The 71,172-nt window shown below is 47.4% G+C and overlaps 1 protein-coding gene and 1 pseudogene across 1 annotated transcript; both read left to right on the top strand.

Annotated features, from left to right (window-relative positions):
* The first annotated feature begins 12,402 nt into the window (after positions 1-12,402).
* On the top strand, positions 12,403-25,211 carry Efnb1 (ephrin B1). Its single transcript, XM_055605103.1, has 5 exons — positions 12,403-13,314; positions 21,587-21,864; positions 22,672-22,764; positions 22,961-23,086; positions 23,326-25,211. The coding sequence occupies exons 1-5, from the start codon at positions 13,187-13,189 to the stop codon at positions 23,736-23,738; spliced, it is 1,038 nt and encodes a 345-aa protein (XP_055461078.1). The 5' UTR covers positions 12,403-13,186; the 3' UTR covers positions 23,739-25,211.
* Positions 25,212-44,328: 19,117 nt separating this feature from the next.
* Positions 44,329-44,625, top strand: LOC129675012 (cyclin-dependent kinases regulatory subunit 2-like; annotated as a pseudogene).
* The last annotated feature ends 26,547 nt before the right edge of the window (positions 44,626-71,172 follow it).

Here is a 71,172-nt window from a genome sequence, read left to right as displayed (position 1 = left end):
GAGGCAAGCACATCGTGACAGTCGTACCTTTGTCCCTGATCTTCATTATCTACTGCAGAGAGTGAATGATGTATACCAAAAGACATGCCCATGTCCTAAATCCTGGATCTGTAGCATTATCTTATTTGAAAAAGCAATTTTGGTGGACATGATTAAATTAAAGATCTTGAGATGAAGAGATCTTTCTGGGTTATCTTAGTAAATAATTCAGTGAAGAGTGTCCTCATGAGAGAGAGGCAAAGAGCCATTTGATTTTATCATCCCAGTATCTGAGTATTGTTACCTTTGTAATATATTTAAGTTACAAGATGTCTGGAGAAGATAGCATCATTCAAAGGCCTTACCTTCTTTTCTGAAGAAAGGGTTAGTGCATTTTTGGCTGTACAAAGGATCTTTGTATCGTGCTGGGTGGCATTATGACTTTTTAAGTTGTCTTTGAAGGTTAAACTTGGCTTAAGGAGATGAGTATTGGTGACAAGATAACAAGAGCTGGACTTTTAATGATTAAGTTTACACTTTAACTTGACTGGGCCATGTAGTGTACAGCTGCTTAATCCAACATTATTCTGGGAGGTGGGTATGGTGCCTATAATCCATCCAACTCAAGAGACTGAACTGGAGGATCAAGAGTTCAAAGGCCAACCTGGCTACATAAAAATACCTTGTTTTAAACAAACAAACAAACAAACAAACAAACAACCCACTTCATTTCCTCTAAGCTGTGCTCCAGTATCTCTATATCTCACTCACCTAATGTTTGAGTTCCCAGGGACACGTTCTTTTCCCAACCCTTTATTGGAATCTTCATATCTTTCTCACTTGTTTTCTTTTCTGCTACATGAGATGGGAGATCCCACTTGGTTCTATAGACTTCAAGCATGTTCTTTCCCCACTGGCTTTAGTCCCTAGATGTAGACTCCTTGGCTCTGTCATCTGAATTCTAAAGCTATATCCCCTGAAAAGTCTTCATTGACAAGAAAGGTACAGAAAAATCTAAAGAAAGGCACAGATATTATATTCACCAGGAAATGAAGAGTCAGAATTCAGGAGGACAAAGAAGATATTTAGTAAAGAAATTTAGAAGAAAATAAAAATAGTAAGTGATGAAGTATTAGTATAATTTTCAATATCTATGTAAAATTAAATTCTGTTACTAATGGTATCTGTGTATAAGGAAAGAAAACCTTAAGAGTTTTCCTGATTATATTATCTTCAAAAGCCCACATGAAAATCATGAAGAGTTGCTAAGGAATCTCAGAGTAGTAACTACTTAAATCTTTGGGAATAGGTTGGTGAAGGCATAGGACCCTCCCTTGGTGTACAATAAAACCTTGAAGCTTGCTGCCAAAAGGAAAAAAAAAAACATAACAATAACAATACCACCAAACCCAAATGATTATTCTTGATATTTCTATGTGAGGGATTTTGGATGATGTTAGCATTAAGATTTTTTTATATGTATGAGTGTTTGCATGTGCATCTGAGTACCATGTGCATGCCATTTACTGGAGGATACCAGAAGAGGGTACTGGATGCTCTGGATCTGAAGTTACATACAGATGACCATGAGCCAACATGTTGGTCTCGTGGCCCAACCCAGGTCCTTTGTAACAGCAGCAAGAACTCTTCACCACTAAGCCCCAATATTAACATATAAGTGGGTAGAATGAGTAAAGCATGTTGCTGGTCCTAAGGTGGATGAGATTTAGCCAATCACTTGAATGTCTTCTGAGGAGAACAAAGGACTGCCTGGTCCTTGCCTAAGTAACAGCATTTATCTTCCTGGAGGCGCTTCTGTGGGAACATTTACTCTTTCTGGTTCAGGACTCAAACTGAGATTTTAGCTTTATAGATCTTGATGGGTTCTTTTTTCGTGCTTTCTGATGGTTTTATTTGGAAGATAAAATAATTCACCAATCCCCACAATCCACTGGCCACTCCATGAACCCTTGTCCTTGAATGTTCATTCTTGGTGGAGCTCTTCAATCTCATCAGGGTTTGTGTGTGTGTGTGTGTGCGTGTGTGCGTGTGTGTGTGTGTGTGTGTGTGTGTGTGTGTGTTTGTCCAGAAGAGAGTATCGTTTTCTCTGGGGCTGGAGTTACAGATGGCTGTGAGGCAGCATGTGGATGCTGGAGTAGATCACATGTTTTGTGCAAGAGCAGCCAGTGTTTCTGCCACTGAAGAATCTCTGCAGCCTCACAATGTGATTCTTTTTTTATTTTTTATATTAATTACAGTATTTACTTTGTATCCCAGCTCTAACCCCTTCCCTCATTCTCTCCCTCCCTCATCTCCTTCCAGCCCCTCTCTAAGGCCAATTATAGGGGAGGTCCTCCTCCCCTTCCATCTAACCCTACTTTATTAGGTCTCATCAGGGCTGGCCGCATTGTTCTTCTCTGTGGTCTGGCAAGGCTGTTCCTCCCTCGGGAAGGAGGGAGGTCAAAGAGCCTGCCACTGAGTTCATGTCAGAGACAGTCCCTGTTCCCCTTACTAGGGAAACCCCCTTGGATGCTAAGCTGCCATGGGCTACATCTGAGCAAGGGTTCTAGGTTATCTCCATGCATGGTCCTTGGTTGGAGAATCAGTCTCAGAAAAGACCCCTGTGCCCAGATATACTTGGTCCTTGTGGTACTCCTGTTCTTTCTATGTCTTACTAACTCCCCTTCTTTCATATGATTCCCTGCACTCTGTCCAAGGTTTGGTTATGAGTCTCAGCATCTGCTTTGATATACTCCTGGGTAGAGTCTTTCAGAGGCCCTCTATGGTAGGCTCCTGTCCTGTTTTTTGTTTTCCTTTACTTCTAATGTCCATCCCATTTGTCTTTCTAAGTGAGGGTTGATCATATTACCCCGGGACCTCCTTCTTGTTCAGCTTCTTTAGGTGTACAGATTTTAGTATGTTTATCCTATCTTATAGGCCTAGTATCCACTTATAAGTGAGTATATACCATGTGTGTCTTTCTCCTTCTGGGATACCTCACTCAGGATGATCTTTTCTAAATCCCACCATTTCCCTGCAAATTTCATGATTTCCTTGTTTTTAATTACTGAGTAGTATTCCATTGTGTAAAAATACCACAATTTCTGTATCCATTCCTCCACTGAGAGACATCTGGGTTATTTCCAGGTTCTGGCTATTATGAATAAAGCTGCTACAAACATAGCCAGGAGTAGAAACAATCCAAATGTTCATTAAGTGACGAACGGATAAAGTCGTATCATCCATCCATGTAGCAGAATATCATGTAGTAATGTCATCCAATATGGACGAATCTCTAAAATAAGTCCTGCATAAAAAGCCAGTCACAAAAGAGCACCTGGTGTATGCATTTATATGATGTATTCAGGATAGGCTAATCTACTGAGAAAAAAAAATAGCCTTACCAGGAGGTAGAAAGGGGAAGGAAGAATGAGATGGTTCGGCCCTGATAATGGACATAGGTTTATCAAGGTGGTAGTGAAATCTTTTGAAATTACTCTACAATGGTGTTTACACCAGCAATCCAAGTGCATTCAAACGTACTGACCTAAGCACTACTGATTGGTGCTTAGTTGATTGTTAAGTGACTGTTGATTTTTGTGGTGCTGAGAGTGGAACCCAGGGCCTTTCACAAGATAGCCAAACACTCTGTTCATGAGATGCACCCTCGCCCTTGGATTTGCACACTTTAAAGGAGTAGATTTCATGGCATGCAGATTCTATCTCTGTGAAGTTGTCAAAAAATAAGAAATAGCCTTAAAAACCATAACACAGTGAAGGTAATGTAGACTCTAAACCCCTGTTTCAATAAAAAAAAATGAAAAGCAGGAATGTGATGTAAATGTTGAACAAATATTCGAAGAGGTCAAAGACAGCCAAGAAGGTCTAATCCTTCTATGGCATTTGTCACATAAATGCTTCTCACCGGTTATTCAACCTTTGCCATGATTGTGAACAAGGCTCCTAGCTCCTCACAGTGAATCCTTGGTGACAACCCTGCCTTGTTCAGGACCCTTGATGAACTGTATGGGATGGCATATGCTCCCACAATACCCATCCGGGCACCACTGACTCCAGCAAACTGATTTATTTCATCAGGGGAATGGGTAAGAGTGTCAGGGAGGCTTGCTGACCTTTTGGGACAGGCTGCTGGCTCTACTTCATCTGTACAGGGCAGCAGCATGGAAGCCCATCTCCTCTAATGAGTACCTGCAGTGCCAGTTTTCTGAGTGGCGGGCAAGTGCCATCAGGTTTAGCAATCAGCTAGGCTGGAAGAGAGCCTGTCAATCACTGGAGGATGTTGAGTTGCCAGTGATGGCTGGTCCTTTCTGAGAGTGTCACCAACTGTGTTCTTGTTCAGCAGTGGGTCCTGGGAGGCCCTAGGGGCAGAGTTAAGGTTCTCTGCAGTAATCAGCGTGTTCCTCACCAAATAAAGAAAAAAAAAAAAAAGGAGGGAACCATAGTTACCAAGCTCTGGGCCTTAATGCCTGACTGTGGCCAAATCAGTGGGGAGATGGGGAAAAAGGGGGGCAGGGGAGGAGTTACTGAGCTCCGGAAAAGACCCTCCTGGAGGGGCTTCTTGGGCAGGAGTAACTTATCTCTGCTTCCTCCAGGGTTATCCGGCTGCACCTAGATAAGATTTCTCAAGTAAGGCTAGAAAAGAGTAAAGTCCAGAGGCCTAGAGAGATGGCTCAACAGTTAAGAACGTGTATTTGCTGCTTTTGCAGATGCTGGGGCTTTGGTTCCTAGCACCCACATGGTGGCTTGCAGCCAGCCATCCCTAGTTCCAGTTCCAGGAAACCTAGTGTCCTCCTCTGACTTCAGTGGGCACCAGGCACACACGTGTCAAACAGAAGTATTTATAGTCAAATACATACACCTAAGATAAACCCATACACTTAAAGCTTTAAAAAAGAGTGAAGGTTGGGTTGTTGGGGTGGGGGGAAGGGTTCTTTTGTAAGGCACTTGCTGGCTTAAGAGCTAGCCAACAGCATAACATCAAGGACAGGGGACACACAACTCTTTGTCTGTCTGTCTGTCTCTGTCTCTGTGCACTCCCTATCCCCAACCCCCTCTCTCTGTATCTCACTTAGACTAGCCTCAAAGTCACTACATAGCCGGGGCTCACCTTGAAGCTCTGTCTCTCCTGTTTTCATATCGAAACTGCTGTAATTACCAATGTGTAATTACCAAATCTGGTTCTCTTCTGTTTCGTTAGGTCTCAGACCTCTGAACATGGCAGACTCCCGGGGAAGGCCAGCGGTGTTTGTGAACTGGACTGACCCATGTTGATCCCCAGGAGTTTTGCTGTTGTTGTTTAAGACTTATTTATTATGTATACAGTGTTCTGCTTGCACACCAGAAGAGGACACCAGATCTCACTATAGATGGTTATGAGCCACCATGTGTTTGCTGGCCATTGAACTCAGAACCTTTGGAAGAACAGCCAGTGTTAACCTCTGAGCCATCTCTCCAGCCCAATCACTAGGAGTTTTGAATGAACTTTTGAGAGAATCCCTCTCCTTGGCTCTGGAGTTATGATATTTTCCTGGGTCACTGACTATGGGAATCTTTTTCTTGACCAAAGCTTCCTTGTTTGGCATCATCTGGGAGACTGAGCATCTAATCTGAGATTTGTCTCTCTGCCAATGACAAAGTAGAGCAGAATGGCCCTGGGGTGGAAGACAGAGGAAATTATGTACACCAGGCCCCTCTATGTGCTGGTACTACACAAGCCTCATTGGGTATCACATCAGCTACATTGTTAGGAACCGTCATCCTTGCATTTCTTTCAAGGATAAGGGGTAGCTCTGTCATGTAGAAGGTGGAGATGCCTTTAGCTAAGGGCCAGACAGACCTGTGTCAAACCTCAGGTTTTGCTTCTCCTTGGGCAGAAGGTGCTGTTTAAGTTGCTAACCTTCTGAGAACCCTGACTTCTTTGTCTGTCTAGAAACTAAATTTTGTGTGAGAGAATGTATACAAAGCACCTGGAGCAATAATAGGCGCTCAGTAGATTGATTGTAGCTTTCACTGTCAGCACTACCATCACCACTATTAGCAATCAGTGAGTGCCACCTGTATGTCAGTCCTTTTCCTTGGCCTTGCCACAACAGATAAAGGAGAAACAGTCAGAGGGTCCTGTTTTAGGTTGGTATTTAATGGGCTAGCTAAGATGCACATGAATAATCTGACTCCAAATGGCAGTTTCAGGCAGTGTTTTGAGGCAGGACAAGCACGTCTTCCAAGAAGGCCACCCAGAAGTAAATGCTTAAAGATAGACTTGATACTTTGATTTTTTTTTATCTTGGAACAAAGGGTATGAAGAAAGGGGGGTGCATTCCTAGTTTCTTTCAGACCCAGCCAGCCGGCACTGCAAATTGGCAGATTCCTGAACTCCTGTTGTTGGATTGTTGGACACGAGGCTCCCGGCTGGGTCAGCTTTGAGAATGCAATTCCCAAAGTGACCACTGGAGGGAGACAGAGTTTGAAGAATAGGGACGCTTCTAGGGAACGGGAACTATTATTTCTTCAATGACTCCATTGCTTTGATTTCCCACCTGCCCAAAAACTCCTTTTCCAACCTTTGAGACCCACCTCTTCCTTCTCTTCTCTTTGGAACCCTGATCCCCTCAGGGACTCTCCTTTCAGGGGTTCCTAATCTTCCTACCTTCACATCTCTGCCCAGGACAAATACTAAAAGAAAGTTCACATGCCCTTGTCAAAAGGCAGGGGCTGTTACATGCTTTGCATTCTGAAGAAGGGCTGTGAAAGACCAGCCAGGCCTGGGAAATGTGAGTGAAAACTTTCTGTAGGGGATGATCCTGGGTGACTTGTTAATCGACATCAGTCAGCATTTTAGCTTGGTGTCCTTAGGCAGTTTGGGGGAGATAGAGGCCTGGCTGTCAGGGCTTAGTGGGGGGAACTAAAGGTCTAGGAAGAAACTGGGATCTTGTGGGAAGTAGGTAGAGTTAGGAATGGGGTATAAAGCCCACCTGGGCTAAATTGTGAGCAGGGAGGGGAGGTTTTAGTGTCAGCCATGTGACTCAAGGACAGTGGGGTGGGGGTAGTGGGCCCAAATACTATATATCTGCAGGTAGTTATCTGGCAAGGTGGGTTCAGAGCTCTTATCTGTCCAAGCATGTCCCCTGCAACTTGTGACCTGTCTCCCACAGATCGGTGGTTATCAGTGAAGAAAACATAGAATCTGACCCTTTAGCCTGTTTGCTGGGGTGTGAGGCAAGAAGTTAGGTTTACCTGGGATTAGATTTTCCTGACAGCTGCCTCTCTCAGAATGCTTTGTTGCTTGCTCAACCTGGGTTGTCTCTCCACAGCAACTTTACTCTGTAAACACAGAGGCGGGGGGGGGGGGTGGTCAGGTGTTTTCTCCGGTCTGGGCAAAGGTACTGTTTCTCCAGGCAGCATTGCCCTACCCCCTCTAAGATAGGGGACTAGGCTGGGGTTGGTGACAAGGGGGGACAGCTACTATTCCTTGCCCCTGAATTCCTAAGCCCCAGACAGTGATGAATGGCCTCTCCCCTCCTTATACCTTCTCCAGGTAACCAGGGTGAGGGAGCACCAGGTGACCTGGGGCACTGTGCTATGCCACAGGCTTCCCCCCACCTGGACTACTTCTTGCTGCACCAGAGAGAAGACAGGACAGAGGATATCATTAGAGGAAGCTGACATCAGTTCAGTGCAACACAAGAGGGCTGGGTTGCTAGGGATGGTGCCTTGGAAAAGCCCAGGCCTCCAGTTGTAGGGCAGAGCCTCATCCACCTGCTAGGCAAGGCTCTCCTAGGCCCTTTGTTTGCCCTATCCAAGCTCTTTTGCATGCAAGATCAGGCCATTTGCCTGAATGGGGCCTAAAGACTTGGGACAAGTGTCTAGGAATCCAGAATGGGATCAAAAAGGTATGAGGATACACAGACACAGGTAGGGAGAGGGCCTGGACTTGATGGGGGTTCTTCTCATTTCTAGTGTCATCCTATCAGCCTGACTAGAGCTAGGCTGTCACCTGACAGATCAAGGTGATCTCAGGGAAGACAACTATAAACCAGGCATGAAGCTGGAACAGGGACAGGGAGGGGGTAAAGGAAAAGAGTGGTTGAACCTTTGGCCTTTGGAATCACTTCCCACATTCCCTGGCCGCTGCTGTGAAACATAATTCCTGAGGCTCTATGTAGCCAGCCCTAGGGTCCTAGAACAGATGGGGAGGGGGAGATTGGGTGTGGCTCTCTCCATCCTGTGCTCCCTGGAGACAGATCTAGAGATAGTCACTTGGGGAAAGCCAAGAAATTCACTGGAGGAAGGAAGTTAGCTTGGGCCCAACATGGAGAACAGCTGCTTTCAGCTAGGAGGCCCATGGAAGCAGCTGTAGGTAGAAGGACTGGGGACTAAGCTGGTGAACAAGAGAGACAGAGGCCCTTGCAAACTAAAGATGGCTGAGCAGAGGCTAGGCTGCAATCACACTGAACTCAAGGCTTACAGCTTTTTTATGTTTCAAGCAGGGCGATACATAATGTGAGTGATATCGCAAGGACTAAACAAAGGTGTTTCAGTACCACATGAAAGTGCTCCCCTGCTGTTTTCTGGCTTAGAGGTATCTAACGAAGGTGGCTCTTCTTTGTCTGGAGGGAGTGGGTATATACAACTGTAGGAGGGTACGGGCAGAAGCAGGAAATTTTCAGGGGACAGACAAGGGGCATGGGGTTGCCAGAGATTACTGTTGAGAGGAGGGTGGCCAGACTTGTTGGGTTCACCAGTTGGCATGGCATCTACGGTCAGGATGCTTGCTCCTTGACCTTTCAATTATTTTTCTGGGTGTTGCCTCTGGCTGGTCCTGATGGCTCAGCAAAACACCACTCTTAGCTCAGAGCCCTAGGATAGTAACTGAGACTTGTGATAGGAAAGTCAAGTTGTTTGTCCAGATGGCCTGACTTTTCTCCTTTCTGGTGGTGTGGTCTTGGGTGACTAACTTCACTGCTCTGTGTCTTGAGTATAAGGCAGGCATAGAGAGGTCAAGGGCACAATCCAGATCCACAGGAATGGAAAGGGTTTTGCATCATAGGTACATTGACTATGAGAAACTAACGATGGACTCTAGGTTCCGTAAGGCCAGAAGCTCGCCTTGCCAGTTGCTGCTCAGCAAAGAGGGGGCGCTTGCATGCGAATGCGCACACGTATGTGAGACTAGAGAGTCTTGGAAAATATGTGTGTGGCACACAAAGCCTGTGTGAACTGGTATAAATGTGTGTCATTAGGGATAAAAGTGTCTCCATGGGAGGCTTGGTGGAAGAATGAGAGTTTCCATTTAGTAAGCCCATCGTAGGCCAGGTATGATGCTAACCCTTGTATGACCTCCAGGCCAGTTACAGTCCTGCAGAGGTGAGGCGAATTGCCCAAGGGGATAGAGCTAAAAGTTAGCTGCCCCTCCATCCTATGGGTGTGGGCAGCTGGGCCCAGAAGGCATATCTTAATGGTGTGTGTGTGTGTGTGTGTGTGTGTGTGTGTGTGTGTGTGTGTGCACTTGAGATCTCCTGTAGCTACCATATGTATTTTACACACTTAGGCCTGAAGCCCCACAATGCTTGACACTCCTGTGACAAAAATTGCTTACATCACCAGCCCTAGCCAGTGCTTAAGAAACACAGAATGTCTTGAATCCTGATATGTGTGTGTGTGTCTGTCTGTCTGTCTGTCTGTCTATCTGTCTGTTTGTGTTGACACAGTGACCCAGGAGTCTTGGACTGTGGCAGTCTGTGGGCTTGGATAAAACAATAGCATTCCCCACAGATTCTGCTTTCTTTTCAGGCTCTCCTAGGGAATTATTTTTTTTTTCCCCTTAGATGGGGACCTGGATCACTACAATTGAGAACCTGCTAAGGTCAGGCAAGGGTGGGAACTTTCAGCTGCTGGCTCTGACTGAAGCAGAAAGTGGATCCAGCCGTGCTCCTCAGGTCTCTGTAGCTAGTCTAGGTAGGCTTAGGCAGAAGCGCAGTGGAATGAGCAGAGGTGAGCTGTGCGTGGGGCAGCACTGAACAGAAGAGTCCTGTCCTCATTTCTTCCACTGTCACCTCTGCCCAGAATGAGATGTTGTCACACTCAGAAATCACTCTGTCTTTCTAGGTTTCCCAAGTTGGGGAGCACAGCCACATTCCCACATCTCCCACTCAGTTTGAGACTGTCCTCTGGAGGACCTCAGGACATGTTGGCCTTGGAAAGGAAAAATCTGGGGCCGATCTGGGCTTAGCACTAGTGATCCTGTCTGAGAAGAACTTTGGCCTTGGGCCAAAATAAATGACCCTTCCCAGGACTCATGAGTGAAGTGAGACTTGTGAGTGAAGTGCAGCGATCTGGCCAGCCTGAAGGCAGCTGTTTTCCCAGCACCATGCAGCCTGTACCCCACCATGGGCCAAGAGAGCAAGTTCTCTCGGAGAGGCTGCCAGTGGGTTCACCTGGATTGTTCAAGACAATGGCCGTAGGACAGGGGACAGAGACACCAGGAACTGAGACCCATTCCCCCAGGGATAGGTCGCTTCTTCAACCTTGAGCCTTAATTTCCTTCTTAAGTGAAAACGGGGATAGCAAAATTGATTTCAAAGTGTGGTGGAAGAAAATCATCTGATGTGGTTCTTGATGCCTAGTAGACACTTTGTAAACATCTGGCTGCTTTCTAGATGCATGTCTTGATGTCTCTTAATGGCATGGGTCTCAGATGGACTGTTGATATATCTTTCTACCTTTTTCATATCTCTCCTTGCTCTACTTAACTCCAGTGCTGAGTCCAGATGGGAACACAGAGACCTTAAACTGTGTACCCGGAGCCATCTATTGTTACAAGGTCTCCGGCTCCAAAGGTAGGAGGAGCTCAGCTTCTTCCTCCCCAATCTTCCCCACGTAGATGTCCCCACTACAACTACAGAGATCATTAGATGATGCAGTGAAAGACCCAGTAGCTCAATCTCCCATCGAGTGAGATGATAGGCATGGAACTCATATAAACGGCAAAGCATGTAAAGAATGGTGCTCGGCCAATCATCTCCATGGAGAAGCAACAAGAAGAAACGGAAATTTAATTCCTGATAGAGCCCTTGCCTAGTAGGTCTGAGATCCCGTTAGAACCCCGATTCGTTAAAAAGGGAAAGAGGAGAGGAAGAAGAGGAGACAGCCAAGGGGGAGAAAGAAGAGGTGCATAAATAGGAAGCCTTTCTATCCTTTGCAGTACCCAAACCCAGATCTTTCCACTAGCTCTTTCCTACCTTTCTCACACCAAGTGGCGGCTCTTGCTAGTACCATACCTGTCCTTGTTTGTGTGCTCACATTCGAGTGCCAGGCTTGCACTTCAGGCTCCGAAACGGAGGCCTCCGCTTGTTACAGGAATCTGCAAGTCTATAGAAGGCCAGCAGGGGGAGACATTAGCACGTGGGTACGTCCGCAGGGACCTGAGCAAGGCGAGTAGGTCAGACCGGGAGGGTCTGAGCTATGGGATTGAGCCAAATTATAAGCAAAGAGACAAGGAGGGGCGGAGAAAATGGGCCAGGGCTGGGAGACAAAGACGCAGATGGTGAGGCCGAGGCCAGGAAAAGCTACAGTCCAGATTCTCAGGCCCCAGATGCCTGCTTTTGCTCTTTTAAAAGGCTTCTGCTCTGCTCCTTTTCCTCTCTGCCCTGGAGCTCTCTGTGACCTCTTGTGACTGGCCTACCCCAGGCCCTTTAGTGGGCCTTCAGACAGGACTGACTAAATCTCTGTTGCCCGAGTTGAGGGTGGAGGCTCCTAAAAGGGTTCACTCTCAAAGATGAGATTCTTAGTGGCTTGGTCCCTAGATGCAAATAAATTCCTCCTCCCCTTTGGACACAGTACTTTTTCTGAGTCTCCACCACGCATAGCTACCACTTTTGTTGTGGTCAGTGCAAGGAAGGGGTGCATTTCAAGGACAGAAAGAGGGTCCAACAGAGTGTGCATACTGGACTGGGAGCAGGCAGGCTGACTTGACCATAGAAGTGGGCACAGAGTGGGACTCTGGGGCTAGTACGAGTGTGCACGTGCATGCGCGCATGTGTGTCCCTGTGTGTGTGTCCCTGTACACTGCTTTCTGGAGGCACTTGGGACAGGGCTTGTCTGGTCTAGGTCAGTGGGGCAATGTATTGACCAGGTGTGTGAGGAAAGCAGGCCAGCAGCTTTTGAGAAGCGCCAACTTCCCAAGAACACCCTGGGAACTAGACTAAGCGGGACACAACCACAACCGCAAGAGATCGGTGCCACATTCAGATCAGTGCCATCGAGAGCTCAGCGTCCTTAAGAGCTCCCCGAAGCCCCACCTCTTCCTGCTCTGTGGGCGTGGTATGGGGCAAGGACCCCGCCATAGAGCTTTCTATTGGTTCAAAGAAGCAGGGTTGGCTTTGCGCTCGCCTGAGCAGGAGAGTAGAAAGCTCGGCGGCTGCGGAGGGAGTCTCTGCGCGCTGGACAGCAATGTGGGGGGTGTGAGATTCGCACTGGCTGCAGACACTCTGGCTCAATCGCCATGGATTAAGGACTTGGCGACGGGGCTGCCGGGCTGCCCGGTGGAGGCTTCAGAGGCGCAAACTGATGGGACTGGCTTGCTCGGCAGGGCCGTACTAGTCTTTTAAGTACACTGAGAGGAGCCGGTGCTAAAGTAGAAGCTGTCGTGGGACGCGCGGCGCGGAGTCCTGCTGTGCTCCGGAGGAACGGAGTCCGTGCTAGAGGAACCCAGTAGGAAGCCTGGAGACCGAGCTCCTGTTGTTGGGAGAAACCTCCCTCTTCTTCCCGGAGGCATCAATCCCAGGACGGTCGAGGCGTCGGGGCAACCACTGAGCGCTCTGTGGGGAGACCCCGTCGGGGAGAGGATTCGCAGTCTCAAAACAGTCTGGGAGAGCCGTTCGGAATCCGGCGGGATCACTCGGGGGGCGGCGAGCCCCCGTTGCGCCTGGTGCGGCGGAGAGGCCAGGGGACAGAGTCCTCGGAGGCCGCAGCCTATGCGCGGGCTGGGGACGTCTGCCCAGTGAGTCCTCCTGGCCAGCCGGGCGCAGGAAAGCGACCCCGAGGCCGGCGGGAGGGGAGTGCTTCAAGGCCGGCGGCTGCGGAGGATGGGCGCCTGAGTGGCTCTGAGCGCTGCGCGGCACGGGCAGGCGAGGCGAGCTTTGCTGAGGAGGCGCCCGGGGATCCTGAAGTGCATCCTGCTCCCGGGAAAATGGCCCGGCCTGGGCAGCGTTGGCTCAGCAAGTGGCTTGTGGCGATGGTCGTGCTGACGCTGTGCCGGCTTGCCACGCCGTTGGCTAAGATTCTGGAGCCCGTGTCCTGGACCTCTCTTAACCCTAAGTGAGTAACTTATCTGTCCTGGTCCCTGGGGGTGGGAAGCACTTTTTCGGTGAGGTTGTGCACCCCAAGTGCGTGAGGGGGGGGAGTGTCCGTATGAGGTGCGGCGCCTTATTTTATATCTGGCCTTTTCTAATGTTTTCTTCTTGAGGGCAGTCGGGGCAGGGTGCAGAAGGGTGGGGTGGGGGCACTTAGCTGGGTTGTGACCCTTCGGTTAGGCCCTAGCCTCCCCAAGTCCCAGATCCAGTCGCGATGGTCACACCAGGCAGATAAGATGTCTAGGCGCTCGAGAGCGCACCCGAGAGCTGGGTGGGGGCGAGTAAGTAGCCCACCCCGGGGCCCCGGGAACGTGGAGGTTTTTGCTCCCAGCCACTCCAGGGGTGAGATCCAGGCCAGAACACGGGTTCCTCTTTTGCTTAGGTGTCAGGGCGGCTCGGGACCTAATGCTGGGGCTGAGTGGCAGCATCTGTATCCTTTCTCCAGCTCCCATTTTCATTTGTCTTTCTTCCCTGTCTGTTTGCCTCCCTGTCTTTCTCTTTGCCGTCTCTTCTTGCACTCCCCCCCACCCCCCGTTTCTCCCTGCTGGGGAGGTAGAAAGGCGGGCGCTGCTTCCAGGCTCACAAAGGCGGCGGGTGGAGAAGGGCGGAGTGGAAGAGGGTTTGTTTGAGGAGGGGGTTCGATCCAGCGCTCATCGGGGGTCCAATTGAGCCAGACAGCAGAGCTTCTTCTAGAGCCAGCCAGGGCTGAGAATGGTAGCGGAGCCAGCGAGGGAGGTGGGTGTGGAACGTGTGATTCCTGTCCAGGCAGGTCCTCGCCCCCCCCCCCCCAAGTCTGGAGAACCGTGCTTATATTTCTCCAATGGTTTGGGGGTGGGGTAGTGATATAAAGGAGGTCCTTTTCTTTCTTCTTCTCCTTCCCAACTCTGCCCCCTCCCATCTCTAAACAACACACACCTTTCAGGGCGGTGGCTCAGTGGTTTCTGGGCTGTTAGTGGGGAGTAGCCTAGGCTGTTGCGACCTCTGGACCTTTTTTCTCTTTTGGAGTCTAGGACTCAGAACTCAGGGTCATAATCGCTCTTCCCTTTTTCTGACAGTCTGGGCAGTGTATGCACAACAGAGTTAGTGGAAAACCAGTGTGTGTGTGTATGTGGGGGGGGGGGTGTCGCACTGGCTTGACCTGTCCCTTCTATGTATCCAGATTCCTGTTTCTAGAATTTTCGCCTGTCCACTCTTGTGGGTTCCCTGCTAACTTCCTAGGTTCTTGACTGCGTTAGCCCCTTTAGTCTTGGAGATGGTGTATCTCTCACCCCTAAAGTGAGAGAAGAGGGCTTCTTGTTTTCTCCTTGGGTTTAGGTAGGGTCCTGTTACCTTTGGTGGCTAAAGGGGGGTCAGGGTAGAGAATTCTCCCGCCATACAAGGAAAGGGACTGGCAGGGATTTCTACTTACTGAGAAGCCTGTTTGGTCACTTTGCCTTAACTGCTGGGGCTCAAGTTTTTCTGGGGACCCTCTAGGCTGTTAAGCCCATGGGGGAAATCTTGTGAAGTGCCCAGTTTTTAGCTGTAAGGGTGGAAGCTGGAAATGCTTCTTAGCTAGGAGAATTACAATCCTTCCTAGGGTAGCCCATCCTAAGGGCTCATGGGAGTGACCTAATTGCTCTCTTGGGGCAAGATACTGTGCAACACCACAGCTGGACAAGAGTTGAGGTTGCTGGGAGAAACAAGATCTATGAGAGCGTCCCTCTTTATGTGTTCTCTGCCTTTAGAGCTCTAGAGCAGTTTGCACGCTTGAGAAAGCTGTGTCCCCTCTGGTCTCATCCTGTCCACCTCAAGCTGAGGCATCCTGGGGGTTGAGACTGACTTTGGACTCAGTAGAACCTCCTAGATTCTACCCTATAATTGAGCAGATCCTGGAAACAGTTTGGACTGATCCTGGTGGTCCCCACCCCCATTTCATCTATGCCCAGGGGTCTGTAATGCAGTCAGTCTATGTCTGCATTTGTTGGTACGGGGTGCAGGACTGGAGGACAGGACCCAGGGACTGCCCTCAGCTGTGGGGGGCTGCCAGTGGTCACCAGACCCAACCCTCAGGCTGCCCCCCACAGCTTTTCTAATGAACACTGTAACTCCACTTCTGTATGTCCTGCCTGAGTTCTTTCTCTCAGGCCGGCATTGTTGCCCTCTCACACCCTGGGAGAGTGGAGCTCACCTCCCTCTCCAGCTAGGCTCGCCTGCTCTCCCTTTCTCACACTCCCTCTCACTCTTAGTCACTCTCTGCCTCTTTTCCCTCAAGTCCTTTTGTTTCTCGCACATGCCCGTGCTCTCCCTCGCAGGCTCATTTTCTCTTATCCCTCCCCTCTTCCACTCCTGGCTTTTGGTCCCCTCTCCTCAGCCCTGTCAGGAGCTGGTACCCCTCCCTCTAAAAATCTCCCAGTGCCCGTAAACCCTGCTTAATTGCTTCCTCCTTGGGAAAAAATCAAAATAAAGAAGTGATAGGGTCTGTTTCTAGGTTCCAGGGCACACGCAGCCTCAGCCCAGGAGAGCTGGAAGGGCTGGCTTAAGTCTGCCAGTCTATCTATCTCCTCAGCTGCTCCTGGGGGCTGTCCAGGTGGCACTCCCTGCGTGATAGGAGTTCCTGCTTCCTGGGCCCCTCCTCTCAGATTTGCCCCAAGAGTATAGGGTGGGAAGATGGCTTTGGTCCCACTGAAGGTTGGTGGAAATCAGAGCAAGCGTGTTGGGGGCCAGGCAGGGAGGAGCATGTCCTAAATGGTCTCAGGGCAGCCACCTTCCCCAGTTGCTTCCCCTCAGGAACTTGGGGAAGCTGCTAAGCCTCACACTTGAGTCTTCAAGCAAGTCCAGCTGCTGCAGTTCAGTTTCTCAGTCCCTTTCTGACCCTATACTGGCCCCCACTCAGGTTCCCCCACCTCCAAGGAGTGGGAATGTGTTTGAGATCACATTACAAACCTTCCCAACCATGGGGGTGGGAGGCCTCAGTTTGGCATCCAAGACCCTTGACTCCATCCAGCATGGGTGGGGCAGCTGCAGACCCCAACCCATACTTGCCTGTTACAAGCTAAAGTGTTGGTCCCAGCCCCCTCACAGCTGTTCTAGCTCACAGTCTTGGGGAGGCCAGGCCAAGGGACTTCTTTCCAGAGTGGCTAGGGACCTGACTATTCTGTTTTATGTTTGATTAGCCACAGGTGAGAGCCAGAGAGGCCTGGGAACCCAGAAGTTCCTAAAGGTTCCTGTTCCATGACCCCACCCAGGGAAGCTAGGCAAGGGCTGGAAGGGCCTGTGAGGAAGCTAACGTGGGGACTAAGTTGTGGGTTTTCTTTCTTCTCCTTGGGCTCTTGGGGCCCTCTGTTACCTTACCAGCTTAGATGCATGGGGATGGCTGGACCTTGGATACTGTTTGCTGTGCAGCACTGTTTTCTGGGGTTGGGGCTATGTATGGATTTGGTAGGCCAACCCGGAGGCTAATGATTGCCATGGGAATACCAGGTTTGGGGGACAGTTCACTCTGGGATTGTAAGGGGCCTTCTCACCAACAGCATTCTTAGACTGTTAAAGTCCCTCCCCCTGCCCCCCACCCCGCCGTATGATTTGATGGTGGTGGTTTGGGGTCAGGGTGCCAGCAAGCCAGAAGTATAAGCATTTTCAGTTTGCTACTTCTAAATGATACTGTGGTTGGCATGCTAAGTAATAGGCAGGTAGTACCTTGCTACTTACAATGCATTCTCATATATGATCTCATCGGGTACTCCCAACAGCCCTGGGAAGTAGGCATAGGCCCCATTTTCCAGAGAAGGAGGCATATGCCCAGAAAGGGGAATTGACTTGTCTGAAGTCAGCCAGTGACTTGTTGAATCGGGCAGAACTGTGTGGTGTGCCATTCTTTCCATACCATCCTGCTGTGAGGAACAGGAATTCAAAGTGGGGTTTGAACCAGACCTCTCTGCCCCTGGATTCTCCCTTCTCACCTCCCAGGCTGGCCTGCATCTGCTTTATGACTCAGGCTCTGCCTGTGTGGTATAGTCGTGGTCCAGCTTCTTCTTCATTTGACTTTCCTAGGCTTAGATCTTAGGGCACCCTGCACAGGTGACCTAGCCCAATTTGCTGACTGGCACTCTGCCCCTCCCAGCTCCGAGTAGCTCCTTTAGTTCCTCTCTGAGCCAGGAATCTCTCTTAGGAACTCCAGTAAAAACATGGCAGGGTGGGGGTTGTGGTTTAAACCCCAGTAGACTAGCTTTGGTCAGGTGGGACAAAGAGGCGGGCATAGTTCATGTAGGTGGGGAGGGTGACTTCCTCTAGGACTCTTCTGGCTTGCCTGCCTCCAACAGAGTTGTGTGTGTGCCAGGGCCCAGCTGCTGTTCCTGCCCACCCACGCCTGGGCCGGCACTGCTGGGACACGCCAGGCCTGCTCCTGCTGCCTCTGGGGCTGGGTGGATCTGGGTGAGTGAAAGAGGAGCCTTTAATTTGGGGGCTCCCTACCCTAGCTGGGATGAGAGCAGACTTGAGTTCTGGCTTGGGGTCTGTCCCTCAAAAGTATTGCCATCCTGGGGTGAGACTAGGCCTGGTAGTGGTAGGGTCACCAAACTGAAATTGTGGCTAGAGTCCTCTACCACATTTAGACTTTTATGGCTGGGAATCGGACTCTCCCATAAACCACTCTGGTAGAGCCTGAGGAAAAGGTTGGAGGGGGAAAGTCTAGGCCTTGTGGGACAAGAAGAGCTTTCTAGGCAGAAGTATCCCAGCTGCAAGTTCTTACCCTGTAGGTGGCTTACAGAAAGGGAGAAAGAAGCTTATGGACTAAAGGTGCATCTGGGAGGACCATTCCTTTCTCATCATTTCAGGGACTTGGAGCCCAGACCCTATGGGCTTTTCATAGCTCAGTATCCTTTTGAGTAGTTTACAGTGGCACTTCTAATGAGAAAGGCTGAGGGAGAGACTTCGGCTAGGAAAGGAGAGGGCCGGCCACAAGAGTGGAACTGAAATAGTTCCAGCTGCCTTCCTAAAGTCCTTTTACTCCCTTGGGTGGCTCCCTGGGGTCCCAGGGCTATCAGAGGCTAGGGAGGGAAGGCCTCGGGTTGCTATGGCGACCTGCTTTAGGCTTCCTGCAGGGCCATGTCAATCCCCTTATTTTCTAGAAAAGGGCTTTGTCTGGGGGTGGCCCCAGGCAGGAAAGCTTGGCTTGATGATGGGGAGGGGTGGATAGTCCTTTCTGAAAGGTGGTGCCTAAAGTGTTTAAGTTAGCGACCTTTTCCTCCTCATCTCCTCCCACTCATAAGTTGGTAAGAAAGGGGGGAGATAGGTAGGTTGCCCCTATTAAAGTATCAGTAACATTGTGTTTGGCTTTGGGCTTCACTTTCACTGGCTATACACCCAACCCTGTGATCCCATGTACTTTGGGACTTCTCATGGGCCTGCGCCTGCGTGGAATTTGTCCAGTTAGGGGAAGATGCTAAGAAAGCGTGGGATTGGGGTCAGCAATGCAGGCCTCATTAGACTCCTTTCCTTTCCACACTTTAGGAGAAGGTGAGTTTTCTTCAGCCGGCTGCTATGCAAATAAGCTGATGCATATTTATGAAGTCTGTTCACTGAGGTTGGAGACACTCTGAGGGGTGCTGGGGGCAATAGTCCTTTCTTCTTCCCCTCCCCCTACCATACAGACATCTGTTTCCTCAATGTGTCTGGGTTCAAAGTAGAACTCCAAGTAGCTAAAAGCTCTGTTCAGTCCTGGGGCTCTGGAGTCTGAGTGGATGGCAATGGAAGACTGTACCAGAGCAGACACATTTCTCTAGCAAGAAAGCTGAGGCCAAGTGGTTAAGAAAGTGAACTGTTTGTCTCCCATGTTCATGTCATCTGTGTAGCTGCACTTATATGTTGTGCTGGGGTGCAATGATATAAGTATCAGACACTGTTGAGGTCCTGCTAAAGCTTGAGGAATTTGGGCTTTCCTCAATAGAAATGTTTCTCTGATCATCCATTTCTTCATATTAAGGGCCTGGGCTTGGTCTCTAGGGTTCTTTTGAGCTCTGAAGTGTTAGAAATGGTCTATTCTTGACACCTGGGGAGGACCAGACAAAAGTAAAAAAAAAAAATAATGCCTTGAGGATTACAGAATCTTTGGTGAAACTTGTGGGCTTTGTATGGCAAAAAAGGATGAGGGCATTCCATCTCAAATGTTTACTTGGGCTTCTATGCCCTGTTTGCTTACATTCTGTCTGCTGCAGAGCTGTAGAGTTAGAGACCAAAGAACAAAGCACCTCATTCTGGCTTTGACCCTCCTGTACATCAAGATGGTACCTCTTGGCTTGGTGGAACATCACATGACTCAGAAGGAGGGCTGGTTTTATTGTTTTGTTTTGTTTTGTTTCCCCATCTGCTTTAGCTACTTAGTCAAAACCCCTCCTTGCCTAGTAAGATGTAAGGGCATGTTTGACAATGTGAAGGCTTCTTCCCAGAGCTTTCAATATACCTTCATTGCTTGTTCCTACTGTGCTGTGGCCCTCAGGAGATGGAACATTATTGGAGTAGTCTGTGAGCTGGGGTTCTGTACCAACACACCAAATGACACCCTTTAGTTTATTCTTTGTATGTGTTACCTTTAGGCCTCCATTGTTCTTTCTGCTAGAAGATCTATCACCAAGGGCACGAGACTCACACTGCTTGTTACGGCATTTGAGGAATTTTCATGAAGCCCTGGATATCTTTTCTACCTTTTTGATACTTTCTTCTCTTTCCCATGCAGTCTGTAGGAGTCATCAGCAAGCCTGGATTTTTGTCTCTCCCATTACTGTCCACTGTTACTATGTACCAACTTTTTAATCATTCACCTAGTACCTACCTTCATTCTGATCTTTGTATGAACCGGTTCAGAGCATCACAGTATTATGGTCAGATAAGCTGTCTTTTCCTCCATCGATGCCTCCCACCCTGGCTACGTGAAGCAGCATCTTCACATGTAACCTACAGATAGCCTGGAGCTGTCTATGGCTGGACTGTGGGCTATTTACTCTTTTGGTCCAAACCAGACAATCAAGTCCATGACAATCAAGTTGTATCTTCTCTTTCTAGATCTTACCTAAGAAACCACAGAACTTAATGTTGATATCTGATTCCCTAGATGGATTCAATCCATCTAGGGGATCAGAGTACCTACTGTATTCTAGGTGTTCATCTACCCCCAATTCTAGGAGTTATGAGCGCTAGTTTATAAGTGAAGAAACTGAAGTTCAAAGAGCTTATCCTAGGCTATGGAGCTAGCAAAGGGCCTTGCTTTGGAATTTGATTCCAACATATGCTCTTTCTGCCTGCACAAGCTGAGAAATGGCTAACAGAGCTTCACTTTTTTACTGTGATTTCCAGATTAGATAGTGAAGCCCGGCTCAAGGCATTTAGTCATCTCCTCTCGGAATCTGAATCTGTAGTAGCTGCAGTGTAGAAGTAAGAGGTTAGATTACAGATATGTGGGATTCCTGTGGTCCTGTCTTACATTAATATCTGCTATCCTTGCTAGAAGTACCCTTTCCTTACTTCCTTTAGTCATCTTAGGAGTGAGAGACTAGTTAAGTTTGGGGATTTAGGCTCTTGCACTGGGGGTCATGTAGAGCTGCCCCTAACCAGAGATGGGGCCATCAGATCCTGGCTCCATTGCTTTTTTCTGTCTCTCCCCATCATGCCCAAGATTAGCAAGATGGGGGCCAGATTCTAGGCAGGTTGGGCTCTCCTAGCCTTTGGCTGGGAGCTGTGGGGGTTGTGGCTAAGACTTGTGTGGGCTCGCTCTCTCTCTCTCTCTCTCTCTCTCTCTCTATCCCACTCTCTCACTCTCTTTCTTCCTTTCTCTCTGTGTCTGTCTGTGTGTGTGTTTAGCAGCAAGTAGCCTTTGAAGGAATGTGAATGTGCTGGGAAGTATGGGGAATAGGGCACCACCTCCAGGCAGTCTGGGCCTGACACACAGGTACCTGGCCCATTTGGCCACGTCAGCCCCCCTGCGGAAATGCCCCATTAACACAAAAGGGCTCCCCTAGCAAGCCATTGCCCCACCCTGCAAAGCACTGAAAGCCTGGCAGCCTTGCCTGTGGGCCACCCCTTCCACACCCTGCTGGCAGTATGCTTCTGTCTCCCCACCCCCAGCCCAAGGATAAAGGAAGGGCAGAAGGTAGAGATTTGCTATCTCCACCCAGAAGGACTGGTATGTCCTTCATTGTCATATGCCTGGTTCTGGGATAGCCAGAGCTCCCAACCTTGAGGTTGACCATTTTCTTTCTTCTGGGCAGGTTCCTAAGTGGGAAGGGCTTGGTGATCTACCCGAAGATTGGAGACAAGCTGGACATCATCTGCCCCCGAGCAGAAGCAGGGCGGCCCTACGAGTACTACAAGCTGTACCTGGTGCGGCCAGAGCAGGCAGCTGCTTGCAGCACTGTGCTTGATCCCAATATATTGGTCACTTGCAACAAGCCGCAGCAGGAAATCCGCTTTACCATCAAGTTCCAGGAGTTCAGCCCCAACTACATGGGCCTGGAATTCAAAAAGTACCATGATTACTACATTACATGTGAGTCTGCACCCACCCATTGTTGGCCCTTTCACTAGGCTTTCTCTCTGCCTTTCTGCAGCCTCCTTGACTTTGGATAGGCAACTTCCGAGCCGTGCAGTGATACTACCTGCACACACCCGATCTGATCCCCTTTGAAGACTAGCATGCTGTGCCTGGCCTTGGAATTCTGTTCCCAACAGGAAGCACACTACGGCTTGTCTTGGTTGCAGGGCATGGATGGGAAAGGCATTCTTGCCATGTTGCTCTTTCTGCCTTTCTTGAATGGCAGCGTTGCCAGAATCCTTTGGGATTAGCCAGCTTTTCTGCCTTTTACAAGGAGTGGGGTGAGTGGGTCTAGGGCCCCAAGAGGTGAATAGGGTTAGGGATATAGCTCAGTGATAATGTGTGAGTAGCATGTGTGAGGGAGGCCCTGGTTCAATCTTTAGCCACTGTCCTCCTCCTCTGCGCTACCTCCACAAAGCGGTACATGGGGACCTTCCCTCAGATCACACAAGGAATTAATGGGATAAGTTGACAGAGACTTTAGCCTGGCTTGGCTCACACTTTTGTAGGATTCCTTCCAGTCTAGGACAAAGCCTTTCTAGTGGTTCTTTTCATCTGGGCAGCATCTCCCAAAAAGAAGGTGCAAGTTAGTGTTGCCCCAGGACCAAGGCCTAACCACAAGGAGTGTCCTTAGCAGAGGAGGACTCTTTATGGGCATGGCAAGCTGAGTTACTTCCTATTGGGTGGGAGGTAGAAGGGTGTGCCTTGCTCCACTCCTGATCATTGTTCTTCCGGTTCTGATTTCTCTGCCTTTTCCTGCAGCAACATCCAATGGGAGCCTGGAAGGGCTGGAGAACCGGGAGGGAGGCGTATGCCGTACACGTACTATGAAGATTGTTATGAAGGTTGGGCAAGGTGAGTGCCCAGTTAGGCCTTTGGGACACCCATGTTGGCAGCTGTTTGGGGTGTGTTGCTAGTGGGGAAATGCTCAGAGGGTTAGAGGGACAGAGTTCTAATAGTCAGGCCCTTCTTAGCCCACCCAATGTAATTGAGGGTAACTATACTGGCAGAGTCCTCCATCTCATCTCATCAGTCTTCCCTCTCCCCTCAGATCCAAATGCTGTGATGCCTGAACAGTTGACTACCAGCCGGCCAAGCAAAGAGTCAGACAACACTGTCAAGACAGCCACACAGGCTCCTGGTCGGGGACCCCAGGGTGACTCTGATGGCAAGCATGGTAAGTATGTATAGATATTCTGCAGAGGGCATTGCTCATGTACCCACTCAGCCCTGGATCTAAAGAAGGGCCTACAGCCTCCCCTCCTCGGGGAGGTATACATGCTGTATACCTCTGGTGCATGTGCTTGGCAGCAGGGACCCAGATAGTTTCTTCAGCTCCGAGGTGGTATTGTGTGCTGCCATCATCAAGTGCATCATTTTCTCCTGCCTAACACTGATTCCCTTCCCTTTCCTCAGAGACTGTGAATCAGGAAGAGAAGAGTGGCCCAGGTGCAAGTGGCGGTGGCAGCGGGGACTCTGACAGCTTCTTTAACTCCAAGGTAGCATTGTTCGCAGCTGTGGGTGCTGGCTGTGTCATCTTCCTGCTCATCATCATCTTTCTGACAGTCCTACTACTCAAGCTCCGCAAGCGACATCGCAAGCATACACAGCAGCGGGCGGCTGCCCTCTCCCTCAGTACCCTAGCCAGTCCCAAAGGGGTTAGTGGTACAGCAGGCACTGAGCCCAGCGACATCATCATCCCCTTACGGACTACAGAGAACAACTACTGCCCCCACTATGAGAAAGTGAGTGGGGACTACGGGCATCCTGTCTACATCGTCCAGGAGATGCCACCTCAGAGCCCGGCAAACATCTACTACAAGGTCTAAAGATCCAGCATGGTCTCAGGCTCTACGGGACACATGGCCTGGACTGGCCTCTCTCTTTTCCCCCACACCCCTCCCCTTGCCAGCTGTGCCCACCTTTATATTTAGTTTTGTAGTTTCTTGGCTTTTATAATCCCCCATTTTTCCTGCCCCCTGGGCTTCGGAGTGGGGTGCTTGTGCCCCCAATCCACATGCTCTTGTGCCTTCCCCCTCTGGCCAGGCCTCTGGGCTCTGTGGGGGTGCCCTTTCTTGGAGGGCAGGGTTGGACACTGATGGACTAAAGGCAAGGAGATAGCCCCCTGGCCCTGCCCCCTCCTCATCCCCTTTACCCATTCGATCCAGGACTGCTTGTCCACTATCATCACTGTTTTTAATGTTTTTGTGTTCACTTTTTTTTAAATTGTCAACTCATTTTCATCTGTTTTTTGAAAAAAAAAAAAAAAAAAAGGAAAAAATGTACAAGGCAGCCCCTCCCCAGGCTTTCTGAGTCTGGCCTGACGGAGTATAAGTGGGCCTGGGGCAGGATGTGGCCAGCCAGGAAGCATAGGATGGCATTTCTTTTATAGACTTCTCAGTATTTCAGGAGAGTGGGGGAGGGTAAGCCAGGGCTATTTCTGCCTATGAGGGAAGAGGAGACTGCCACTGGGCAAGGTGTCCCACCCTCTTCTTCTGACCCTCATAATACAATGCTGTTCCTAGCAGTAGGATAGTGACTACCACCCTTTTACAAAAAAAAAAAAAAAAAAAAAAAAAAATCCCTTCCTTGTGGGATTCTTGGGCATCTCCTGCCTCCTTCACTCTCACGGTAATTAATGTCTTAATTGGCTGTTGCCTGGGGAACAAGAGAGCTGCTGCAGGCAGATGACCTCATGGGGGGTGGAGGGAGGTGAGGTGCCCAGGTGGCTATTTGCCCTGCAGAGCTGAGAGTTTCCCCACCACCACTACCACCCTGTTCTCTCCTCACCTTTGGCATCTTTGGTTTGGTGGGGAAACAGAGGTTCAAGATGGAGATCTAAGCGGGTGTAAGGCCAGGTGGCCTGCTCCTTCTCTGGGTTCTAGTTCCAGTAAGCACACAAACCCTCACTCACTCAATATGGTTCCCACTGCCCCCCACTACTTTTTGAGCTGGGGCCTCGAAAGAGGAAGAGGCTTGCTTGGGGCTGGGCCAGCCTGCAGTGCACTTTGACCCCAGCTCCTTGCCAGCACGGCTGCTAACAGGCTGCCTTACTCAAGTGCGCCTTGCAGGCACTCCCAGGGCTGCTATGCAAGGAGCTGGGCTTTCCACCACCCACCTCCACACTGCCTCCTGGCCAGCTGCCCACCCCAGTGCCAGGTGGGAGAGGTAGCAAAACAGCCAGCCCCTTCCAGGTGGCAGTCGGGAGGGATTTTTGTTTTTGTTTCTGTTGCCATTTGTGTAAATACTAGTCTTTTTGGAAGAAATAATGTAAAGATGTTTTGTATAAACTCTGAATTATTTTCTTGTTGCTTTTTTCTTAGAAAAAAAAAAACTGAGAACTAAAAAAAAAAAAAAAATTAACCACATGGAGAAATGAGTGTAAACTAGTGTCATGATGTCGAGGAATGAAGTGTTACAGTGTGTATGTGTGTGCCTGCGCTTGTATGTGAGAGAATTTCTTTGCTGAACCAGAGATGATCACGGCAGGTGGCTGTCCTGTGAAGTAAGAGGTTTAAAGTGCCCATGCCCTCCCTGCTGCTTGCCACCAACTAAGTGTCTCTGCCTCTTTGATCTGCTGTCATGGAGCCTGAGTCTATCCCTCCACCCTGTCTGTCCTGTCACCTCTGTGGCACAGACCATAGGCATCTGCCCAAGCTGGCAACAAGGCTCAGGCAGAAAGGGTTTGATGGGGAGGGGTATTCCCACGGGTAACCTGGGTGTGTCAGCAGGTACTGCCACCACCTGGCTGGGGCTAAATGTGGAACCTGCTGGCAGGCCAAGCCCTGTCCTGCCCCAAGAATACCAGGAGCTGGAGAGAAACAAAGTCCAAAGATGGCCCACTGGGCACTCGGGGCACTTCAGACTGCCCATTTCGCCTCTCAGCCAAAACAATCTTCCTTTTCCTGTCTTCACAATGGAGCCACACCAGGGGTGCCACCGTGGCTGTCAGTGGAAGCCCCAAAGCTAGAGCAGCTCTGAGTGTCCAGGCTCCCTTCCACAGGCAGATGAGCAACTAACTTGTTCAGGTTAGAGAGTGTGGTGAGGGTCCTAAACAGGGTTTGGTTTCCATCCTTTGACAAGAGGTACAGGCTTACAGAGCCCAGAGCAGCCTTTGAGCCTTGTCAAGGGACTGCCTCTGGCAATGGCTAAGACAGATATCAGGGGAGGAGGACAAGTGAGATCCCACCAGCTAAAAATGGGTAAGAAGGTGATAGAGGAAAGAAGGAGGAGGTGATAGAGGAAAGAAGGTGAGGAAGGGATCCAGCCCCGGAAGCCCAATGGAACAGGCAAAGAGCTGGCCTAGCTCCCTGGTAAGTGAGGAGCACATAGAGAAAGAAGGGGGAGGAGAGCCTGAAGACTGTGGGGGTGGGGAGGGGAAAGAGACTGGGCTAAAATAGGGATGGGCCAGTCTGGGGTGCTGCTGGAGCCAGCTGGGGCAGAGTCTGATGACTTGGTTTGTCATTAACCAAAGGAAGTGCTTGGATCAGATCAGGCCTCTGCTATTTGACTGCTTGCCCAGAGTGGGGCCCAACCTGGGCCAGGGGTCTCTCACCTCTGGACAGGTTATTGTCTCTGACTGACCTCGGATGAGTCTTAACCTGTACTTTCCAATAGAGTGTCCTTTTGCAGTCCCCAAACCTGGCCTAGGGTGTCAATTGCCTTTGCCCCAGTAGTGAAGGGGTGGGGTTGGGGAATGGAGGCTAGGATCCCAGAAGTAAGATGTGGGAATATACAGAAAAATTAGAAGACCAAGGAAAGTCTGGGCAGTCTACCCAAGCCCAGAAAAGCTGCTGGCAAGCTTTTTCCTGGCATGAATGCAGTGGCTAGTACTGCTTACTATGCTGTGTGGTATATAGACAGGGACCATCCCCAGGAACCTACCTGCACTTTTTTCTAAATTGGTAACATAGTCTGTCTCCCTGAGCTGCAGAAGATGCCCTGTGAAGGTGACAGGTAGGGAAATTTCTTACCTCATATTTGACTGAGAGAACTGAAACCCTATGAGGTGTAACTTACCCCAAATATACACCAGTTGAAGAGGGTCATAAGGACCGTGAGAATGAAGCATGTGACTGTACTACTCCCCACTCCCCCCATTTGCCTCTTGTCTTCCTGGGGAGGGGTCCAGTGCTTGACAAACAGGAGTTCTCACCCAATTCCCTTACCCTTCTGTCTGAGTCAGGGAAAGGCCAGGCTTAGCTACCTGGAGGCAGGAAGGGTAGAGCTCCAAAGCAGCCCCTCCCTCTGCTCTCCTTCCTGTCCCAGCTGGGCCCAAGCTCCTGGTGAGTAAGAGATAGAGGATGCTTTCCTGGTGAGTGTGGGGCTGCTCGGCTTCCCCTGCAAGCAGAACCCAATTGACCTATGAAATCAAATAGAGCAGGTGCTACCCCTAGGCCTTTGTTTACCTGACAAGGGATAGACAAGCTTTGAGAATTTGAAGGCCAAAACTCCTTTGAGCTTCTTGACACCCAGTCAATTTTAAGACCCTAGGATGCATTTCCAAAGTTTTTGGGATGTGGCTGGCCTGAGACCCTCTAAGCAGGGCCATTAAAATGGGTCCAGAAATCAAAGGAAGGTTGTGATCCACCTAGGGATGTCCTAGGGTGGACCCTGCTAAGCAAGTGGCCCTCTGGCCAGGTGGCATCAATCACTCTTGGAAATCTAGCTCACCCACCTGTTTGCCTGACCTCTTGTCCTACCTGGACATGTAACAATCCTAGTGACACCCAGGCTCAGTCAGCCTGGGGACTGTCTTGTCCATCTGCTGCTCATGGTACAGCTGGCCATCAGATCTGGAGGACCGGGGACCCAGCTGGTCCTTGTGTTGGCTTCCCCTTTGGGAAGCAGCTGAGGGGGGAAATCAGCACCTGCCCAAGATAGAGGTCACAGAGCCCCAAATGAAAGTAATCAAAGGGCATGGAGAAAATAATTGTGGGTTCTGATTCCAATGGTTTATTATTTATCTGGCAAAGAGAGAAGGAAGTGGAAATACTGGAGATTGTGCAGAATAAGAAATGATTGAAGGTCTATGGGAAGGTGAGAGGACTTTGCATTGGGGCCATTTGATTCAGAGATAGAACCCCAGGCTTGTGAGCCACTGAACACCCGAGGGCCTGTCCCTGCTCTGCCATTACTCCTCTTTTGACCAGGCCTCTGCATTTTTTTTGTGATCATTTACCTCTCTGATAATGCGGAGATTTGTTCATCTTCTTTAAAACAATTACAATGATAATAGGTGAGATTACTGATTCTAGGCTCCACATGTTCTAGAAAAGTCTTTTAGTAATTAGCTAAATTATTTCAGCTTATGTTGTGACTGGGTGGTAGGAATGTGAGAGGCAGATTAAACATATGCAGATTCAAAACTGGGCTTCTAAAATCAGTCATTCATCCATGCATTTTTTTTTTTGCCAAAAAAATGTTGAATACATGGCACACTTCAGATATTTCAGTGAGCAGTGTAGTGGATAGTTGGGCATACCTTGGGGCCCTGTGTGCTGTTTTCATTATAATTGGACAAAGCTGGCTGCTTGCAAGGTTCCTAAGAGGTTATTCTGCTGCCCTTATGCTAGTCTGCTTCTTCCACTGTGCCTCCTCTCATGACAGCCTCAAACACTTTCCGTAGGCTATAGGAAGGAGCTGCCCAGCAGCTGCCAGTCCCAGCAGCCACATGGCTGTAGGTGATGAATAGAAGCTGGTTTCTGAAGAATTTCCCATTCTGTTCAAAGCCAGGGGGAAAGAGCCCATGGGACAGTTCCAGGTTCCAGAAGAAACAAGGGGATTACCATGGTGGCTGAATTTTACAACTCTTCCTCTTAGGGAGAAATCAGGAGACAGAAATGGTAGAGCTAGCATTTTGCTCTTATCTACTTGCCACCTTTCCAGATCTAACCTCTCATGAAGGAACTGAGGCCCAGAGACTAGAAGACTCTTCCCCCATTGGCACACAGGAGCTCACTTCTTCTGAACTTCAGAAGGTGGGTGGGAGGGGGAGGAGGAGGAGAGGAAACTAGAGAGTCCGGTCAGGTGCACACAAAAAAGGGCTGCAGGGGCCTGAGCCAATGACATCTACATATATGTAGAGGAAAATGTGGATCTGGGAGAGTTGAGCCTGGTTCAAAGCTTAGAAAACGCACTAACTGCGCATTTCTCCCTAGACACCACTCTTGCCGGGCAACTCACACAGCTCTGAAGCCACTCACCAGCTTGACAACATCTGTAAGGGCCTTTGACCCACTGGTTTGTGGCATAGACTCTGAATTGGGCAATCCAAGGCTAAGCAGAAGCTTAAGAAACCAATGCTCCCCCCCCCCCGATGGTGAGGGCTACTGTCCAGCATTCCTGGGCACACTTCAGGGCAGGCTCCTCCATCCCCTACTAGGTTGCTTGGGACCCTTCTGGCCAGCCTGACAGTTAGCTGTCCCTGCCCTGTCTTCAGTCCCCCTGCACACACTAATAGCCATGGCAGTAACATGCTTTCACATGCAAATTGCTATGGAATTCTCAGCCCCTGCCAGTGCCCCAGCCCCCAAGGCCTCCCCCTGGGCAGATTCAGAGAAGAGAATGGAATCTTTCAAGCTGTTAGGGCATTTTGAGACCTTGGAGTCCAGCCCCCTTGTTAGATGGATGGGAAAACTGAGGCCCAGAGAGGGGAGACAGTAACTGCCCAAGTCACGCAGAGAGTTCACCGGACTGGCCCACACACAGGTCTCCTGACTTCCAGTCCATTGCCTCTTCAACACCCACCAGGCCCCCTCCCATCTTGCTTGCTTACTATGGGCTCAGGGATCCCCCTCTCTCTCTGGCGGTGCTATAGTTTTTCCTAGGCACCCCTCTGTGGGGCCTGGGAGTGTGAAATCTGGAAAGAAAAGGCCAGAGGTGTCTGTGACTTAGCGCATTGCTCGGGGAAGGGAGCCATTCTCCTTTGAAACAGGCAGCCGGAGGGTTTACTGGCTGTTCTCTGCCTCTCATCCTCGGATTCAGACCAAACTACTCCCCTAGCCCAGCAGACTTACTGAGCCCCAACAAGCCTGCTCCAGTCCAAAACCTCGAAGGCCTCCCCAGGTGTGTGCATTCTACTCCCTGCTCCAGGGAGCTCCTACCAGCAATGCCTGGGCCCTGGGAGGTCCTGAGAACTCTGGTCCCAACTGGGGTATGGAAAAACAAAACAAAACAAAACAAAAAACCTCTCCCTTTTCTCCAGTTTCCTTCAGCTGAACAAAGTGGAGGAATTTTCTGAAATGAGCTTTACAAGGGAACAAAAATAAACATCAAAAGAGGAAAAGAAAGGAAGGTCCTTGTCCATCTCTGCTTACCTTTCAAATTATCATTCATGACCCCACTCCTCAGCATGGTTTAGAGGGTCCTGGGTGATCTAGACCTTTTCATGTCTTTAGCATCTCACCTTCACACTTCCCTACCACACACAGCTGCTTTAGCTATGTACCCACCAACCGACTCATGACACCCAACCACCAAAGACAACCTTAAGGTTTTCCACACCCACATCTAGCAGCCAGCAGTCCTTGGCTGGTGGCCTGGCAGGCTCTTACTGATCTTTCCCACACATGTCTGACCCTCATGGAAGCCAGGCTGGCACTCTTCTTAGCATTCAGAGATCTTCAGCTTATACCATCTGCACCTGTCTACTTAGACTAGATGGTGAGCTTCTAGAGGGCAGGAACCTGTGTCCAATTGCTTCTCACCTTAAGGGATACTTAGCATACAGCTTAGCACAAAGGCAATGTCAATAAACCTTTGAAATATTGATTCAATTGAAAGGGCTTGGCTGGGCTGGGACAGTGATCCTGGAGCTCTGTTCTTGCCCTCCACTGCTCACATGATTGTCTAGCCAATCCAGGGACACAATGTCTCATTATATTAGCCTGCAATAAACACTAACATTTATTGAATACTTATTATGGGCCAGGCACCTTGCTCAACATGTGAATTCCTTCATTGACACCTCCTGTTGCACTGATGTCTCATTGAGGTCCCTATCTGAGACAGGACTGTGATTAGCTTATTTTATGGTTGAGGAAATAGAGAATCAGAGAGGGAAAGTACCTTGCTCTTACGAACATCACTAGTAAGTTATAGAGCATGGGTTTGAACCCAAAAGACCTGAATCCAGAGTTCAGATTTTAGACTAATGAAGAAAATGTTGTTCTTAGCCTGATGGGGTCTAGGCTCTCTAGGACCTGTACCTTTGACTGCGGCCATATTTCCAGAAGCAGCGTAGTGCGGTAGTTAAGAGCCCAGTGTCTGGATTAGGCTACCATGGTTCACACATCAGCTTTGCCATGTTCTAGTGAGGAACTGTAAATCAAGTCATTTAAAGTCTGCTGCACTTTTGTTTTACATCCAGCAGATAAGACTGAGAGAAGTTGCCATCTCACAGGCCCCAGTGAGGATTAAGGAAGCCAGAAGTGATAGGCTGCAAGCCCTTCCGGGCTTAGCAAGATTGGATGTGATTCCCAGGTTGCTGTGCCCCTTGCAAGAACTTGGAGTCAGGATCTAGAGACTTGCTTCTAGATGGGACTCTGCCATACACACCCAAATGTCATCTCTTCTCTTCAGGCCTGCATTCTAACATCTGCTGAATATGAATAGGATGATGTTTGCAGAACTCCTTTGTAACAAGCAGCAACCATGCTTCAATGCAAGGAGCCACCATTTCCTACTAGAATATGCACAGCTCTGGAGCAAGGGGCATGGGCCTCAGCAAAAGCTGGTCAATAGTGAATAAGCGAATATGTTTTCCACCTGCAATCTGCTCCCTGCCCAGCCAGCCTTTTACAGCCAGAGCACCAGTTCTGAAGCAGGTCCATTCACTCCCAGGGTGGCCTAGAATCCTTCTGGGAAGGTAGAAAGGATGCAGGAGTCAGACTTTTCTTCCCATCCTTTGTAGGGTCACTGGAGTCCTGAGTTCTGTTTGATGGGATGTCTTTTACAGTAGCTGGCTCCTTTTTATACTGTCACACTGGTGAAGAGGGAACTAATAAGGTCTTTCTGAAGTCTACTTAGTCAGAATTAGTTCCTGCACCAAAGAAGACCATGTATAGTAGGGACACTAGTCACAACTGTACGTATTTGACAGTGACATTCTAATATCAAGAGGTTGGCACACAGCTGTGTCTTTCCAAACACTTTTCATAATTGATTTATGTGCACAAATGCATGTACATATACAAACAGGCTGGGGTATTCACATGTGCATATGCATATGCAAATACAATACACATACGTGTCTGTGCGCACATACACATACCTCTAATAGCATTTTCTAAGTCAGTGTAGCATATAGTAAATGCCACCATAAAAAAATCCTCCCTGGTTCTCCTCAGGAGTTTTACATGTGTTCTACTTGACTCACATTGGATTATACACAGAAGACTCTCACATTAACTCAGCTCCCTCCCTCATCTATGACATGGAGATGCTAGAAGATGCAGAGAGGTAACGCATGTCAAGCCCTTATCGAGCGTTACACATATCATAACTGTTCTATTTTCCTTGTTTGCTGCTCCACTGCCTGACATATGCTAGGTGCTTAAGTGAGTTTGGTCTAAGAAAAACCTTTATCTGATGCCCTCAACGAAGAGAAGAGGCCACCAAGGTTCAGGAGAGAGGAAGAGGTGGGATTAGAATTCAGGTCTCTGACCTTCCCCTGTGATCTCCTGGGACAGCATGTTTTGGGTGGGGAGCAATCTAGTAGATTCCTGGAGCTGGAGATCCTTGGCTCTTTATTATCTTTACTCTGGGCTCCTGATGATGAGAAGGTATCCAAGGCTGGGCCAATTGGCCTGCACCCTCCCCAGTTTTTTGCCCTCATTCCCTCTGTTCTGGGCTCTAGTCTGGCCCAGCCAAAAAGGAAGGTTAATTAACCATCTAAATAGACAGAGCCCAGAGGCCATGTGCAGCCTGCAACAGAGCTGGGGTCCCAGTAGGGCCCAAGCCTGAGGCAGCAGCACCTGCAGAGGGCTGGCTGGGAAGGGGCCTGGAGAGGAAAAGCCCAGAGAACAACTAATGCAATGATTGATAGGGAGATGAGTGGAGCCAGGCCAGCCCCAGGCCCTCAGAACTCCAGTACAGTCCTACTTGTAGCCAACTATCCCTGAAGCCTCCATTACCCCCATCCAATCCTGGTCCCCACACCAGTGATGGGGCCATGCTCCTCTCAGCATTCTGGCTCTATAGTCTGGGGTCCTGGGCTTCTAAAATCATGGAACCTAAGAGGTGGGCAGCCGGGGGTGGGGCAGCTATCCCCAGGCTCCTGCCTGCTTATTATTGTAAGGGCTAGTTCTCTAATCAAAACTGCCCAATTACCTAAGGGCCCCTCTGATTAATATTCCATGATAACAGGAACAGGTCACATCTGGCTGCTGGAGCTAGAATTCGACACTCCAGGAGCCCTGTGATTGGTCTGCAAGAAGAATAATAAACTTCCTTTCTCCTTCCCCCTTTCCTTTCTTTCCATTCCAAGGTTCCCTTTTCCCCTACCTCCTCTTCCTCAGTCCTGTGTCTATCTCTCTTCCCTTGCATCTGAGGCCCCCACTATGCCCTTCGCCTTCTGTTAAGGTGCAGTTCCTGTTGTCTCCTTTGCCAACCTTCCTCTTTGGTGTGACAGCATCCCCAATTAGTGGAAATGGGGGATGAACAGGGAATGACTTAGGGTCCTTTAAACACAGTTTTCTCAAATATCCCTAAACCTACAAGGGAGGTAGTATTCTCCGTGGTTATTGAGAGGGGACCTCTGTGGCTGAGAAGGCACAGGATTCCACAGGTTCAGTCATTTAGTGACAGAAGTGGAGTTTCCAATCTGAGGCTTTCTGCTTCCCTAAAGCCCACCCTGATTTTCTGAGGATGGCTTTTGTCTGTGGATGCTCAGAAAAAGGCAGGACTCAAGGACATTGCACAGACGTAGGGTTCAGGACAGCCCCCCTCCCAGGCTTCTAGTGCATTCTAGCTGGGATTTGGGGAAAGAATGAGCCAACAATTTTTAGTAGAACCCCACACCCTAGACAGAAGACTAAGCAATATCCACATTAGAAGGATAGAGGTGAATAGAGGCCCTGGATCTGCTGCCACTTTGGTGAACTCCTTCCATTTGCAGTTGCATGAATGGTGATGTGTGGAAGAGGCTTCCCATCACACCTGCAGGCAAGGGACTGCCAACATGCCCTCCTTTGGCCTACCCCAAACACCAGACAGAGCCCAGCTGCTGGTGTTTATTCATTCACTCTTCACTGGGAAGACTGCCTGGGTGGGGATAGGGGTGGGGGCTGGGTAGGGGTGGAGATGGGGGTTGGAGTAGGGGTGGAAATGGTGGTGGGGGTAGGGGTGAGGGTAGCAAGCAAGAGTGGCTGCTAGTGGTGGCCAGAAAGGATTCTCCTTCAGGCAGCCCTAACCTTTGCTATTCAGTCCTCTGGTCAAGCTTACTCCCAATACACGGTGAATCTCTGTGGGAAAAAGGAAAGCAGCCTCTATAAATCAGGGCTAGCAGGAAAGGCTGATCTCCTGGGAAATCAGATACTACATTTAAGAGGTGTATAGATTTTGCCCCCCCCCCCATCTTCTTCTGAACTTGAGTTTAAATGACTCCATGTGACTTCTGGGCATACTGGATGCTTGTGCTGGGCCCCCTGCAAGAGAGAAGAGAGAAGATCAGTATTTTCCTTTGTGCTGTTGATATAGCTTTATTGTCATGCTCTAGGATTGACTGTAACAGACAACTGATCCTACTGCCCAATTATTGTCAGAAAGCAGGACTTAAGATCAACTACCCGAAACCCGAGATCATCAGCGTTGGCAGACGGCCCCCAGCATTCAATTGGTTTTTCTCCAACAATTTAATACAGCAGGTCAAATCATTCAGTTACCTGTGGGTGCAATTTGCAACTAATTCATCTTGGAGGGTTCACTGGGAATCTATATTGCCTAAATTAGATGTTCTAGGGGTGTTTTATTGAGAGTTTTTAAATGGCCACAGTGGCAATTGGTAACGCCTGCTTTGAAAGCATTCCAGACAGAAATAGCTGCAGGCCTGGCTCGATGGCAGGGAATTTAGCACATTGGAGGGTTTGTAGACCATTTTCAGGGGGAAAATGACCTGTCTGGGGTTACCCTCTGGGTCCTCTGTGAACATCACCTCTGGGACTTCTTTGTCCATCTAAGCACCGCACCTCCCCACCTTCTTTCTAGCTCAGAATGGTGCCCAGGATTCTGCTGCACACCAACAATACAAAACTACCAAGGTGCAGGATTGCTTCAGAGAAGTCAGTCCCCGAATGCCTGATGTACCTGACTGACTGCTGCCTCAGCTTGAGGAAGTAGTATTGAACATAGACTGCCTATCAGGTGGCCTGTGAAGTCTCTGTCCTCAAGTATCCTGCTATCCTTAACAACGCCTCTTAACAGAGGGTTGCACATTGAACTTGTTTTGCCACATGTGAAGTTTTGGAAGGCAAGAGAAAAATGGTAGCTGTCAATCTGGGCATGAGTACCATTGAGACTTGGGTTTACCTCCTTCCACTTCCTGTCTGTGTGTCCTTGGGAAGTTTTTTTTTTTTTTTTTTTTTTTTTTTTTTTTTACCAGACCTCAGTTTCTTCTGTATGGCAAAGGCAATAATAATGCTGGCCTCCTGGATTTATTTGGGGGATTTAATGCTTAGCGTATAGTAAGTGGTGGCTATCATTTTTTTTTCCATTTTTCTTGAACAGTTGCCACGTATCCTTATAGTAGGTAGATTGGAGGGAACATCATAAGAAAGTCTAGCTGGTACTCTGCTATGTGACGGTGTCCCCTGGAGTCTTCACTGTGAAGGATCAAGAGAGGCATGCTCTGGCATCCTTAGTTTATGTCCATGTCCCGGATGTTTTGAAGCTTTATAACTGATGGTATTTTCTTTACTTATGTGACTTCCAGGCAAGCCAAGAGCTTAAATGCAGACCCTTGTGGTTACAGAACCTTGCAGAAGGTATCTTGTATATGTGCATGTCGTGCCCCCCAGGGTTTATTATTTTCCTAACCTCATTTTTTTATCTTGATTTCTTTTCAAATACATATTTGATCACTTTCAGTTTTATAGCATTTGTTCAGCTGTTCAAATCTTTTCATGAATAACATGGTATGAGTGAGTGCTGTAAGAAGTGCTATCATGTAACAAACGTTCACTGTCACCAGTGCTTCTGGAGAATCAGGTGATTTAATCTCACAGCTCTGTGAGGAAGGGAGCATTGTCACTACCAACCACCTTTTATAGACAGGGCCATTGAGGTTCAGCAGTGCTAAGTTACTATATCAATTCATCTGGCTTGTGCGTCTGGTAATATATGTGTGCTGGTTGAGATTCCCTTTTTGATCTGCCTTGGATTCACAGAAGACAAGAACGGAGGCAGTGTCTAGGGGATGCATGCAAACTGGTGACAATGGGTCTAGGTGGCAGGCAGCAAAGTGAAGATGAGATAGGGTTTTCTATGTGATGATGAGCATGGCCTCATCCAGGTGATAGACTTCTAGCCCAAGGCAAGAGAGCCTGGTGTCCTAATATACACAATGTTGCCATAAGGAAACACCTCTCGTATAGAGTATTTGCTAATGTAGATGGTAGTGCCTATACACTGAAGCCTTTATAAACTTCTAGTCCTTCATTCACGGCTCTGTCATAAAGCTACACTATGGCTGGTTATTGGAGGCATAAAGGTCACTAGGACATGATGGGCCTCCACCCTCAAGGGGCCTCTGACTCTTTGAGGAAGGTACCATGAACCAAGATACTCCAGATACCCTCACCCCAAACCCCTTTAGGGAGCTTGGAAAGCACAGAGACAGTCAAGGATCAGGGTGGATCAGAGATGGGCAGGGAGTGCTTGAAGTCATCATTTCTTTGGAAAAGGTCTCCAAGAGGGGAGATGAACAGAGAAGAGGGGCTGATTAGAGGGCTGTGAGTCTTCAGAGGGAGATGCTGGAAGTCAGAAAGAGCTGGGCTACCACAGCAAAGGCATGAGAGAAGCTTCCCAGGGGGGCAGGTGTCTGTTAGTGGCGTAAGAGATGAAGCCACAGGAGGGAGTGGATGGAGCATATTATGTAGCTTATTGGGAAAGGCTTGGTGTGGGTGGTGGGGATGGGGGGGTCTGGGGTCATATTCCTGGTCAGCCTTGAATTTCAGAGTTTTCCATACACTCAGAGCAATGTGGTGGCCAGAGGCATTTTGTATTGTGCCCCAGCCTGTCATATGTGTTGATCTTTCAAATAAATAACATGGAATGTTGTTCACAGAGACCTTACTTTCCTACATGAATAATAAATAGTGAACATAGCAGTAATTTTTATACCATGAGAGAAGGTGATAAGACCTACAAAAAAAAAAGAAGAAAGAAAGAAAGAGAGAGAAAGAAAGAAAGAAAGAAAGAAAGAAAGAAAGAAAGAAAGAAAGAAAGAAAGAAGAAAATTGAGGGGGCCTAAGGAGACTGAGAGGCAAAGCTGGCTTGAGGTATTAAAGGGGTGATAATATTGAAGCAAAACCTGAAGAACATAGAGTCCATGTGGGGACTCTTCTCCTGTCTGATTCCCAGACTGTCATAGCCCCTGGCAGGAAACGTGGGATTTGATATCTTAGGTTCATGTTCTGGTATGTCAGACGAGAATCGCCTCTAGGAGCCTCCATCTTCTCTTGTGCTCACCACTGTCCAGGGTTGTGTTAAAAAGAGTGCTTCTTGCACGATAGACAGTATCTCTTTCCAGACCTCCAGCAGCCTCAGCTTTGAGGAGCTATGGAAGACAAGGCAAGTCTCTGACAGTCTTTTGCTGAGGGGGGTTGAGCAGCATCTATAGCTCTAGGGAGGATGAAACTGGTCTATGTACTGGACTAATGGCACTGTGGATATTGCCTCTACCTTGCACCACTGGGCATGAGCCCACAGTGGCTTGAAGAAAGCCACAATAAACATTTAGTATATTCCCTATAGGACAAATGAGGATTGTGAGGCCTGGGCATCCCGAGGACTAACCTGTAAGCACACAGTGAGGGCTGCAGGCCTCCAAGTGAATCTCTGTTGAGCTAGAACATTGAAAGGGCCCAGCTTGTCCTTTCCCTTACCAAAACATGGGAGTTCTCAACCAACTGTTCAAAACTACAGTTACCAAGTGTTTCAAGGACTTTCCCTTCGTTAGCTCATGAACTCTTTTAGCAACCCTGTAAGATATTATTACTGCCCCTAATTTTCATGATGAGGAAACAAAAAGTCAGAGAGGTTCGGTGACCTGTCCAAGGACACACACATCAGGGAACTGAGCAGCTGGCCAATCTCAGCAGTTTACTCCCATGTATTTAGCCACTAGGTCATACAAGTATGTGATGGGCATATGTGTGAGAGTATGCTGTGGTTGTGGGTGTGAGCGTGGCTGGATGCTAGATAAAGAGTATTCCTGACTTACTTTCGGATCTTGCTTTCAGTTCATGGTCTGCCATGGAACTGCCTGTGACAGGACAAATGCTCTGCCAGACTTTTCTGCGGAGACTTGGTTTGCCTGCATTTAAGAGTGGCTAAAGCTCCTGAGCTAGGACATGAAGCTGGAGCTGGAAGACAGTGCTTCTCAACTGTGTGGCCCAGGCTGGCAGCATCAGGTGCTAGGAACTTGTTCAAAATGCACACTCTTGAATTCCAGTCAAGTACTGCTGAGTCAGAGATGTGGGTGGGGCCCAGTAACCTGCGTCTTGCAAAACCCTTCAAAGCTTCTGAAGCTTGCTCAAACGTGAACACAAGATAGGTACAGGAGAGAAGTCCCACAGAGCGCTAGGAGTTTGTGCTTCCATGTGAATTGACGCTTATGCTCAGGGCACATTTCTTCTTAGTTTCCAAAGGATCTCTTTGGAAACGTGACCTTTTCCACGTCTCTCAGCAACAGGGATCCTGTCTACTCAGTGAGTAAGCTGACATGCCTGGCGATGAGATCATAAGGCAGCCATTCCATGAATAAGGCTGTACATGGCCGTGTTCTTTGGCACATGTAGCCTCTCTTACAGCCTCTCTTGACCCTCTCCCCCACGCTGGGCCAGGTCTCCCCTGGAAAGAGAAAAGAGAAGGATGTGCAGCATCACCTGCCTCCTCAAATCTGTCTCCAACATTCTCTCCTTCCTGTTGGCAGCACCTGGAGAACAAGTTCCCTCTTCCCCAGGTGAGGTCACCTGGCATGGAAGGAGACTGGTGATACAGGAAGGAGGAGGGCCCTTGGAACCCAGTGGCTACTATCTAGAGGATCCCTAGAAGGGCAGCAGAAGGTTTAGCCTCAGGGACTCTTCTCTCTTCTCAGTTGGATATGGAAACTTTTACTGGTTCTGGTCCAGGACTCAAGACCCTGGTCCCATGGCCTCACTGGGAGGTGGGATTTAGGCTGACTCCTACTCAGACCTTTCATTAACCCCAGCCTCAGGCCTGTTCTAGGGTCCCTGGTAGAAAAATTGGGGGACTGTCTTATCTAGCTTGCCAGAGGGGCTGGCAGTGACAGAATAGGACATGAAGAAGGGGAATAGCTAGGTCCCCCAGATATAAATATCCACATATCTAACAGATTGTGAGAGTGGGCTTCTGTCCAAATCATATTGGCAAGCACTCGGTCCACCAATTCTCTACGGTTTGTGGCATCTTGGGGGGTCTACTAGGAGCCACAAGTTCTTTCCGTTCCTTTTTCTCCACAACCCCAATCTATCCTTCCATCTTCCTCCTCCTTTTTGTTTCTTTGGTTTTGTTTCTGAGGCATGGGCTTGCATATATCCTAGATTGACTTTGAACTTGCTATGCAGTCTATATGAACTTGAATGTACAGTTCTACCTCAGCCTTGTGAGTACTACAGGTCTGTGCCATCATGACTGGGCATGGGTCCTTTGGGATGAGATTTTTTTTTTACTTTTATTTCAATAGTAAATGTAATTGTTCTTATAAAGACAACTGTGGTTTGCATTTGAAAGGCATTTTCATAGCTGGCATTCAGTTGGAGAGTATCTCTCGAGTGAGAACATACACATCTATACTGGATTGTAATTGACAAGGGTTATCTATTCAGAAGTCAGCTCGCTAGAAATTTTTGCCGTACGGTCTGTGGATTATAACCCAAGCTTGAGAAGGACTGATTTTATCCCATGCGGCCAGGTTTCATCAGAGGATGCTAAGGCCCAGAGACAGTCAGGTACTTATCTGAGGTTTTCCAACACATCCAGAGAAGAATGAACATAGCAAGGCCAACCTCCTGCAGGCTAGCCTAGAAATCATCTTGTTGCACTCTAAAGGATTGTAATTGGTCTGCTTTCTGCTGCTGTAGCAGAGCACTTAACACTGGATAATTTTAAGTGAACAGAAATTAATTGCTGTGTGTGATTCGGGAATGCCTGGGAAGTATAAAAGCAGGGCACAAACATCTGGAGAGGGCTTGCACATTGTGTCATCTCATAGTGAAGGCAGAAGGGCAAGAAAGGGCAGGAATGAGAGATCAAGAGGACGCCAAGCTCACTTTTATAACAATCTGATCTAGACACATCTACTCCTGTGTTAACAGCACCAATTCACCTATGAGGACCAAGTGCAAATGATCTGCTTATTAGGGTTCATCTCCCAGCACTGCTCAAACTGAGGATTACATTTGCAATGCATGAACTATTGGTGATACTCAAACATTTGCAAAAGGGAAGGTTAAATCTAGGCAGAACACAGTATAGGTGGCAAAGGTATGTTCCCATGATGTCCTCACTACAGATTACTTAGTGCCAGGACTGTGTATATCAGTTTGACTACTGTTGACATGACAAACTATTTGACAATAAACAGTATAGTAAGAGAAGAAGGACTTAATTTGGCTCATGGTTTTAGAGAGGACAGTCCTTAGTCCTTGTCTCCATTGATTCTGGGTACATGAAGAGACAGAAGCTCAAGACTCTAGGAGTATATGAAATGGCTACTCACCTCATGGAAGACTGGAAGCTGACAAGTAAGGTCAAGAAAAAAATACACACAAGGACTCACTCCTAGTGACCTAATTCCATTAGTGTGTCTTCATGTCCTTAAGTTCTTAGAACCTACTAGCTAAGGTCCAAGTCTTTAGTACTTGACTGAGTTTCTTATGCAACTCTTTCTATGCAAACTTTAACAAACTGCACAGATGACAGGAATATTTTAGACTCATTTTGAACTTATAAAGAGATCCAGCTAGCCAGAGGATGAATGGGGGAGATGGGACTAAGAACTTTTTCATGGTGACCACTGTGTCTCTGTTCTAGGACAGATATGTACATTAGATACTTGTTTGGGTAAGGTTCAAAAGAATGGCCTGTGATCGCCTTACTTTCCATTTTTAATGAATGAGTTTATTACAAGTATGGCAAGCAAAAATAAAAGAGACAGACAGCCATCATTATCAGATCAATTGCAAGTAATTGGAATAGTTCAATTGAGAAAGTAAAAGGAACAGCATCAAATATGGGGTTTACAACACCCAGCTGAAATTGACTGCGGAAGATGAAATCGTGTCCCATTGCCTGACTGCGAGTCTTTCTATTGATTGGCTTTTGGCTTCTAGTTCCCACTGCAGGCATATTTCCATGACAGGATAAACAGTAGTAACCTGTATTTGGCAATGGTTTCCCTTCTAGTTGTTCTCAAGGGCGTGGTGATTTTACTCACAGGCTACTTTGATGTCCTTTCTCCCCATTACAGAATTAGGGGCCCAGCCCGCCTCAGGATATGAAGTTTTGGAAGACACTGAAAATAATCATGCTGGCGTTTGGAACAAGTGAATCCTTTTTGCTTCCATGCTTTCAACAAATTTAAATAGTACACGACAATTTACTAAGATTGTGTATTATGTCTCTGACTTATTCTAGCTGGAACTGTGAGTGATGAAGAGGAGCAGACCTTAAAAATAATGGCATGTCTCACACTTCTTCAAGGTGACTTTTGTACCTTTAATGACATTGAACATATATTGAACATTTACTAAATGCCAGGCATTTCACAACTGGAATGTCAAGATGTGGCTAAGGAAGGTGTGGCTACATGTCACACCTTGTGAAAGTAGGAGCAAAGGTCAATTGCACTGGTTGTAGATGGGATTGCCCAGCGTATTGATTCTTTTTCTCCCTAGAAAAGGTTTCTCTGTGTAGCCTTGGCTACCCTGGAACTCTCTCTCTCTAGACCAGGATGGCCTTGAACTCACAGAGATCCAACTGCCTCTGCCTCCCGAGTTCGAGAATTCATGATGTGTGCCACAACTGCGCAACCAGCATATTGATTCTTAAACCCACTTTCTTTATATTCCTTGGTTTATAATAATCATCATATTAGCCCTGGAAAGGAGCCAGAATGTGTCATCTGTCCCCAGTGCACAGGAGAGGGGAACAATGAGATTACAGGTTCTGCCCAGCTCCTGGTGCAGTACTTCTTCACTTTGCTCCACACCATCCCATTAAAGACCCAAGACTGAGAGATCTTTGAGGATTAAGGTGTGTGTCAGGAACAGTTTGTCAAATATTAGTGACAGTGGCACATTTGTGGAACTCACAAATTGATCAAAACCTAATATTTCCAGTTGGAAGCTTCCTAAGTAATAGTCACCTCCACACAGTATTAGGAAAAAATGCTTTCTGCAGCCTTTGAGTATGTTCATCTGTTTGCCAGATTTGGATTTATCTATTTGGAAGACAACAATTTGGAAATCAATTTACAACTTACAATGTTTACTCAGTGATTTTGTTATGACCTTTGAAATTTTACCTGTGGTTCTAAGTAAATTGCCCCCAAAGCAAGTGAATCTAAATCGAAATGTTTCTGTTTGCTAGCTTTGGCTTCTGGAAGGTTGGGAAACCTTTCAATGCAATGCCATCTGCTCTTCAACTGTGTTGCCTCTACATTTTTTAAATGAAATTTTGCCAGTGGTGCCAACTTCAACTCTAGCCCACATACTTGTCAATGTCAATATATATCCTATTTCAATGTAAACCTCTCTTGCTTAGCATCTTCTCCTGATGGTCAGGGGCAACCCCTGGAGATGTTACTTTCTGTCAGAACTGAGGTGATGTGTCATTTTAGAGATAAGTTTAGGCTGAGCACTGTACTTGAAAATGTTGCTCAAGCAAATTCCACACAGAGGACATGATGACTGTGGTGTGGAGTATGAATGCATATACTCAAAATGCAGAACCAAGGGATGAGCAGATTGCTTAGTCAGTAAAGTATTGCTGTGAAAGCATTAAGACTCAAGTTCAAATCCCCCAAACTCAAAAAAGATAAAAGTAAATCCAGAAATGGTGGTATACAACTGTAATCTCAATACTGGAAAGATGGACACAAGAGGTTCATTGGGGTTTCCTGGCCATTCAGTCTGATAGAACCAGCAAGTTTTGAGCTTAGTGCCTCAAAAAGAAGGTGGACCAATAACAAGATGGCTCATGGTAAAGGTGCTTGCCACACATCCTTGCGACTCAAGTTCAATTCCCAGAGCTCTTATGGTGGAAAGAGAGAACCAACTACTATATGTTGTCATCTGAACCCTTTCACAAGTACAGTGACAAGCTGGTTTCCATAGTGCAGTGGCATCATGTTTCGCCTCACACAAGTGCAGTGACATGAATGTACACACACACACACACGCACACATATACACAGAGAGAGAGAGAGAGAGAGAGAGAGAGAGAGAGAGAGAGAGAGCCAAATCAGCTACCTAATATGTTGAAAGGCCCTTTGGGGTTGGGTTTGTAAATCCTATCATGAATCCTCCGGCTTACACTCTGAAATAGTAAGTTACTGGCTTCCAGTGCCTTCTCTGCTTACAGTCACTCTGTTTGCTGAGAAGCCTAAGGAGGGAGGTGGGTGATGCTAGTTTCCATCAACAGAGGAATGATTAACCTAAAGTCTCAGACAATAAACTGAGACTGACTTGGGATCTGGGCAGGAAAACTCCAGAGCACAGCAACAATTGTTCAATAACAATTTTCTGCATGTTAATTACAAACCACTGCAAGGGATGTTCAATAAGGCAGAATTCTATCGCTTGAGAAGCAGTAGACACACAGGCTTGAGCCAAAAAAAAAAAAAAAAAAAAAAAAAGCGAGTCCAAATTCTGGCTTCACTTTTTGATGGCCCTGGTGACTTTCAGCCTTAGCCTCTAACTTTCAGGGGGCCCAGCTGCATCACCTACAAATACGGGCACTGATTATCACACCATTACCGTCACCATACTGAAGGCATACTAAATGTTAGATGTAAATGTGTATTTGATGTATATACAATCTTATCATATGTTCTTTTAGAAAAAAAAATGCCTCACTGGGCCTCATGCAAGTCATTGTGCCAGCCGTAGGCAGACGTGGAGCTCCTTGCCCTGGTTTTTCGTTCCTGTTTTTTTTTTTTTGGGGGGGGGGAGCAGGATGGCCCACAAGCAGATCTACTATTTGGACAAGTACTTCGATGAGCACTATGAGTAACAGCATGTCATGTTACCCAGAGAACTCTCTAGGCAAGTACCAAAAACTCATCTGATGTCTGAAGAGGAGTGGAAGAGACTTGGTGTCCAACAGAGTCTAGGATGGGTTCATGACATGATGCATGAACCAGAACTGCATATTCTTCTTTTTAGACAGCTTCTTCCAAAAGAACAACAAAAGATAAAGGACAGCTGGGATCATCTAATTTTTTTTTCAAATTTAATGTATATGTGTACCTAAGGTAGTATTCAGTGAATACTTGAAAAATATACCATCCGTCCCTGTGCATACTTGTATTCTTCACAGCAGCAGAACTCAGTTAAATGCAACTGCAAGCAGGTTGTTCTAAGTTGTTAAAAATAATTTTTGTAGTTTTTAAAAATATATAAGTGCTTGTTTTACTACCTGTTACTTTTGTTAAATAAAGTTTGTATGTTGCATTAAAAAATGCCTCACTATGCAGCCTTAGCTGACCTTGAACTCAAAATTTTTCTTCTCCAGTTGCCTAAGTACTGGTATTTACAGGTATGTGCCATGACATCTTAGTCTCATTTCATCTTCATCTAAGCAACCTAATAAGACCCATTCTACAGATGAGGAAACTGAATAGAGAGATTATATGATTTGTCCAGTATCCCACAGAAAACAAACAATGAGGTCAGAATTTGAGCATGGGTATGCTGGACCCAGAGTCTTTGCTTCTTGTTACTCTATGGTAGGGCCTTCCACCAGTGAGATGGTCAGCTGAGTTAGTGGTGCATCTGTGTATCAAATACCTAGCCAGCACCCAATTGCACAATACGGTACCTGTCAAGCACTAGCTGGTCCCCTTCAGAAGGTCTTTCAGATGAAACAGGAGAGCACAAGAAGGGAAAGGTTGTGTCCTGTGCCCCCAGAGTGATTCTGCTCCCCACTCCCCAATTTAATACTTCTCTCGGGGGCATATCCTTTTTAACTCAATACTATTTTTATTCCCCCTTTCTCTGACCCCGCCAGTTCAGGGCAGACCTTTTCTGCCCCTCCACATGCCTTGTCTGGGCCAGTGTCTCTCCCCAGACTGGGTGAGACATTAAAAATTGAAACCTCCTTTGAAGAGAAAACAGTTTAATAAATGCTCCATCCATATTTCATGAGAGGAACAGGGCAGGGATGGAAGAAAGAAGAGAGACACGGTGGAGACAGGCAATAGGGTAGGCAGTGGGAGTCTTGGGGTTCCCTGACGAAGCTAGTCTTCTCTGCTTTTCTTCCCCCTTCCCTCCATGTAGGATCTCTCTGCTGGCCTTATTGGAGTAAGGCAGGGAAAGATGACTTTTTCTTGGGAATACCGCCTGTCTTCTCCTGAGAAGATCTGGGCTGTACTTCCATAGCAAAAGAATACTAGGTAATTTCTGGCCTATAGGGCCTGTCTCCACACCAGAGTAACACGAGGCCTGTCACTTGAACCCTGACTACTTATGATGCAGCACAGGGCTAGAGATCCTCAGGTAGACACTGGGTAAGTGTTAAGCCTTCTGAAAAGAAGCCCAGCAGAAAACTTAGGGCAAGAGTGACTCAAAGCAACTCAAGGTTCCAAACCTGGGATCCCATTCTTTGGACCCAGAGGCCTATCTGACCATAAGAGACAAAATTGCAATTTAACCTACCCTTTTTTTTTTCAATCTCTCCCACCCCTCCATGAAAGAGGTCTCTTAGCCTGACCCTGGCAGGAAACATGGGTACAGACTTAACAGAATGGTGTTATCTGCCGTAGAGCTGTTTATATATATATGTTCTCTCTCTCTCTCTTTCACTGTCTTTCTTTCATGTGTATGTGTGTGTGTGTGTGTGTGTGTGAGAGAGAGAGAGAGAGAGAGAGCAAGAGAGAGAGAGAGAGAGAAGGAGGACTCTGAGATGTGGGTTGAAGACCCTATTTGAGCATGAATATTGCTCCATGCTGTAAACAGGTGCAAGTCATTCCCAGGCACATGCTAAAGGACAGATGGGATGGGTAAAGTGTATGAGTGGGCGTGGGAAGAGAGAAAAGGAGAACAGGTACCAGAGAACTGACCAAGTCCAAGGGCTTGAAAGGCTGGCAGCCCTGACTATGCCACCTCCAGCCACATATTGGTTTCTGCTGGGCCCTGGGAAGAGAGAAAGGATTTGCTTCCATTTCTGCATAACTGAGGCAGGCAGTGGGGTGTGTACATGTCTGGTGGCATATAGGTAGCACTCCTTCAGTGTGGTCAAGAGTGGCCTTTGGGGACTTCCTTGTAGTAGTCCTTTCTGAAAGAGCTGAGCAATTTCTTAATAGAATGCTTTTCTGGCTTGAGAGACCAACTTTCAATTAAAACCACAGGTCAGTGTCAGCAAAACATTGTTCCCACCTCTCTCTGACAAGGTCCAGCCTGTAAGCAGTTGGAATGTGGATGGCCCAGCCATGGGAGAGGATTTGGGACTACTGTGGGGGAATCTAGCTCAGACTCCAAACTGTGTTTGCTTCGGGTGTTCTTCTGTACATCCATCCAGCATGTATTTCCTGATCCTCAATTTTGTACCACCAACAGGCAGATATGGTCTTGTTCCCCAACACCACTAAGTCTAGTGCATTCTTGGTTCCTCATTCTCTTCTTTCTCTTTTGGTTTGTTTGTTGGCAGTACTAAAGTTCCTGGGCCTGCAGCATGCACATTAGTCAAGTGTTCTTCTACTGACCTAGGACCCCATCCCACCTTCTAATCCCCCCTCCCTTGCACTCCCACCCACCCATCCTTGATTTGTTTTTTAATATGGGGTATGGTGTATATTCCAGGTTGGCCTTGAACTTGAGATCCTTATAGCTCAGCCTTCATAGAATTCCAAGCATGTGCTGCCACAGCCATCATATTTGGCTATTCCTCACAACTTCACATAGCCTACCTCCCCCAAGCCCCATTAAGTTAGGCAACAGCACCACAGGCCTGGAAGAAGAGAAGGCTTGGATCCTGACTTTCCTTCACCTGTGACCTCAGGAAACGCATTGTGCATGTGAGGCTTTCCATTCTGTCAGTAATACGATGAGAGGCAGAACTAAGATAGGCTCAAAGCATTTGCCCTTCTGCAGTGTTGCTTCCAGACACGCAATGGAAGGGTTAGAGATGATCATCTCTGCCAATATTTTCCCTTGGTCAGTGGCTCTGGGTAGCCTTGGGCCTTAGAGAGATGATGACAGCTCTCTAAGATCAGTTTATATAACTGGAGAAAAGCATAAGAAACTGGGTAGTGGTGGTGTATGCCCGTAATCACAGGACTTGGAAGGCAAACGCATATGAATCTCTGAGTTCCAGGCCAGCCTGATCAACATAGTGCATTCCAGGAAAGCCAAGAATACACAGAGAAACCCTGTCTTAAAAAAGAAAAGAAAGGTGTAAAGAAAATTGGCTTGCTCATAAGGTCTTGAAGGCATTGATAGTAGGTACTCACATAGCTGAAAATCCTGGCTTAGTACATAGGGGCCTTGGGCAGCAGGGGGTCTTTCTCAGTCCACTTGTGCTGTTGTAAAAATACTATACCAACAATTTGTAAAGAAGCAAGAGATCTACTTCTTATAGTTGTAGAGGCTGAGAAGTCCAAGGTTCAGGCCTATATCTAATTAAGGGCCTCTTGGCAGCGTTATCTCATGGCAAAAGGACAAGAAAGCTTGTGAGAGAAGTTGAAAGGGGAGGCTGAACATCTACAGTCAGAATCTACTGCTATGTGAGTGATCCAGGTAGAGAGGCCATACCAGGTGTGAGCACTAATAGTCTCTCCCTGCCACCTGAACCCAATGTGGACCCCTTCCAGAGTCCCCAAGGCAGGGGGAGTAGTGTTTGTGGCATTGTGTGTGGATGTCAGAGCTAAGAAGAGGTGCTTTGCAGATCAGTGGTAGCAAGACAATTGGGAAGGGAAGAGTATCATTGGAGCAGGGTGGTCCCTCTTTGCTGCTTTCCTTTCTCCACTGTCCTCTTTACTCTCTTCTCAGAGGGTGGAGTGGCCCCAAGTCCCAACTAGCCCATCTCCCAGGAGATCACCCTCCAGTAATCATCTTCCCTCTGCTGGCTTCTTGCCTTTAGCCTGCAAATGTATTCTCTTTTCTTCCATCTGAAAGAATCTTTTCCTCCAGGGCTAGGCTAAGCTGCCCAGTTGAGCTCCTTCCCTCCTTCTGTTTGTCTACCCTCTCACAGCCAAGCCTCCCCAGCCAGTGTCTACACTCCCTGCCTCCTGCCGGGCCTGCCTCCCACTCCCTGCTGTCATTGTGAGAAACAGCCATGTCTGGAGGACTGAAGGTCATCTCCTCCCCTCCAGTCCTGGGCCTTGACAACCACCACCTGGTGTTTGTACATGTGTGTGTGGCCATTGTCTCCTTGCAGGGCTCATTCCTAGGCTTCTTCAGTTCTGTGTCCTCTGGCCCTCCTTTTTCTCTGCCAGTGTTTCCTAAGCATCTTCTTGCCTGCACTCTAATTCCTACTTTTTCCTTTTCTGGATTGTTTGTTGGTGAACTTTCTCATGACTTTGGCTCCCTCTTAAAATACAGGAAGAGCAGGCATGTGCGCTGGGCCAGAAAGGGACATTTTGTGGCTTCCTCCTGTGGGAAAAGGTAAGGAGCTAAAACAAGAGGCCAGAAGGCAAGAATGGTGCCTCACTCTGGCAATCCTAGTCTGTGAGAGGAGGCAGGATTTCTGAGGCAACCTGGAATACATTGAGCGACTGTCTTAAAAAAAAAACAAAGTAGATAGATAGACCAATGATAGATGGACAGACAGAGACAATAGATAGCCATAAGTGGCAGCTTCAGCCAACCACATGGTCAGTGTTCTTAAGTCCCTACTGCCAACCTGACCTCCCTCTGTTCTCCTTGGTTGTTATTCATCTGCTAATATCTTCTAAGTATTTACTATCTGCCAAGAACTATGCTGTGTTGGAGAGTACAGCAAGGAGGAGGTGGGTGGGATTCAGATGGGCATGTTAAGGGTGAGCAGGAGTAGCCAGCAGTGCCAGAGACTGGGTCTTGGAAGCCAAGAGCAAGACTTGGGGTTTTTATTCAGAGTTAAGAAAAGGTTGTTGGGGTTTTTGAATGTGAGTCTGTGTGACTGGAATCTGATTTGCCTTGTCCGTCACAGATGTCACAGCCCAAACTCTTCTTGAACTTGCTCTGGAGCTGAAGCCAATCCTTTAATTTTTGCTGGGATTACAGATGTGCTGACTCATATTTTCAAGTGAAGAAATCACTGAGGTCTTCAGGATGATGACAAGCTGTGTGTGACACAGAAGGCAGTGAGAAGAGGCTCTCCTGTATGCCCATTGCTGGTTTGGAGAAGTGTGGATCATGGCTTGGAGCAAGGTGCCTGAGGTGAGTGGTAAGTAGATTCAGAAGTGCACTGAAGTACAACCGCTAGATTTTTCTAATGGACTGGATGTCGGGTGTAGAAAGTGGAAAAAATTCAAAAGTAATTCGAAGTCTACAGCAATCAAGAAGATAGTGGTGCCATTCACTGGGATGGGGAACAGCGCAGGAAGGAAGCCTAGTGGGAAATTGAGAGGTCTGCTTTGACCATGGTAAGTTCAAGATCCCATTAGATATTTAAGCAGAGGTGTCAAGTTTCCTGGAGCTCAGCTGAATGGCCTGGGGAAGAGATATGAAGTGGAAGGTATCTGAGTTGTCTCTCACCTTGGGGCCTTTGAACTTGCTCTTCCCTCTGTTTTGCACACATCATGTAACAGCCTTGTTGTCTTTATTGAGGTCACAGCACAAACTTGTCTCTCACTCCCTTCCTTCTCTCTCTCTGCACATGTGTGTTCATGTACACATAGGCACATGTACACACTAAGTGTGGAGATCAGAAGACAACCCTGGGTGTCATCCTCAGAAATACAATCCCTCTTCTTTGAGAAAAGATCTCTTACCTGGACCTGAGGCTAATCAGTTAGGCTGGTTAAGTTGGCTGTCCAGAAAGCCACAGTGATATTTCTGCCTCCGCCCCCGAATGGAAGGGATTTGAGGCCTGTGCCACCGTAGTTGGTATTGTTACATGGATTCTGATCTTCATGCTTTCTAGACAAGCACTTTGCTGATTGAATTATCTCCTGACATATCATCACATCATCTCAGTCTAAACTCACGTATATCATACATATATATCATACATCCATATCATACATATATATGATAAATATCATCCATATATATCATACACACATATATACATATATAATAAATATCATACATATATGCATACACATATATACATATATATTCATATATATCAAGACCCTGTCTCAAACAGAAAAACCAAAAAGTCACCCCTTACCTGGTCATAATCTATTACACTCTCATTTTTATTCTCTTCCCACCATTCACCACAGCTTAAGGTATCTTGTCCACTTACTCATGTATATACTTCTTCGCTATATGATATTGTGAGCTCCATGAAGACAGGAGCTGGTCTTGGTTTTGTTCACTGCTATACCTTTAAACACTAGAACAGTGTCTAGCACATACTAGATGCTCACTGAATATTTATGGGTTGAACAGATAAGCACATTCCAGCGCATCATTCCATAAGAGTACTAGTTGTTCCCCTTGGTTTCAACAATAGGAAACTGAGGCATAAACTTTCTGTCAATCTAAGAGCATATGGTTAAGGAGAGGTGTAACTAGGACAACTCCAGATCATTTTGACTCCAAAGCTCATGCAGTTCTGCACTCTGTCCTGTTTGGATGTACCATTTAGAGAGGGACAGTGGTTGGAATCTACCCTATCACATCTTTGTTGAAAGTTAGAAAAGTTTTTAAGAAAGTTCTACACCCATAAGTGGGCATAATAATCATGGCTTATTTGTAGGATTGTTCTGAGGATTCCCTATGGAAGTACATACTAAAGCCTTTTATCCACACTATCACTGTGTACTTATATAAGAGATTAATAACCTCTTAGGTTCTCAGCCTCCTTATCTGAATGATGGCCAGGGGATGGGAAGAGTGTAGTGGGATATTGTGATTTCTGAAGATTTTTCTGGGATGTCTTTCTAGCTCAGCATTCCAAGATTATTTGGTCTTCAACACTGGTTAGAATAAGTTCAGTTTAAATGTTCTAAATTATGAACATTGTGAACCCAGGGGCCTCGACTCTGGCCATCAAAGCTTTTAGTTCTGTGAATGTGGGAGGCCTCTTTGAAGTTTGAGGGAGGTAAATTGAGGACAAATCAAAGGAAGTCCTTCTTCACCCCAACTTAATGAGCTTATGGTTTTCATTACACACAGGAATGGTCCAGGCAGGAAACAGGAATGACTTTGGATGGAATGATAAATGCCAGAGACACGGATGGCTCAAAGCAGGAGCTGGCAATGCTGACCTCTAAGGTCAATGGCAGGGAAGTGGCCTCTTAGGGCCCAATCAGAGACCAGCCCTAGGCTTGCTGAGAGCCAGTTCCCAAGACAATGTACCTGTACATTCTCACCCCAAGTTTCATCAGTGTCACCCCTGGCTGAGTGGTGGGAGGTTCAGACCCAACAGGCACACACTCACCAGATCTGCAAGGTGGTGTGGGGGCAGGGATATTAGCTCATGACTGCCACCCACTGCTGGCTGTGCCAACCCTCCTCAACTTCTGGGGAACATCTGGCACAAGATCTCTTTTTCTAACTCGCCCTGCCCACACCTGGTGACACCAGCTGGAAGGAAAGATGTTCTCTTTCACACAATGCATGGAAACAGTTGGTCATCTTGAGAAGTTACTAGGGTTCCATCCTGGTTCATTCCTTTTGACCCCACTGAAAAACCCCTCTATGTCTACCATTCTTGTCCTCCTTCCAAAAAGCCAGTCTTACAGGGTCCTGCTCTCAGCTGGTTGTCAACGAAGGTGTTAGCTGTCAGCTGAGGTGTTAGCTGTCAACTAAGGTGTTAACTGATATCTAAGGTGTTAGCTGATAACTAAGGTGTTAGCTGACAACTAAGGTGTTAGCTGATAAGGCCTAACACCCCCAAGGGGGATGCGCATTTTAATAGGGGGATTGCAGAAAATGAATGGTCTTTAAGACTCAAATCATATATGCCACATTGGAAGAATGGTAGGCAATCATGCCATTTATGGGTGGAGGTGTAGGGAGTCGCCTCTGAATTATACCATTTAAATAATCACTTATTCATGAGGTCACCCCACCCCCAATATATACAAAGGGAATGCACACACATCTATCACTTTTGCAAAAAAGGTTTGAATTGTGTATATATATGGGTATACAATTTTATGACTTGTGAAAATAACAACAAACACCTTCATAGCTCTCACTCTCAAGACAGGCACTATTCTAAACACTTTGCATATATTCTTACTTCATCTTCCCATCAACCTTGTGAAGTATGCACTATTACCATTCCTGTTTTACACTTGAGGAATGAAAGTCTCTGAGAGGTGAGGTAAGTTGCAGCCGGGCCACCCAGCTAGAAAATGTCAGAGCCAGGCTATTTAAAGAGCCAAGGTGGCCACTGTGTCCACATTGTTCACAACTATACCATCCTCTTCCTACCCATCTATACTCGGGGCAGACTCTCTCTCTTTCTCTCTCTCTCTCTCTCTCTCTCACACACACACACACACACACACACACACATACACACACACACACACACACTTTATAATATCATTATAATGGGTATTTTATTTAAGGACAATAACATAGAGGTTTGGAAGTTGTCATTTTGTTCCTCCTGACCTCTCTCTTGCCCAGGTTCCTGAGCCATGGTGTTGGGTGCCTTGCTAGAGAAGAGCAGAGGTGTGTGGAGCAAGTCCTTTCTCTTCTGCAGCTTGTCTTACTGTGTACAGAAGAGAATATGGGTCTGCAGGGAAAGCTCTTTCCCAGCTCAGTATGCTTCTCTTTCATTCTCTTCAGCATTCATTTTCTTAGCATTTATCTTCCCACTTACCTGTTTCCTTTTGTCATTTTCTACTCTGCTTCCCTTCTTATCCATGCTTGACTCCCCTTGTGGGTCAGCCAACCAGGGGCCATGGGTATTACTCAGTTGGCTCAATGAGCCTGAAGAAATCACAGATGCCAGGGCCATAGGCAGTTATAGCTTCCACAGCCACAATGGCACTGGTTTTTTGAGCACCAGCTTTCAGGCAACTGGGAAGGCAAGCAAGACAGTCACAATGTGAAAACTAAGGCTTTGCGGAAGGAAAGGGAAAGTGGAGGCCTTCATGGGCTCATCCTAAATGGCTAGACTTTCTCAAGAGAGATGGCATCACACCTAGAAAAATCACAGGATCATAGGTTCTGGATTCAAGTTCATAGCCAGTAACTCCAGACAGCTTCCATATGCCAGAGGACTAGTTATTCAAAATGAATTGTTTTCACAGTCTCTTCCGTCTTTGAGGTAATTAAAGCTCATGGCTTCAGAGAAAACAAAGGTTTGTTCAGAGTACATATTGTTTCTCCCCGCTCTCTCCTATACAGATATGCACACACACATATGCATATGTCCCAACTCTCAGACAGACTCCACTGGTGGCACAGACCTGGAAAGGTCACACTGGTGTAATACAGGACTGTGCCATGCCGTGCATTCTTCTCAAGTCTCAGAATCTTCTGCTCACTGCACAGTCCTCTGGGATGAGCAGTTTCTCAGTCAGGCTGAGGACAAACTGAGGCTTCTGCAGGAGAGTCGGCAAGGGCTGGAACCCCTAGAAGTGCTGAAGAACTTGGTGTGTGGAGCAATGCAGGCAACAACAACAATAATAATAATAATAATAATTGACCTAATTAGAGAGCCCCTGGGGATGCTGGGTCTGCAGGTGGCATAAGGGCCAGGCAGAAATGCAGAGGCTGGGAGAGCTGAAGACTTAGCAATTGCCAGCAAGTAAGATAAGGAGAGAGGTACAGACACGGGGACAACAAGGAGAGAGGGGCAAGGGCAATGGGGGTGGCAGCAACCTGATGGATTTGGGTATGGGTGAGAGCTTAAATGCAGGGTGACAGCAACTAAGAGCCTGTTAGAAGGAAAGATTGGATCTGGGGATACTGTTGGGAGAGACGCAGGGACTGGCAGACTGAGAGAAGGTGGAAGGATCTATGAGTACTGGAGGGAAGCACAAGAAAAGAGAAGGGAAGAAAGACCATGAGGGCAAAGAGGCAGAGGCTGGGCACCCTGAAAGGGAATGGGATACATTGGATTAGAAATCCAAGGAATTAGAAAGTAGTGGAAGGAAATGATAGAGCCTGGAGTTTCTCTGGAGCTGTGGGCCAAAAAATAGAGTAAAAAAATGAGTTCTGGGCCGTGCAGGTGTCTCTACATGTATGAGAACACACAAATAGAGTTCACTTGTGCACAAAAATGCACTGTTGGTCTATATCTGCATCTGTGAGAAGCCCAACAATATCCTGGGAGGAGGCCTGATTAGGTAGCCTTGGAAATAGGGACCAGAATACTCTTATCGCAAACCCTGTGGGAATCTTACTCCTATATCCTAAAGAGCTTGGTCCTTGGGGCTTCCCCTTAGGCTGCATTCTTTCAACAAGGTGGGACATCACAGGGATTAGATCTGACAGATCATCACAGAGTTACAGCCCCATGCAGGGAAACAGACATTAGAACTGTTCTGGGGAGAAAGTGCATTGAGGAAGACTAGGGACCACCTCAGCCAAGCAAGTGGGCAATCTCAAATTTTAACTAGACTGGTCCATGTGAGCCTCTTTAAGAACATGATAGGAGATGGGAAGGATGTGGGAGTCAAGAGGAAGTAAGTAAGTGCAAAGGGCCCTATGAGGTCAGAGAGTGCCTGGAGATCAGCAAGGAGATGCACATGACTGCAGGGCAATGGGCTTGGGGATGATGGTAGGAAGGGTGCCAGAAGAGTAATTGGGAGTGGCATAAGATAAAAGGCACATCTTATGGGGCTACAGTAAGGCTTGTGGAAAGGATCATGAGAGTCACTGCAGGTGGAATCATGGGATCTCACTTTAAGACCCCTCCCCTCATTGTTATGTAATAGAAAATAGGCTTCGGTGAGGCCAGAAAGGAAGCAGAGACCAGTGAGTTGGCCATGCAGCAATCTGAGAAAGGCTGGATACAAGGTGGTTAGTAAGACCAATGTACTCATCCGCTGCACTTGTCTGACTCTGGCAAGGGTTCATTGTTGTAGAGTGAAGGACCCTGTCAATGAAAGAATTGGTTCCAATTCCAGGAGTTAAAACCTATCAGGAATTTAGTCTATGTGACTAAGAACTATGCCCAAAGAAGTTTTCTTGTAAGCTGTGTCTTGGCGCTTTGTGAAAAAGTAATTTACAAGAGAAATGGCAACCCTAGTACCTCCTCTTGGGATGCTGGCAGTGTGGTTAAGGAGAGCAAATGCAGATAGGGCCATGAAAGTTAGAGAAAAAAAAAAACCTATTTTCACCAGTCCCAATGTCTGCTGAAATAGAGAGTGCATGGAGGCATGGGGCTTTTAGAGGTCCATGGGAACTCAGAGAAACTTAAGATAGTTTTAAACCCACTGACCAATCCACAAACATGAGCATCCTGGAGCACATGCTAATCTCAGTGTGCATCAGAAGTGGCCAAAGTGACCCATTCACATGCACTGATATGTGTGATGATTATATTCATAACCATATGCATGTCTTGATTCTCATGTGTTTCCTGTGATATGCTCCCAACCTCATCAACTTATCTCTCCATGGGGACCAAGTCCCCATTTTCCGAAGCCAGAGTCAAATGGTTCTTTAGTCGGGAGTGAGGATGGAAAGAAAAAATAATAAACCAACACACACCACATCGGATCTTTTGGAGAGGGCTCTAGTAGTCTGGCTTATTTCAGTAATAAATCAGAGCAAAAGCACCTCAGCACAATGAATGAATTCACAAAGAAGTCAAACAAAAGGTATGACCTTGACAAGACATCCCACCTGCTGTCTCAAACAAAAGGAGATAGACTTGGTGGCTTATCAGTGACTCCAGTGAAGGCTACAGTGAAAGCAGTCTTTCTGCTGAGATCTAAATAACAAAGCATCCTGGCAGACCAGTGGCTCCCTATACCCACTGGAACTACATCCGTGCATATCTGCACGTGCTGATCAAGGTCTTGTTCTCTGGACTCCTGAAGTGCTGTCTTGTGGGAATGCAGGCCCTTGTTACTTCTACATCTATCCTCTTCTCACTGCACTGAGAATTCTCTTAGGCCTCATCTGGTTTGGGAGTCACTAGACTTAAGATCAGAGCCTGGGGTATACTAAAAGTGCTTCATAGACTGTTGAATGAATGCAGACATTTAAGGAGTAGAGGGTCTAAGGATTGGGGGAGGATAGAGCCAAAGATAAGCAGCCAGAGCAAGCTGGGTTCCTTTCTCTGAAGGTTGGCAAGGACAGCACCCCAGGAGGCCTTGCTAAAGCACCAGGTCACCCAGGGCTGCCTTCATCCTCCTTAGGCCTAGGGTACTTCATGAGACTGAGGCTGGGAGAAGCTAGAGGAAAGGATACAGAGAGAAGGAACAGATTCTTCCAGGGATTAATTGAGGAACTTAGTGGCCCAAGTAGCACATGCTTAATAAGCACTGGCTTAATAAAATTTCAGAACCTCAACAGGAACTCGGTTCCAGTGTTCTGTGGAGCTCACACACTGGAGCTGGGATCCAGTCTGAAGCCTGGGCCCTAATCCTTCACTGTGGATACCTCCTGCCTTTCCAGGCTAATAGGCCTAGTCCAGCAAGTGGGATGCCTATAGGGTATGCAGTGGCTACCCCACTCTGAGGTTCAGAGTAAAACTCCATGTCTTCCTTAGCTGTGTGGCCACAGGCAAGTAAACTAATCTCTTTGTCATTCACAAAATGGGACAAGAGTAATACCTTTGAAGCACTGATGTGAAGAGCTATAAACTAGATTTGTTGAGCTAGGCATATATCTCTGGGGCAGAGCACTTGTCTACCTTGTGCAAAACCCTGGATGTAGCCCCCATACTGTTAGGATTTTGGAACAAAACCTGCTTCTGGGTTGCCTAGCAACTTATGATGTCATCATGTGTTGCCAGCCAGGTGGCCACACCTGGAAGGCATGGTTACTTTGCCCCTTAAAGGGACCAGCCCGACTTGTGGTCTCTTTCTTGGTTCTTTCTCTCTTGGCCTCTCTTGGTTCTTGCTCTCTTGGTCCTTTCTCTCTTGCCCCCTCTTGGCCTTTCCTCTCTTAGTCCTTCCTCTCTATCGGGGAACCTCTTCTTTCTTCCCCTCCTCTCTCTTTCCCTCTCTTTCTCTCTTTCTTTCCCCCATCATGTCCTGCTCTCCCTTTTCTCTCTCTCCATATCCACCTAATAAACCTCTTTTTATATATAAGATCTGTCGTATGCCTAATCGTCTTTATTTATTTATTTTTGTCCCATAACCTTACACATACCACAAAAGATATGCTATGTGAAATACCTTGCAAGTATTCTTGGGTAGGTTTAGCCAGCCCTCCCCACCCCCCTTTTTTTCTTCTGATGCAAGAGGTAAAGAATTCAGAAGGAAAAAAAAAGGTAGCAACAGCAACAAGCAGCCATTCCAACAAGCACCCTGTTGTGACACTTCAAAATCAGGGAAGCATTTTCTCCTCCATGAGCTGATTTTACACAGAGTGCATTCCTAGGGGACATGCATAAAGAGGATGAGTATCTTCCAAGTGTTGGGGCATACAGAAGAACTGATTGGCTTAAGCGGATGATCATAGCTGTGTCCTCCCTACACACCTTATACACATAAGCAGAAGAGCCAGGTACCAAGGCCCCCTTATTAAGCTATCAGGCTGAAAAGCTGCCCTGAAGGCAGTACTCATCCTTGTCCCCATTCTTCCTAGATGGAGCCATTCCAGGCAGAACAGAGCTGCCATCTTGGACTGTAGAGAAGCTCAGGATCTCTTTCTTGAACCCAGACATACCTCTGATTCTAAGGCCATAGTGCCCATTCCAGAGCTAGGCTAGTGAGGCTTGAAGACATACTCCCTGGAGGCCTCCCTAAAGGCAAACCTAGACTTCTGGGAACCCAGCTGGGTAGGCAGATAGTAAAGGGCACCCCAGTGCACCAGGGCATTCAGGGAAGTGCTGTTCAGGGAGCAGGCTGGCCTCTGCTCTACTTTCCTCTCACACCCAGTAGTTTATTAAGAGTAATTTGTTAAGCTGTTCTAACCTGTCAGCAACCACTTCAATGCTTTTAACTCCTGCTTTTTATTCTGGGGGTGGGAGTTCAAAATTTTCAGAAGTTGGGAGGTGAGTTAGACAGGGCTAGAAACAGGCCTCTGGGGGAAGGGGGTGCAGGCCTGGCTTCACCTTGAAGCCTTGTCTCAGATGGGGGCTGTGTCTGAGGGAAGAGGGTTGGGACCTTGAAGTTCCTGCTCTTCCATTTAGCTTGGCTCTAGCCTCAGGCAAAGGAGAAGGACAGGGAGGCAGTGATGGCTGGCTTGGGCACAGGCAAGTGGGGTGGAGGCTACTAATGAATGAGGATGAGGACTGAGGCTGAAATGGAGGTGGAGATGAGTGGAGGGTGGTGTGGTCACGGGCTACTTGGATGCCCCTGTTGTTCTTTGGAGCATATGTACAGATGTGTAGTTTGAAGGCATGTGAGTGGGTGTCACACTGCAGCCAGGCACTTGTGTCCAGCTTTCATTGTCATTAGCTCATTTCATCCATTTAACTGTGTCATTTGCAAGTGGTTTTTCAAAGGCTCATGGAAGTAAAGTGACTTGTTAAAATTCACATATATTGAAAGTGGGGGGGCTGAATTGGCAACCATAGCTGCCCCTCCACCAAGACCTTCAGAGCGTCTGGTGCATTTTGACTAAAGCACTGAAATGCTCCACAGAGTAGATGACAGGGGGAGGAAAGCTGTCTAGTAACTCAGGCCTCTGGCCCTTACCAGGACCTTGACTTCTTGTCCCCACAAGAAGTAGGAGCTAAGCTGTAGGAACATCAAGGGTCCTATCAGTTTAACCAGTATTAATAAGATCTATTTTCTCCTTGCCATGAACAGAAAGTGTGCTAGCCAGCCAAGGCCAAGGGCAAGAGGCAAGCTTGGGAATATTGAATCCATCCTGGGGTGAAGGAGGCGTATGTTTGGGGGGATTGTTCCTTACAGGGCCAGGCCCATAGTACCCAACCAGGTGCGGCTTTGAGCAAGACTTGGCAAGAGGAAACAGGTCTGAGGCGAGCCTTGTCTCTTAATCACTGCTCCCTCCCTCCTGCATGCCCTGCCACCCTCCCAGGAGTTGGGCACCATGGGGGGCTGGGAATGAGAAGGGCCTGCCTGCCACATCCTCCCTTGGCCCTGGCCCTGCCCCATGGACTCTGGGGGAAGCTCATTAGTTCGAGGGGCGCCCTAGCCCTCCCCTCACAGCTTGTCACACAATTAGCCACCCTCTCTGTACAAGTTGCTGTGTAATTATTGGGTCTTGGCTGGCCATGTAATTAGCCTGCCCCAGCCTCCAACCAACTCTCAGGGTCATTAGTGGGCCCACTGGGGGCGGGGGGGGGGAGCCGGTAGAGCATCTGCATGACAATATACACATTGTGACGCCTCTGCCTACATCCAGGGCAGAGGGGCAGCTGGTTCCATTGTGGGGCCAGTTCCTGGGCACATCTGCCCCTGCCCCGACCCTTACTGAGAAGCACCTCCACCCTGGCCAGCCACTCATAGGTTCCAAACCCCTTCTTTCCTCTCCCTTGACCTCCCAGGCTTCACAAGAGTCTTACAAGGGATACTCTGCTCATCCCCACTTCACAGATGAGGCAACTGAGCTTCACAGAGAGGCCTGGACTCTCCACTTTCACTCAGTGAAGAGGTGGTTCAGTAAGCGTTGGAATGGCAGGTCTGTCTCAGTCCTTATTACTACCACCCTGGCCCCTTCCCACCAGGGGTCTCTTTCTTTCTCTGGGAATGCTCTTCCAGTCTTCTCTTCCAGCTACCATCTCTTCTCAATCCATCGTTGCTCCTCCAGCTACCACCTCTTCTCAGCCCATCCTTTCAGGATTTCTTAGAAACATCCCTCCTGGCTAGCAATTCAGCCCACTCCTCTAAGTTTCTATATTTTAAGGTAAGAACTGTGGAGATCCCCATGGTAAGTGTTACTACCTGGAAATGGTTCCTTCTATCTCTGTAGCTGCACCCTTGGAGAGCTTGAGAACAACCCTGGTTTCCTGATGACCGTCCTTAAGGAGACATGCTCTCCCCTATCTTATCTCTTCAATCTACTTCGTTCCGGAGTCTGCATTGTGCTCTGCTGTTAAGATACTCTTGCGGTGTTGGCTATGAGAAGGGATGAGAATAGGGCCCCTGGATGCTGAAGCCAGATGTCAAGGTGTCACAGGACTTTGGTCTGCGTGATAGTGCCTGTTTGGCCATTTTGAGCCAAAAGATCTTGATCAGGTTCTCTATAATGTCTGAAGTACCCAGGAGTTGCTATGGAGGTTAAATGACCTAGCTCTGGCCAATGCCTGACTAGTGCCTGGCAGAATGTAAGAAAGCTTTAGTTTCCATCAACTCATGGCTTCTGAAACCAACCCCATCTTCCATTTCTCTCAGGGATTCAAATCAAGTCCCTACAGAAGACCACTGTTCTGAAACTCATTTCTCCAGCCGGCCTGTGGAGGCCCCACCCACCTTCCAGCTTCCCCAGAACCTTCTCCCCATTTTTGAAGGCAGCATTATTGGAGGCTGCAGGGAAATTAGTTGTTCCCTTGAAACCCCCTGCCCCGTCCTCCCCCCTTCCCAGGGTTGGTGACAAGTATGTGGGACTTAATTGGCTGGCATGAAAGGCAGCACTGACATTAATTGGCTACATTTGGCAAGCAGGCCCCCAGTCTCCCCCTCCTCTCTCTAAACCCCTACCGCTTCCCAGGAACCTTATCAATCCCACCATGGGGACCAAGGGCTTCCAGGCCCCTGCCAATTAGACACTTTTTGCTCCTTTTCTTCTCCTGATGGGGTTTTGTTAGAATTTATGACACTCTATAGGGCTAGGGGCAAGGGGGAGGAAAGCAGGAGGTGGGCAGGCTAGGAGAGGCCCACTATGAAGAACAGGCTGGGGGAGGGGAGGGTGCGGATGTGAAAAGGACACTTGGGATTAGACACCAAACAGGAGTGAGAGAGGTCAGCCACAGGATGGAGGGTGGTGGGGGAAGGGGAGGAGGACTTTGGCCAGGCCAAGAAGACTAATTTAATAGGCACTGTGTGCATACTTGGAGGAAGGTTTGTAAAAGTTTGTGGTGATCTGGTAACATGGCTTCAGGCCAGAGCTAGGAGGCCAAAGACATGGCTTTGCTTTCCCTTTTCCTTGCATGCCCTTGGGTAAGTAAGTCCCTGCCTCTCTCTGGGACATGAAGAGATTTGTCAGATTGAATGGTTCCCAACCAGACAGAGTCCAGAAAGGAAACAACTGGAGAGGGGTGAGGGTCAGTCCTGGCACTCGAGAGAGTTCATGCTGGCTTTGGCCACTGTGCCAATGGTGGTGCAGTGTTGTCTTGGCCAACTTCACACTTACCTTACTATCTGTTTGAAGCCTTCTTCTCTTTATCTGTAAAAGGAAGATACCTGGCAGCCTAGGGGATAGACGCACTGAAGCTGAGGGGACAAATGACTGGTTACTACACTAGATTCAGGTGTTTAGGAGAATACACACTGTTGTTGGTTTGTTCTCTTGAAACAATCTTTCTATATAATCTAGCTGGCTTGGAACTCACAGTCCTCCTGCCTTAGCTTTCCAAGAGTCTAATCTCTCAGAGCTTGAGGAAGCTAGTTGAAAGTTGTGCTAACAGGGGCCCACTGGCCTAGAGGGGCCAGCATATGTTTATAGGGACCATCTCTTCTCACCCTATGAAACCAGCATACATCCAGCCACTGTAGCTGCTCAATGGACAATGTTCAACAGATGCAGGACTCCTGGGTCCATCTGGATATATACAGTGCCTTTTTGTGAGTTGGAGGCCTTGGGCATTTCCAGTCTATACTAACATTTCTGTGTTACAGGGAGTTCAGGTATGATCCTCATCATGCCTACATGCCAGTCATGTTTTCACTTATGTTCACGTATCTCTTCTTCTATGGCCTTTAATAAATGCAAATTCCATTTTTGTTCACCCTTTCAGACTACACATGGGTCTTCATTCTAAGAGTGATCTCTCCTCAAGTGACACGCTTCTCCAGTCTTCACGCTGGCTTCCTTCAGCTCTCTGTTCCCAGTGCTCAGGAATATGCCAGGTTGGATGCAGGCCCAGACCTCCATCTTGGTGAGGAACAGCCTGCTTGCTTCTCTTTAGGGTGCCCAGCACTGTCTTCTCCCAGACATGTCCTTTCTGTGGACCAAAATTAGTTTTGGAGATGACATTGGCCTCCTTTGCCATCTGTCCTCTGACAAGAGCATGGTCACTGAAGGACACCAAGGATACAACAGCTGTTCCCCTAATTGTAGGGTCCTGATGCACATTGTGATCTAGAGAGGGAACATTCTTTATTTATTTTTATAAGGAAAGATGCAAATAGCCCTCATGTTACCACGGCACGCCATTTCATTATTAGGTGTGTTGATCACTGAAAACTCATTCTGATTTGTGTCTTGATGACTCATTGGCTCCCACATGGCCTAAAAGGACTGGGCAGTGACAGCTAGCACTAAGAAGTCTGAGATCTTCTTCCATGTGTCTTAAACACAATTCACCTGTGCCTCTATGCCTCTTTAAACAGCTGTTTCTCAAGCCCAGACTCACCTCCTTTCTCAACTTTGATGCTCCATTCCCCAAATTCTGAGTAGACAGTTGCAAGTATTATCATGTTGAGGCTCTGCAATTGTCTGGGTATTATTATAAACACTTGATTTATATTAACCAAGTTAGTTATTACAACAAATCTAAGTGGTGTGGGCAGTTAGCTTCCTTTTACAGATATGGAATCTGAGGCTTAGAACAGAAAGTCGCTTGTTCTGACCCAAACAGGTAAGATGGAAGACAAAGGTATTGCATACATGCAGATCCATGGAACACAGATCTCTGTGCCTCCTGCCTTTGGGAGCAGCTGGGAGTTTTCTTCATCTGGCTATTTCCACAATATACTCATTCCGGACACCATGGACAGTAGTTGCCCCTCCTTTCTTGAATCCCATGGTGTTCATATTAATGCTACTCCAGTTCATTGGTCCCTCTATTTTTGAGATAGTTCTCTTTTCCCTAGGCTATCCTTGAACTCGTTATCTTTCTACTCCAGCCTCCCGAGTTCTTGGATTATAGATGTGCACCACCATGCCTGGACTTGTGGACCTTCTAAAATTTTACATCCTAAGAATCTTGGAGCCCATAGAAAATGACTTCCATTTCAGGTGAGAGCATGGAATCTCCTCAGAACATTCTGGGACTGGGGTAGAATAATAACAAGCTATTGACCACAACTGCCAGCCCCAAATCACAGAGAGGTACAAATTGTCACCAGAGCTGTGTTTTGACACATTCAGAGGCCCTAACATCCAAATAGACTATATAGTCCATCCACTTTTCAAATCATTGGCTATTATAACTAAAATTAAAAACAATACAAACACAATTAAAGAAATTACAAAAAACAATACAAATAAATTAAATACTTTGAGTTACATGAAGTGTGTGTAAAGAACTCCAACAAAGCTTTGTTTTGTTTTGTTTTGTTTTTTCTTAAAAAACTTCCTTCAAAATGTTCTCTCTTTCCTCTTCCCAGGCACATACGTATCATGTGTATACTAGCTTACACAAAACCACCTTTATTTATCATGGCTTTCCCTTTGCTGGCCAAGTGCTCCGTCTTATCATCTCTATGATACTGTTTTTTTGTTTTGTTTTGTTTTGTTTTTGTCTAGCTTATGCCTCCTGAACCCTGTGTTCCACTCTGCAAGTCTGCTTGCCCACTGACTTACCAGCCTGTTTGAAAGAACTGCTAATGACCTGTGTGTCCACCTGTCTTGTGAGCTTTGGTATGCTAGCTTTTGGCTAGCAGCATTGCCCCGTTTGCAGAATCCCACGCTTTACCTCAGCCCTCTTTCCTCAGAATCCACTGGCCAACATCTTCCTCGTGTGTTGGGTGCCTCTCTGTGGTACTGGGAAATCAAACACAGGCCTTTATGTATGTTAGGCAAGTATGCTACCCCTGAGCTACATCTCCTGCCTCCAAGGAGTTTGGACTATAGGTTAAAGTTTGTTGCTGCTTTGAAGCAGTGCATCTCAAAATGTGGTCTCAGAACTAACAACATCAGCAGCTCCATGGAACTTGTTAAAAATGCACATTTTCAGCTCCTATCTTGTTCCCTCGCTAAATCTGAAATTATGGGAACATGGTGCAGCAGGCTGTATTCTAAGAAGCCATCCAGCAGATCTCAATGGACTAGAGAGTTTGAGAAATGTGGCTGCCACAAGCTGTGTTAAGCTAAAGTTCGCCCAGAAAACTTTCTAGCTACAACCCACTTCCACAAAAATGGTCACCAAGCTGACTAAAGGAACCAAGTGATTGGCCTGATGTTTTAGCCATCTCTAGAAAATAGAACCAGGTACTTGGCAGGATTGGTGTCAGGCTGCTATTTATTGTGCAGCTAGAATATAGTAGGGGTAACCAGACATATCCATAGACATTTCATCATTTAACCCGAGGCCACCTGTGTGCTGAGTTAATCACCAGCTACTGTGAACGTGAGGAATTGAAGTCTCAGAGAGGTCGGGAGCAATGGAGATGTTATACCCACATCTGTTAGAGTTCATGCAACCTAATGCTTAATTCCTGAAGCCTAGGCTAGCACTCCAGAAGCAATGCTTATTACAGACCAGGTACCCTTTAACAGCTTTACCAATGTCAAGTCATTCTACCCATTCATGACTACATTTCATGAAGGACAGCGTTAAGGTGCATGAGTTTACCTACTCAAGGTCTCACCACTAGTAAGTGTGTAGCTTGGAATCACAGTCAAGACAGAGGAGCCCTAGAAGCCTCACTTACAGGCTGCAATAAGTTCTTGTCCTTTTGACAAGCACAAGTGACTTAGTGGGAGTAGGATGGGGAGCTTACTGACCTCAGGGGTCCTAGTCAGGTAGATTGTGTTGGATTCTGCCAGCTTGTAGTTCTGTAGATGAGCTCACATCCTTCATTCCTGGGACAGCTTCACCTACCAGGGACTGCTGCTTCTTTCATCCACTCTTCAAGCTCATGAGCATTCTCCTCTAGTTCAGACTGGTTAGCAGTTGGGTTTCCTGCCCCTGCTTTCATTGGGTTCCCACCTGCCTGGGAGCCTGCACAGTTCCAGCCTTGCATGGGTAGTTGATGCCAACTTCCTATTCTGACAGGTGGAAAGATGAGCTGCCAGAGAGTTGAGCAAACCTGAGTGTCTTCTGGCCTTCATTGGAGTGCTAGGAAGTCATAACATGTTCCCAGATGGCAGGCCTGTGCCATACATGTGCTCCATGAGCCAGCACTCCCAGTCAGCAAAGAGATGTTCTCCAATAATTTCTTTAGAATCTCAAGAGGCAAAACCCCCAGCAGGGAACATCCAGACTTATTTTCACTGCCCCTTGACAGGAAAGTTTTCTTTACTACAGAAGCATCCTCCTTGTGGCCCATATCAGAACTGAAACCTAGAGACTCCCTTAGCAACTCCCAATGGATGCTTGACTTTTGCCTGCATTCAGCTGGACTCCTGTGCTCAAGCACAACACACCATCTACCACATAAAACCTTACTTGCCAGCCCTTACTCTCCTCCAGAACATTCAGTAACTTTACCTAGTGCCCAAGGTTTTTGCACCTTTTGCTGGCCCTACCTTCTTCTGGCTTTGTCCCCAGTCCAGACAGTTAACTTCTAGCATTTATAAGAAAGCAAGCCTCAGCCAGATTTCTTCAACTCATCTCAAGGAGGCACCATTCTGTGTTTTCTACTCCTCTTACATTTCACCCCCACATACATTGTCTTCATGCTTGGCTTCCAGCTTCACTAAAGATTCAGGCTGTGCACCTCACCTCAGTATCTGTGAGCATGTCATACCTCACTCCCTCACTCCCTCTCTATTTCTTCCTCCCATTCTCCCTCCCTCCCTCTTTCTCCTCCCCATCTCCTGTTTGCCTCCTAAGAAGGCATGTCTATCCTCCCCTCCATACTTACCCTCTAATCCCATCAATTATGCCCTTCCTTTTGTATTTTCATCTCTCCCCCTTCTCTGAGTGCTATTTCCTTCTTAGCCTGTAAGGATTTTCAGCTCTCCCCTATCCTTCAAAGAGACCCTCCTTTGACCCTGCCTCCCCCTCAAGCTGGGCCTTCTCTTTCCAGTTCCTTTTTCAGTTAGACTCTTAGGAAGGACTGTCTTTCTCTGTGTCTGCTCTAGGCCTCCCACTTTTGCCTCAGTCTACTTCAGTATATCCTCCCCCACCTCTTGCTGGAAAGCATTCTTTCACAAGTCATCAGTGACCCCTTTTGTCACAAGATGGAGTGACCATCCTCACATCTGTCCCTGCCAACTGTCCCTTTTTGCCTGCCTTTCTCTGCCCCACCTTGGCTTTGGGTTCATAGAATGTTCTCTTCCCTTTCTTACTGCCTCCCCTGGCTACTTTACTCTTCTCTTTTATCAGACAAGTGACATCCTTTCTCTCTCTGAAGCCTGTGTCTATCTTTTTCTCTTTCCAGAACAATAATGTCTACTCCATGGCTTCCAGTTTTTTATTTTCTCTCTAACCTGCCTCCTTCTCTCTAGCCCTATTTTCTTTAGTTCATTCGACAAATGGCAACCGAGTTCTTTGTCATAGTCATTGTCCTATAATCTGGGGCAACCACAGTAAACTAGACAGTCAACAGGTCTGTCCTAATTACACAGCTATTCTATTAAGGACAATAGGGAAGAAACAAATAAATATACAAGGAGACAAGGAAGGACTAAGAGGGTCCCTATTACAGAGAATGCTAGGAGAAACCTACTTTACCTATGATGTTGAGTAATGGCCTGTTTAGGGGGGTGACCTTTAAACTAGGAGCTGTAGGACTAGCAAAATATCACCAAAGAGACAGGGTAGAGAAAGTATCTTTCTATCAGAGAGAATAGCCACTGCAAAGATCTTGTGCTAAGGACTGAAACATACTTCCAGTGTAGGTGAAACAGGGAGGAGAAGGAAATTGTGGAACCCATATGGTCAGAAGGGAAGTGGGTACCACAATCTTGGAAAGAGGTTTGTCTTTCATTCAAAGCCCAGGCAGAAACCACAAGTTGGAAGTTACAGAGAAGGAGAGTCTGATATGCATTTTGAAACCCACTCTCTGGTGATTGCTAGGAGACCATACGGTAGCAGGGTACAGGAGTTAGGGCCAGAAGTAAGGGGGCTCACTTAGTTGTTCCCTAAAGAGAAGACTGTGGTTACAGCACAAGTTGGGGGACATGGGTGGATGACATATCCTGAAGAAAGAGCAATAGGACCTGCTGTTCAATTGAAGGTGGGAATGAGAGGAATGAAAGAACCTAGAATAGCCCTGGGGTCTTGGTACCAGCACCGAGTGAGTTGAGCCATTTCCTAAGATGGGTAATCATGAGGGAACTCAGGCTTTAGAGAGAAACAACACATCTCTCCCTGGACATGTCCAGTTTGGACTTTTCCTGAAGCATTCAAGTCAAAATATCAAAGTAAAAGGTTGGTTAAATGAGCCTGGGAATCAAACAGGCTTGGGAAGGCAATGGACATTTGGAAAGGAAGATTGTCAGTAACATTCAAGATCCCAAGACTGTCTGAGCTCACTGAGGGAGAGAATCCTGCACTGGTGTTTAAGGGTAGGCAATAGGTGTCACAGAGACATGAGCTGAGTGACTGGGGAGGTTGGAGAAAAATGTGTGCTGTCACACAAGAGTGCAGAAGGAATTGGACAACTTTGGGGAGGTCTGCTGGAAGTCAAGTGAGAGATGTGGATGGAGCTAGCTCAGATAGAGTGCTTGATCCTGATGGGAGCAGGACTAAACGGTTTAACTTAGGTTAGCCCCTCTAATCCTTACACCAGTACTAGTAAGGTTAGAGCTGTTATCAGGCCCACTTTACAGATTAGGATGTAGATCTTAAGTAGATTCATGGTTAACCAATTGATTCAAAATAGGGGTGAAAAGGTCAGTTTTCCTTCAGAAGCCCTGTCCAGGCCACTATAATGCTATGCTTCTCACAGTAGCTGCTCTTAGAAAGGCCTGCTGCATTTGGCAGCCTGGCAATTGTTGGAGATCTAGACAGGAATGGCTTTAGTTGAAGGGTGAAGAGTGAAGGCAGAATACAGTGGTTGATGGATTAAACAGGAGGTGAGAAGTGGAGAGTGTAGACAGCTTTGTGAAAAGTTTCCCTGTAAAGGAAAGAAATGAGGCTGTAGGTAGAGGCAAACACACATCAAAAGGAAGACTTGTCTGAGACAGGGTCTCTTTATGTAGCCTGTGCTGGCCTGGATTTTGAAATCTTCCTATCTCATTCTCCTGCATACTGGGATTATAAACCTGAACCACTCCACTCTCCTCTCTTTCCTGCCCCCATTGTCTTTCTTCCTATGCTCTCATCTATCTTCCTTTTCCTTCTCTTCTTTTCACCTTTTATGTTCTTTCCTTTTTGCCCCCCTCCCCATCTTCAAAGGGAAGACAGCAAAATGCTTTTGTTAAGGGACAAAGCCAACAAGAAGAAGGAGCTATGGGAACAGCCTGGGCAAAGTGCATGTTTTTTTCTGCTCACATTGGAGAGGCTAACCATTGACAAAAAAAAAAAAAAAAAAAAAAAAAAAAATTCCACTCAAAGTTCATTTTGGTGAACCAATTTTATTGAAATTGCTTCCAGGAGCTTGGGCAACATATAGCCAACCTGTACCAAAAGAGTAGCCCCCAGCAATTGTTAACAGTTATGTATTTTTTAGAGAGGGGCCAGACCTTAAGCGGCTTGGTGAGTCCTTGAATTTTAGTGGGCCTTGGTATTGTGAGGGTTGCCTCTGTATAATCACAGCTGCTCTGATTGCAAGATGCTGTTCACCCTATCATGCCTGGATAGCAGTTAAGGTGAGAAGGCTAAGCTGTGTATTTGGAAGGTCTCACCTGGAAGAGGAAAGAGACAGGGTCTTTCATCAGCATAAGAGGCAGGAGGAAATGGTGGAACAGAAGGCATTAGGGTTGAAGATATTATGGGGATAATCAGAAGTGCTCCCAGGCACTTACCGCCTTTTACTGAGATAAAGTTAGCAGCAGTTGAGAGGCAGGGACTGAGAAAGAACCAAAAGGATGAGATTCAAGTCCCCCCAACTAGCCCTCACTGTGGCAGACTCCAACAGGCTGCCTTCCTCTTCTTTTTCACCCCTACTTCACAGGAAGTGATGCTTCACAGAGGGTAAAAAGGCTAACCTTGCTCCATAGCCTTAAATGTCCTTACCCCTCCCTGTATCATCATTCTCACACACCCCCATCTTCTTCTTGGCCTGGAACACCTTCCCCAGTTCAGCACTGCTCTTTGAAGCCACCTTCCAGGCTTCTTCTTTCAGAGATCCTGCCATTTTTACCTTTGTATCATGATAATGCAGAACCTCCCACATACTAAGTGTCCATGTTGCCAAATTTCAAGTTTCTTCTCTTTCCTGCTCCCCAGTTTTCTTTCTTTCTTTCTTTCTTTCTTTCTTTCTTTCTTTCTTTCTTTTTTTGCAGATTTAAAAAATATTTTTATATTAATTACAGTTTATTCACTTTGTATCCCATCTGTAGGCTCCTCCCTTTTCCCCTCCCAATCCCACTCTCCCTCCCTTCTCTCCTCCCATGCCCCTCCCCAAGTCCACTGATAGGGTAGATCCTCTTCTCCTTCCCTGTGACCCTAGCCTATCAGGTTTCATCAAGATTAACTGCACTGTCTTCCTCTGTGGCCAGGTAAGGCTTCTCCCCCATTAGGGGGAGGTAATCAAAGAACCAGCTACTGAGTTCATGTCCCTATTCCCCTACTAGGGAACCCACTTGGAGACTGAGCTGCCATGGGCTACATCTGAGCAGGGGTTCTAGGTTATCTCCATGCATGGTCCTTGGTTGGAGTATGAGTCTCTGGGAAGACCCCTGTGGTCAAATTTTTTGGTTCTGTTGCTCTCCTTGTGGAGTTCCTGTCCCCTCCAGGTCTTTCTATCTTCCCTTTCTTTCATAAGATTCCCTGCACTCTGCTCAAAGTTTGGTTATGAGTCTCAGCATGTGCTTTGATACCTTGCTGGGTAGAGTCTTTCAGAGGCCATCTGTGGTAGGCTCCTGTCCTGTTCCCTGTTTTGCTCCCCAGTCTTCACACAGTGGCGGGACCCAATGGCTTTAAATGTCTTTCGTGGCCTCCATATTCCACAGCCCCATCGTTAATGATCTGGCCCTTCTCAGACGCTATTGACGTGAGTGGCCTGTTGCCTGTCCTTCAAAGTCTCGGGATAAAGTGGGGCTGACTTTTAATCCACGTTTCATCCTCTGCCTGCCTTAGCCTCTCTTGCTGCTGCTGATAGCCACATCTGTGGAGCATTTTCAGTGGCTATCTGGGCTCTGAAGATAAGAAAGCTGAGGCTTGGAGAGGCTAGGCCCTCTGCCCAGTGCACAGAAGAAGCAGACCTTGCATTCTAATGTACCCCTGTCCAGAAGTTCTCTATTGGGCTGCTGCTCACTAACAGTGCCACTGGCTGATGGGACATGAGAATCACCACTGGAGATCTTGGCTCAATTGCTCTGGAGTATGGCTTGGTCCCTGCATGGCAAGGGAAAGAGAGAGAGAGAGAGAGAGAGAGAGAGAGAGAGAGAGAGAGAAAGAAAGAAAGAAAGAAAGAAAGAAAGAAAGAAAGAAAGAAAG

This window comes from Psammomys obesus, unplaced genomic scaffold, assembly GCF_907164565.1.
Source record: "Psammomys obesus unplaced genomic scaffold, mPsaObe1.curated_primary_1811, whole genome shotgun sequence".
Lineage (NCBI taxonomy): Eukaryota > Metazoa > Chordata > Mammalia > Rodentia > Muridae > Psammomys > Psammomys obesus.
Note: the sequence above shows the minus strand (reverse complement) of the source record. Positions and strands in the feature narration are given on the sequence as shown.

Coding starts and splice junctions, on each gene's coding strand:
- Efnb1 (XM_055605103.1), top strand. CDS start 13,187: ATGGCCCGGCCTGGGCAGCGTTGGCTCAGCAAGTGGCTTGTGGCGATG. Junction 21,865..22,671: donor CCATGATTACTACATTACAT/GTGAGTCTGCAC, acceptor CTTTTCCTGCAG/CAACATCCAATGGGAGCCTG. Junction 23,087..23,325: donor TGACTCTGATGGCAAGCATG/GTAAGTATGTAT, acceptor CCCTTTCCTCAG/AGACTGTGAATCAGGAAGAG.